The sequence below is a fragment of the Natrix helvetica genome (genome assembly GCF_964273705.1).
Source record: "Natrix helvetica genome assembly, chromosome: 4".
Taxonomy (NCBI): Eukaryota; Metazoa; Chordata; class Lepidosauria; order Squamata; family Natricidae; genus Natrix; species Natrix helvetica.
In genome coordinates, this window is record NC_138550.1 from 9,751,945 (window position 1) to 9,820,407 (window position 68,463).

General features: G+C 45.3%; 1 protein-coding gene across 2 annotated transcripts; it reads left to right on the forward strand.

Annotated features, from left to right (window-relative positions):
- Positions 1 to 9,461: 9,461 nt before the first annotated feature.
- LOC309390713 (putative N-acetylated-alpha-linked acidic dipeptidase) lies at positions 9,462 to 59,467 on the forward strand. Of its 2 annotated transcripts, XM_081950350.1 has the most exons (19): positions 9,462 to 9,875; positions 13,174 to 13,285; positions 16,683 to 16,869; positions 17,730 to 17,831; positions 21,129 to 21,254; positions 22,264 to 22,450; positions 24,220 to 24,316; positions 25,234 to 25,332; positions 27,101 to 27,186; positions 31,236 to 31,355; positions 32,127 to 32,209; positions 33,410 to 33,473; positions 38,049 to 38,116; positions 47,472 to 47,563; positions 47,639 to 47,729; positions 51,818 to 52,082; positions 55,660 to 55,741; positions 55,949 to 56,041; positions 58,511 to 59,467. In XM_081950350.1, the coding sequence occupies exons 1-19, from the start codon at positions 9,746 to 9,748 to the stop codon at positions 58,698 to 58,700; spliced, it is 2,274 nt and encodes a 757-aa protein (XP_081806476.1). In that variant the 5' UTR covers positions 9,462 to 9,745; the 3' UTR covers positions 58,701 to 59,467. The 2 variants fall into 2 exon arrangements, with proteins under 2 accessions (XP_081806476.1, XP_081806477.1); XM_081950351.1 differs by lacking the exon at positions 27,101 to 27,186 and having other exon boundaries at positions 31,240 to 31,355.
- Positions 59,468 to 68,463: the final 8,996 nt, after the last annotated feature.

Consider the following 68,463-nt stretch of genomic DNA (forward strand, 5'->3'; position numbering starts at 1 on the left):
CCAGGGTCCTGTGTACATATGTATATTTTTAAAAAACCTGAAATGAGAATATTTTGTTCTCCCAATAACTTTATTTTTAAAAGACAAGGTGGCTTTGTTAACTGTGATCAGTTTTTCACTGTACACAATTTCCTCTCCATTTTGATTTGGGTCATTAATCATAGTCTCTTGTTGTACAAATTATTCAATTTAAATAATGGCATTACGCAACCCACACCAAATGGGAAACTCATTCAAAAGTGACACTGTGCCACTTCAGGCCGAATTTGCTCTGTGTGTGATAATAACTGGGAAAAGCAGCACCTCAGCTGTGCAGTTACTCTGCCGATAAAACTCAGCAACATTCAGTGCAAAAAATAAAATAAAACCACTGACTGATAGTTTAGCTTCTCTACCTCCCTCCCTCCTTCCCCACTGCTCCTTCTATTTCTTTTTCATTATAATGCTCTTTCCCTAATTTCAGGGCTAAATTTTAGGGCCACGTTTTGAAGGGAAAAAAAGAGATTCACAATATATGCGTGGGAGTATACCTGCACCTGTTAGAAAACAAACCAAGCCTTACTTTTTTCAGAATTACACAAGTCCAGGGGGGGAAATAATGCTGTTCTTTTGTAGTTTCTAACAGGAGTTATATCCATTTCCCCCCGTGTGCTCCAGATCAGGTTTTTCTCTTCAGATCCAAAGCGCTGCCCACTGCAGCCCAGAGTTGGGATCTTGTAGACGCTACAAGCCAGTGGTGAAAGGCAAACCGGTAGTGGCGGGAGGCTCTGCCCACCCACCCGGACATCATCACGTCTCATTTTTGACGCTCTGCGCATGTACAGAAGGATGCTTGCGCTCGCATTCGTGAACCGGTAGCGAAGGTAAGTTGATTTCACACCTGCTAGAAACACATTGGCTAGCTCTACAAATTCAAAGTTCTTGGAATGTCCCAAAGGTGTTTTTTCTTCCCCCCTTCCCCCCCCCCCCAAGACACAACTGGACTTTCTGGTTTTTCTTTGAAGGTGTTTCGCTTCTCATCCAAGAAGCTTCTTCAGCTCTGACTGGATGGTGGGGAATGGAAGGACCTGGATGACTGAGAATAGAATTAGCTGGAAGCATGAGAATCTATACCACTTCAGGTAAGTGATTGTCTAAACCAGAGGTGTCAAACTTGATTTCATTGAGGGCTGCATCCGGGTGGTGTTTGACCTCAGAGGACTGGGGGGGCATGGTCTGGGGCGTGGCCATGGTGGGCGTGGCCATGGTGGGTGTGACACAGGACTCATGTCGGGGGGGGGGCTGTTGTGGCCAAGTACTAAGGCAGGACTTCCCTGAGACCCACTCTCACTCTCATTATAATCTCCCTTCCTTCCTTCCTTCCTTCCTTCCTTCCTTCCTTCCTTCCTTCCTTCCTTCCTTCCCTCCCTCCCTCCCTCCCTCCCTCCCTCTTCATTCTCTTTTCTTCTTCCTTCCCATTTTTTCCTTATTTTTCCTTCCTTGCTCTCTTCCCATCTTCCCATCTTCTTCTTCGTCTTTCCTCTTTTCCTTTCTCCTTTCAAATGCAAAAGGGGGAAACATTTCTCCTTTGGTTTTGTTTTCAGCTTGTTTCGATAGCCCTCTGCCAGCGAAAAACGGAGCTCTGTCAGAAGGTCGCAAAAGAGTGAATCACATGACCTCAGGGCACTGCAGCCACCATGAATAACATCCAATGGACACTGAACAAACTGTTATATGCCGAAGAGTACTTGTAATCTCCTTAAAAAGCTTCCATTGGAGGGGAGGGGGGAGTATTTAAGATTGAAAATGTCTTATCGGAACATTAGGGTGCATTGGTCGCTGTGCAAAAATGCACGGCCTTCTTCTCATTTCAATGGAGCCTGTCAGGGAGAATAGGTAAAGGTTCCCCTCGCACATATGCACTAGTCGTTCCCAACTCTAGGGGGCGGTGCTCATCTCTGTTTCAAAGCCGAAGAGCCAGAGCTGTCTGAAGACGTCTCCGTGGTCACGTGACCAGTTTGGCTCAACGCTGAAGGCGCACAGAGCGCTGTTCCCTTCCTACCAAAGGTGGTCCCTATTTTTCTACTTGCATTTTTTACATGCTTCCGAACGGCTAGGTTGGCAGAAGCTGGGACAAGTAACGGGAGCTCACTCTGTTATGTGACGCTAGGGATTCGAACCGCCAAACTGCTGACCTTTCTGATTGACAAGCTCAGCGTCTTAGCCTCTCCCTCTGAGGGAGAATAGGTCCACCATCAAAGGGTCATTTACAATCCAGCAGTTTTCTGGAGAGAGATCCACAAACAGAGAGAGAGAGATGGGTGCAAAAGAAAGAGGGAGGTAGCAGATAGAATACACTCAAGAAAGCCCGTAGCCCATCCTAATGAGATTATTATTGCAGAGAAAGGAAATGGTGCAGTGGGAGAGGCAGACCTTTTCTGTGAATCCAGTAAATCTACAGCAGAAGCCTGGCACTTAATTTTTATTACTGGCTGCACCAGGTAGTGGAGAAATATGCTCTCTTTTATTATGAGTTTTGGGAAAGAGGGAAAAGAAAAATTAGTATGGAATGGTCACGGAAGGCTGCCACGTTTGTGGGCTGAAATTCACAGTTTATCCGCCCTGTTCTTCTAACCAAAGTGAAAAGATACCAGATAAAAATTGCCCTCTAAACAAGGGTGGGATTCAGGCTGTTCGGACCAGTTCTGGCGAACTGGATGCTAATTTTACATCTGAACCGGTAGTTGGAAGGACTGACTGGCCCCACCCATCCTACTCCTCCTCTCCCAGGAGTCTCCACGCGGCCCATTCATCATGCCAGTTAAGTGCAAGGCCCACATCCAGGCTCTAGGAGGGCAGAAAATGGGCCTCCCAGAAGTTCTGGAAGTCTGGAAATGGGCCTATTTTCATTCTCCAGAGAGTCTCCGGAACCTGGTGGATGCTGCTTTCACCCTCCCGGAGGCTCAAGAAAACCCTACTGGGGAGGGTGAAAACACCCCCTTCCCCCGCTGTGGTGCAGGAGGCCAAGTAGGCCACGCCCACCCAGCAATAACTGGGTGCTAAAAATTTTCAATTTCACCCCTGCCTCTAAATGCTAAAGAAATAGAACTCAAATCCTTGCAGATATGAAAGGTCTTCACTGCAGCCTTTTAAGACAACCAAGTCAGCGTAGAAATCTTCTTCTCCCCCGGGGTTCTTAGAGGCTCTGTAAGTTAACTGCTGAAATCCTTTTAAAAAGAATAAAAGCAAAAGAATAAAATGCTAAACCTAATTTAAAAACTGGAATAACATAGAGTGGACATGGATACTTACGATTGTAGGAAGTCAGCACTTACCCCTCTACTAGAATAATGGGATATTCTAGGAAATATTTAAAAAGACAGAATATTATTCTTCCCTGGATGAGGAATGGAGAAGAAACATGTTTTTTTTTTTAAGGCAGGAAGCAGACTCACTCTTAATAGCCCCCACCCTCCTCAATAGCCCCCAGCAGATGTCCACACTTAAGAGATAATGTCAGGTGTGCCTCCATCAATAACCAAGAAAGAAAACTCCCAACTCCATTGTTCATGGAATTAAAATACTTTTAATGGTTATGAAAAGATAGCAACAAACATAAAGGAAGATCTGAACCAGAAAGGCGTGAACAAGTACATATCAACTGATAAGCCAACCCCCTCCCTCCAATTACCCCACCCCAGTGTCTAATCTGCAACTCCCTTAGGTGTCATGTGGATTGAATCTCCAAAAGGCACCATCATGTTGGTATGCAGGACAGTTGACCTTGACCAGGTCCAAACACCGGCCACCAGCATGTGCAGAAGATGGTGAGAAGAAAACTCCCGTTTCCATATCACCTCCTGTACCATTTATTCCCATCCCAAATACCGTCCCCCCACCCTCCCTGTTTCCATAGCAGCCGACAGCAAGTACGCGAAGCAGAGGCTGACAGATAAAGAGATAGCTGGGTCTATCCATAGCCAAATGCCCTCACCCAAGATCCCACAAAGGTAGGATTAGCCCTCTACCCATCTCACCCCATGGCACCTAGGAAGATTACATCGTCACCCAGCAAGGCTCAACCAAGCCTGGGACTCAGGACAGCCTACAGAGTTGCCCCTGCATGGCCCCGTGGGAGCCTGACAACCGCATTTCAGACAAATGGTTGTCCTGTCTCACTGATAGCTAACCTTTTTGTCGTCACGAGCCAAAAGCGTGCATCGCACCCATAATGTAATGTGTGCATGACACCCCCTCCCCCCGTGCCCTGCCCTCCTGCCCATGCGTGTGTGACACCCCATGTGATTCCTTGCCCTCGTGCAGGCATGTGCATTCCTCTCCCACACCCCATTTTGGGACTAGTAGGCCTCCTAGCAGCCTCCTGGGACCAAAAATGGCTCGCAGAGGGGGGGGGTGCTATATCCCCTCCCACACACACATGCTCCCCACGGCCCCTCATCCATGCAAGCATAAGAGCCCCGCCCTCCCCGCACATGCACACACATCCCCCGCATATGCCCTGCCCCCACACATTCGTAGCAGAGACCCGAAAATCAGCTGGCCGCCGGGAGACGCATGTGAATGAGTGGTGAAGCTGAGCTGGGGTGACAGCTCACATGCCCTCAGAGAAGGCTCTGTGTGCCACCTGTGCACACTTGCCATAGGTTCTCTCTCACAGTCCTATCTCTTCTTAAAATCACCAGGTTGGGCAAAGTTCTACCAAAACACAAAAGATGAAACACCTTCCTCTCGTCTACTCTGGCTTGTTGGCTATCAAGTCCAAATGCAGGCAATTCTGCATTTTTATTCTCAACTCACCTGTTCACATTACTAGCTCATCTACGACTTAGTCTGAACCAGTGGTGGGTTCCGGATCCCGTTGCAACTGTACCGGCGTCCACCACATGAAGGCGCGCACTGGGCTGATCCTTACCTCTTGTGACGCCTCCGCGAGCCTCCGCGATGCTCCAGCTGCTCGTCACGCATGCACGGAAGCACCAAAGAGCTCAAATACAGGTAAGCAGCTCGGGTGGGCAGGTGGGCCCTCCAGAGCACCGTACCGGAACGGTACCCGGTGCTCCGGGCGGGAACGGGTACGTCCATACCGAGACGTACCATCTGCAACCCCCTACTGGTCTGAACCACAAATATTAACTGTGAGAAGCAAGCAAGCAGAGAATAGTATCTGAAAAGAAAACTAGAGGAAGCATTTACAGAGGGCCGATTTTCCATTGTGCATCTCCCTTCTTTGAAAAATATTCCGACGGGAGAATAGAGCAATCTGGATCAGTATTTTTAGCAAGGTTTGGGGGAAGTCTAATTCTTCTTGGCGGTCGAGACCCCCAAACTTTTAGTGATGGGGGATTTTAACCTACCATCGATGGGAGAAGTATCAGAGGGGGTTCGGGAGTTCATGGCTTCCATGACAGCCATGGACCTGACTCAAATGATTCAGGGCCCGACACACGAGGGAGGACACACTCTGGACCTCGTTTTTGTCTCTGGCCAGTGGTTGAGTGATCTGGGAGGAGGGGACTTAACCATCACTCCCCTGTCATGGTCAGATCACTCACTCCTTCGTCTTGACTTCCCTGGTGCTACCTCCCGCTGCGGGGAGGCGGAACCGGAAAGCACTAGATGGTTCCGCCCCAGGCGCCTGATGGAACCAGATAGGCTCCAGACGGAGCTTGGGCCACCTCCTGTAACCTTGACCCGTCCCCGGGTAGAGGACCTGGTGGTCGCGTGGAATAATGCGACTACCGGGGCCTTGAACCGGGTGGCGCCTTTGCGGCCTCTCCGGCGGCAACGATCCACCCTGGCCCCTTGGTTTACCGAGGAGCTGAGGGTGATGAAATGCCGCAAGAGACGTCTAGAGAGTCGTTGGAGATCCTCTCGTTCCGAATTTGATCGAACACAGGCACGAGCCCATTTAAGGACGTACCTTGTGGCATTGAGAGTGGCCAAACGCCAATATTGTGCCACTCTCATTGCATCCGCAGAGAACCGCCCTGCCGCCCTGTTTCGGGTGTCCCGCTCCCTCTTGTTTCAGAGGCCGCGGGAGACCCCTCTACAGGGCAGAGCAGAGGAATTTGGGAAATATCTGCAGGATAAAATCGCTCAAATCCGGAAGGATTGGGCCCCTGTTAGTGGTCCAATGGAGACGTCCATGGCGAGTCTTGAGGAATCGACCTGGGAGGAGTTTGACTTGGTTGCCATCGAGGATTTGGACAGAATGCGTGGACGACTGCGACCCACCACATGTTTATTGGACCCGTGCCCCTCCTGGCTTGTACTGGCATCCTGGGAGGTTATACGAGACTGGCTCCTGGACCTAGTGAACGCTTCGCTGAGCGAGGGGTCTCTCCCGGCCGCCTTGAAAGAGGGGGTGGTGAGACCCTTGCTCAAGAAGCCTTCCCTGGATCCTTTGGAGCTGGCCAATTATCGTCCTGTCTCCAACCTTCCCTTTTTGGCGAAGGTTGTAGAGAGTGTGGTGGCCTACCAGTTTCCACGGCATGTGGAGGAAAATGATTATCTAGACCCGCGCCAGTCTGGCTTCCACCCCTGTCACAGCACGGAGACGGCCTTGGTCGCGTTGGTGGATGATCTCTGGAGGGCCAGAGATAGAGGTTGTTCCTCTATCCTGGTCCTATTAGACCTCTCGGCGGCTTTTGATACCATCGACCATGGTATCCTGCTGCGCCGGCTGGAGGGGTTGGGGGTCCGGGGCACCGTTTTGCGGTGGTTCGGCTCCTACCTTTCTGGCCGGACGCAGCGTGTGTTGGCAGGGGAGGAGAGGTCGACCCTACGCCCCCTTACTTGTGGGGTGCCACAGGGGTCGGTCCTCTCGCCACTCCTGTTCAACACATATATGAAGCCGCTGGGTGAGATCATCCGTGGTTTCGGGGTGGGATACCATCTGTACGCTGATGATACTCAGCTGTACTTTTCCACCCCGAACCACCCCAACGAGGCCATCGAAGTGATGTCCCGGTGTGTGGAAGCCGTACGGATCTGGATGGATGACAACCGACTCAAACTCAACCCCTCCAAGACGGAGTGGCTGTGGGTACCGGCTCCCCGGTTCAGCCAATTAATTCCATCATTGGCCATCGGGGGCATTCAACTTGCCCCCGTGGAGCGGGCGCACAATTTGGGCGTCCTCCTGGATGCCCGGCTGTCCATGGATGACCATGTGACAGCCGTGGCAAGGGGGGCGTTCCACCAGGTTCGCCTGGTGCGCCAATTGCGCCCCCTACTGGACCGGGACGCCTTACGCACAGTCACTCATGCGCTGGTGACGTCTCGCTTGGACTACTGTAACGCTCTCTACATGGGGCTTCCCTTGAAATGCACCCGGAGGCTACAGTTGGTCCAGAACGCAGCCACGCGGGTAATTATGGGGAGTACTAGGTACTCCCATGTGACACCGTTCCTGCGCGAGCTGCACTGGCTTCCTGTGGTCTATCGGGTGCGTTTCAAGGTTTTGATAACAATCTTTAAAGCGCTCCATGGCTCAGGACCTAGTTACTTGCGGGATCGTATTCTGCCCCATACATCCCTGCGACCAATCCGCTCGCACAGAGAGGGCCTCCTCCAGGTGCCGTCCACCAGACAGTGTCGAGGGGCGGCGCCTAGGAGTAGAGCCTTCTCTGTGGCGGGCCCAGCCCTGTGGAATGACCTCCCTCCGGATATTAGGAATACCTCTGACCTCCGCTCCTTTCGTGTAAAGCTCAAGACCCACCTTTTTCAAGTTGCTGGCCTGGCTCAACTTTGATCCAACTATATCGCTCCTGACGGGTTTTTTTATTTGGGGTATTTTAATTGCATTCAATTTATTTAGGGGTTTTTAAACATTGTGTTTTTACTTGTTTTTATCTATCAGTTCACCTCCTCCTTGTATATGTCGTATATATGTCTTGGTATATGTTTTGTTATATGTATGTCGATATATTTATTTCCTATGTTTTGTTGTACGCCGCCCCGAGTCCTTCGGGAGAGGGTGCGGCTAAGAAATAAATATTTATTATTATTATTATTATTATTATTATTATTATTATTATTATTATTATTATTATTATTATTATTATTATTATTATTATTATTATTATTATTATTATTATTATTATTATTATTATTATTATTATTATTATTCTGTTTGAATAGGTGTCACACAGATGTACCACAGCAATTCCTTTTTTAAGGCTACCCCTGTAGCTCCTGCCATTTACGGTAGCAAAATCAAAAGGGGTCTCATCTCACCTTTTTCAACTAACAAATTCCAATGCAATTTTAATATATTTGCTAATGATTATTTAATTTAAATTTATCAGAAAATGCACTGCCAGATTCCTTAAGCGTATCAGATTAAGTGCTCTCCTGCTATGCGGTTTATGGCACATCCCTGCCATCTAGTGGTCAATTGCAATATTGCAAAAAAGTGAAAATACTGCTGTTTACTATAAGGGAATGGGAATGAGAATGGAATGGAATAGAATAGAGAACCCGGTTCCTTCCTTCCTTCCTTCCCTCCCTCCCTCCCTCCCACCCTCCCTTTTCTCTTTCTCTCTTTCTTTATTTTTTCTTCCTTCCTTCCCCTCCTCCTGCCTCCCTTTTTCTTTCTCTCTCTTTCTTTCTTCCTTTCTTTTTCTTCCTTCCTTCCTCCTCTTCTTTCTGTCCTTCCTTCCCTCCCTCCCTTTTTCTTTCTTTCTCTCTCTTTCTTTCTTTTTTCCTTCCTTCCCTCCCTCCTCCCTCCCTGTTTCTTTTTCCTTCTCTTTTTTCTTTCTTTCTTTCTTTCTCTAATTGTCTTCCTTCTTTCCTCCTCTTCTTTCTGTCCTTCCTTCCTTCCCTCGCACCCTCCCTTTTTCTTTCTCTCTCACTCTTTCTTTCTTTATTTTTTCCTTCCTTCCCTCCCTCCTCCCTCCCTGTTTCTTTTTCCTTTCCTTTCTTTCTTTCTTTTTTCTAATTGTCTTCCTTCTTTCCTCCTCTTCTTTCTGTCCTTCCTTCCCTCCCTCCCTCCTTTTTCTTTCTCTTTCTTTCTTTCTGTCCTTCCTTCCCTCCCTTTTTCTTTTTCTTTCTTTCTTCTTCCTTCTTTCCTTTCCTCCTGCCTCTTTTTCCTTCTCTTTCTCTCTCTCTCTCTCTTTCTTTCTTCCTTTCTTTCTCTTCCTTCCTTCCCTCCTTCCTTCCCCCTCCTCCTATTCTTTCTGTCCTTCCCTCCCTCCCTCCCACCCTCCTTTTTTCCTCTTTCTCTTTCTCTCCCTTTCTTTCTTTCTTTCTTTCTTTCTTTCTTTCTCTTCCTTCTTTCCTTCCTTTCTTCCTCCTCTTCCTTTTCCTTCCCTCCTTCCCATCTGTCTGCCTGTCTTTGCCATGGCCTCTCCAAATTCCTCCTTGAGAAACCTCATTTTACTACTCAGGGAAGTACTGGATTACTTGAAAATTATGTGCTTTAGGCAAAAAGCCATTTTGGGGAGTTGCCGTGGCAAAACACTGAGCCCAAAGAGTCCCCCTTTGCATCGCTCTAAAAGAAAATCTTCTGAGACAAAGCAGCAATGGAGTCAGGCCTGCAACTTTGGCTGTGGATCAAGAGTGGTGTCCAGCCTGGAACTTTCTCCTTTTGGAGGTTAGTTTTTCTTTTAGGAGCCTGCAGGAGGAGCCAGGATCTGGAGAAAGAAAGCAGAGAAGACTTTGTCCCCTTCCATAGCCTTCGAGCCTGGGTGGCTGTTTGGAAAAAGGCTGGAAAACATTAGACAAATCGACAGCTCTGGAAAGAATGTGGACCAGTTTGAGGACAAGAAACGAACTCACCTACCCAAGGGACAGAAGCTGTGGGCCCCGGACCCGATTCTGGGTGCTGGCAGTGGGAATAGCTGTCATCTTGTTTCTTCTGGGATTTTTAATCGGTAGGACTGAGGCTGCATAATATTGTCATTCTCCCCCTCCTAACGAGAAAAGGACTTGTAGAAAAAATGTTCTCTCTCTCTCTCTCTCTCTCTCTCTCTCTCTCTCTCTCTCTCTCTCTCTCTCTCTCTCTCTCTCTCTCTCTCTCTCTGAATGTGTGATCTGTCACTCATTACGGAAGGGGAAATGGCATTCACGTGCTTGGAAAATGTTTCTGCAACTGGTTAGGAGCTGGCTGGAAAGGATCCAGATTGGTTTCAGTTTTTCGGGGAAAAAAAATAAACATTCATGTTTGGGAAATGAAAAATAGTTGGGAAAGTCTGGGAATCCTTTGTGCAATTATTTTGGAATGAACTCCACTTAATGATCCCGGTAGATAATCTTTTTTCTTTGTTTGTTTTAAACCAAATGATAAGAGAAGAAAGAAAGAAAGAAAGAAAGAAAGAAAGAAAGAAAGAAAGAAAGAAAGAAAGAAAGAACAATTTATGCAGAAATAAGTAGGAACTAGACAAAGAATTACTAAAGAATTACAATTAGTGCTCAGTATATCATTAATGAGAAAGTAACAATAAAAAAAACAAAAGTATATTCAATTATTTTAACAATATGAGAAAGGATTGGAGTCTCTGACTTGATTTCCAAAATGTTCACTATTTGTAAAAGGAAAGGAAAGGAAACTAAATGATGGCTTTTATTCCACAGTGGCCCCCTACTCTTTGGAACATCCTCTCTGGAGAAATTAGAACAGGCTGACTATTTCTATGTTGTTGATTTTGATGTTTTAAAATGTTTTAGTGTCTTATTTTCGCCACAGTGGTGCAGTGGTGGAGTGCAGTACTGCAGGCTACTTCTGCTGCCTGCTGGCTGCCTGCAATTTGGCAGTTCGAATCTCACCAGGCTCAAGGTTGACTCAGCCTTCCAGTCTTCTGAGTGGGGTAAAATGAGGACCCAGATTGTTGGGGGCAATAGGCTGACTCTGTAAAACCGCTTAGAGAGGGCTGTAAAGCATTGTAAAGCGGTATATAAGTCTAAGTGTAAGTGCTATTGCTATTATTTGTAAAAAAAAATTGGAATCGTTAGTCGCCCAGAGTGAATTGAAATCGTCGGCTATCGAAATAAATAAAGAAAATTATACATCAATATTTCATTTCTAACTTCCCCTTTACTGCATTCTGACATACAACGCATAATACACATGTAAATTTTTTTTGCGTATTTCTGATTTCAGTAACCAGTTTTTCCCCGCCTTAAAAATCAATACTGTGTGATATGTGCTACGTATGGATAAGCCATTCTTGCTTATATTTGATCCAACTTCGTAGAATCAAAGTCCAGAAAGAAGGTCTTCTAATCCAACGGCCTGCCAATGCTCTAGTATCTTTCGTGTGTTCAAATATGATTTAAAACTTTTGCTCCTCATCATTTGAAGCCACAGGTAGAAATGGGGTTCATGGACAGCTGTCACGGAACAATCTTCCCTCTGAGTAGATATTTGGGGTTGAGACAAGCTTGTCCTACAAACAATGATGGGTGTTACACCATCAGGATAGCTCTGAGAAGGTTTCCTGGCTTGGTCAGCTATAACCGAGTAGCTACATTTGCAGGTGGCAAAATTGCAAATGTAATATTTGTCAGTTGCTCGCTGGATGACTTAGGCCTGTGCTGGAGAACCTATGGCATGTGTGCCACAGCTGGCACACAGAGCCCTCTCTGCGGGCATGGGAGCTGTCGCCCCAGCCCAGATCCATTGCACAGGCGTGTGCCCCTCCCACAGGCCAGCTGTTTTTTGGGTCTCTGCCATGCATGCGCAGGGGGCATGCTGGAGATGCATGCGCTTGCGTGGGGCAGGGAGTGATGCACGCGTGCATGGGGGTAGGGGGGAGCACTGGGGGGTGCAGCACACCCCCGCGACCAATTTTTGGTCCCAGGAAGCTGCATGGAGGCCTACTAAGCCCAAAAGGGGGCACAGGGGGGCGGCATACTCCCCTGTGGCTCATTTTGATCCCAGGAGGCTGCATGGAGGCCTACTAGGCCCAAAACAGGGTGTGGGGGGCGGCACACTCCCCTGTGGGTCGTTTTGGTCCCAGGAGGTTGCATGGAGGCCTACTAAGCCCAAAACCTTCAGGAGACTTCCCTGTAGCCTCCGGAGCACTTAAAATGACCCTCCGAGCAAAATGGTCGTTTTGAGCACTCCGGAGGCTTCAAGGACCTTCAGGAGGCTTCCCTGAAGCCTCCGGAGCACTTAAAACGACCCTCTGAGCAAACTGGAAGTCCGTTCCCAAACTTCCGGTTTGCCCATAGGGCCATTTTTTTGCGCTCTGGATGCTTTAGGGAAGCTCATGAAGCCTCCGGAGGGCCTCCCCGGGGGGGCGGGGGAGGCTCTTTTCGCCCTCCTCAGGCTCCTATAAAGGCTCTGGAGCCTGGGGAGGGCGAAAAATGGGCAAACTCAGCTGGCCAGCACACGCATGTGAGCTGGCCAGCTGACAGGGCAGCGCCTCACGTGCGCTGACAAATGGCTCCGTGTGTCACCTGGGGCACGCGTGCCATAAGTTCGCCATCACTGGTATAGGGTTTCCTGCCTAGGCAGGGGGTTATACTAGAAGACCTGCAAGGTCCCTTCCAACTCTGCTATTGTATTGTATTGTATTGTATTGTATTGTATTGTATTGTATTGTATTGTATTGTATCACTGGCTTAGACTGTTGTGTAGAGTCATATTGATTGATTATAGGTAGTCCTCGACGTACAACATTTTGTTGAGCCCCCAAACTTACAACGGCACTGAAAAAAAGTGACTTATGACCATTTTTCACCCGGCCGTTAGAGCAACAATTGTCACATGATCCAAATTCAGACGCTTGGAAACTGACACATATTTACGACAGTGGCAGTGTGTTGGGGGAAGGGTTCATGCCATCCCTTTTCACGACCTTCTGATGAGCAAATTCAGTGGGGAAAACAGAGTCATTTACCGGCAGTGTTGCTAACTGACGATTGGCAGTGATTCAGTTAACAACTGTAGCAAGAAAGGTCATAAAATGAAGCAAAACTCACTTAACTGTATCACTTAGCAACAGAAACGGGCGCTCAATCGTGGTCATAAGTTGAGGACCAGTTGTACTGCAGTTTATGGTTCATGAAGAAAGTGATGAGTGTGAGCTAATTCCACACCCAGGTTAATTGTCTTAATACTCTTGGTTTACCTGCACTAGTGAGGAGGTGACACTTGAATTGCGAAATTTGGGGCATGTGACAATTTGGCTTTTCGTGTCACATAAATTGGTTTGATCTGACTTTCAGGTTGGCTGGCGAATAAACATGCCCATCAGTTGCCGAGGACAGATGACCATGAGAAGATGTTGGAAGCCTTCATGAAGGAAATGAAAGCAGAAAGCATCAAGCAATTTCTTCAGTAAGCTACTGTATTTTTCGGAGTATAAGACACTCCAAAGTTTAAGACCCACCTAGCTTTTGGGGAGGAAAATAAGGGGGAAAAAATCTGCCTCTGCCTCCCAGCAATTTGCCTCCTTGCAACAAACAGCAAACAGTACAGACATTATACACCGTTTGTGATGTTACATTTCAGACTATAGTTGTACAGATGTTAACATTGATGTGTTTTCTGGAAGTATAGTTATTCTCCGGTATTTAAAAGAAGCTACAATAGCACTGGGTCTCTTCAGATCAAGCATTTATTTTAAAAAGATTCTTCATTTTGCTAAGTTGTCTAGAACAATAATAAAGCAGTCTTTAAAAAATAAGTCTAATAATTTGAACATTCTATAGGCATTTATAGTTATTGACTTACCTCCTTGCAGCAAACAGCCTGATTAGCACAAGAAAACAAAATCTGCCTCTGCCTCCCAGCAATTTGCCTGTGCAGCAAACAGCAAGTTTCACTTTCAATTTCAGCATGGGCCTCCCGATCATCAGCTGTTTCAGGCTGCAGGGATTGCCATAGCTTATTGCAGCCTCTGCAAGCTCCATTTTCCCCGTTTGCTGCAAGGAGGTAAATTGCTGGGAGGCAGTGGCCAAAGGGTGGGGCCAGTAGGCAGGCGGGGCTACATTCAGTGTATAAGACGCACCCAAATTTTCATCCTCTTTTAGGGGGGAAAAGGTGTGTCTTATGCTCCGAAAAATACAGTAAATGGGACCGTATGCGAGCCTTTGCAAAGGTTTTGGAAATATATAGCAATAAGATAGAGAAATAGCAATTTTAAGGCACACCAACAAACAAACAAACACACACACACACACACACAGTAACATATATCTTCCTCAGCCTTGTGCTAGGATGATAGGAGTCTATAGAAGACCCATCTGAAAGGGAGCAAGCTGGAAACCGATGTATGAGAGTCTACTTCCCAAGTTCAGAATTGGGTTGTGCAAATTGCTTCATCCTAAGCCCTCCCTCGTCTTCCTATCTTCCCTCCTCCCTCCCTCCTTCCTTCCCTCCTCCCTCCCTCCCTCTTCTCTCCCTCCCTTCCTCTCCCTCCCTTCCCTCCTTCCCTCCCTCCCTCTTTCCTCCCTCCCTCCCTCTTTCCTTCACATCTTCTTTCCTCCCTCCCTCCCTCCCTTGTCCTTCTCTCCCTTCTTTCCTTCCTTCCTCCCCCCTCTTCCTTCATTCACTCCCTCCTTCCTTACTTCCCTCCTTCCCTCTTCCTTCCCTCCTTCCCTCCTTCCATCTTCCTTCCCTCCCTTTTTTCCTTCCTTCCTCCCTCTTCCTCGTTCCTCCCTCCCCTCCTCCCCTCCCTCCTTCATTCATTCTTTCCTCCTCTCTCCATCCCCTCTTTTTAACCTTCTTTTCCTTAACAGATAGCACAGATCCTTTTAAAATGAGTTATAGAGCTTTCAAAAAGATCTGTGGGTCACAGTTCCTTTGTTCTGCTTCTTTGCTCCATTCTTTTGCACATGCCAATGTCTGCCTGTCTGTCTTTCTGTGCGTGGGTTTTAAATGAATGTCTGAACTTGTCCCAAGAGAGAAGAGGTAATAGATTTTCCAGGGTTGAAAGTCACATGAAAGGCATGGCAAGGGGTGCTCACCAGAGGTGGGTTTCACACAGTAGTGGGTTTCGAAATTTTTTAGAACCTCTTCTGTCGGTGTGGCCTGCTTTGTGGGAGTGGCTTGCTGGCCATGTGACTGGGTGGGCGTGGCCAACTTGTAAAATGTGGTGAAACTCACTTAACAACATTCTTGCTTAGCAACCAAAATGTTGGCTCAGAAACTCTGGCATTTGAAGCACGCAAGTCTTAAAGCTGTCCGGTTACAAGACCCTTGCACCCCTAACCCTTTAGAAAAAAAACCCCCAGGGGTGTTCAAACTTGACAGCTTTAAGACTTGTGGACTTCAACTCCCAGAATTCCTCCTCCAGTCATGTTGGCTCAGGAACTCTGGCATAGAAGTGTGCAAGTCTTAAAGCTGTCAAGTTACAAGACCCTTGCACCCTTAACCCTTTAGAAAAAAACCCCCAGGGGTGTTCAAACTTGACAGCTTTAAGACTTGTGGACTTCAACTCCCAGAATTCCTCCCCCAGTCACGTTGGCTCAGGAACTCTGGCATTTGAAGCACGCAAGTCTTAAAGCTGTCAAGTTACAAGACCCTTGTACCCCTAACCCTTTAGAAAAAAACCCAGGGATGTTCAAACTTGACAGCTTTAAGACTTGTGGACTTCAACTCCCAGAATTCCTCCTCTCGCTCTTCATCTTGATGATGTGTGGACGGGCGGGGGGAGGGAGCTGGAACCGGTTCTAAACGGCACTGTAGATTTGTGGAACCTCTTCTATAGAGGAGGTTAGGAATGGCAGGAACCCATCTCTGTTTTCACATAATTTCACCACTCGTTCTCCACTCAGCAAAACTGGGGATGGCCCAATCCTTTTGGCTTTCTCCCTTAGGGTTAGTTTCTGGGATGTTAGGTGAGTCCATTGTTGCTGTAGGCTTTGTCAAATGATTATGTACAGGTAGTCCTCGACTTACTGCAGTTCGTTTAGTGACTGTTTGAGGGTAAAATGACATTGAAAAAAAGCAACTTATCGCTGCTTTTCACAATTACGACCTTTGCAGCATCCCCAGGATAACGTGATCAAAATTCAGATGCTTGCTGGCTGGTTCATACTCATGACCGCTGCTGCGTCCCAAGGTCACGTGATCCACTTTTGCGACCTTCAGACGAGCAAAGTCAACGGGGAAGCCAGATTCCTTTAACCACCAGTTTACTCACCTATCAACTGCAGTGATTCAGTTGGGCAAGGCATGTCAGGAAAGGTCATAAAATGGGGCAAAACTCACTTAAGAAATGTCTTGCTTAACAACATATATATTTGGGCTCAATTGTGGTCGTACGTCGAGAACTGCTTGTATTGTTGACTGCTCAGAGTTACACATTCAAGGTGGGATGTTATGTAAAAGTTCTCCGCTAAGTAAAAAAAAAAAGAAAGAAGTATAACCGTCTACCCAGATATAAAGAAAAATATGTTTTCTACAGGGGTGGATTGATGCTGGCATTGCTGCCGGTTCTGTGCGCAAATTTTTTTGCGTGCGCGCTCACCAAACGTGGGCTCCGCGCACATGCGCATTTGCACCTAAAAAGGTCTGTGCATGTGCACAACATTCAAAAAGGGGAAAAATACATTTTTGCAATAAAGATTGTTCTGTGCAATTTTTCTTTTTCTTTCTGTCCTTCCTTCCCTCCCTCCCTCCCTTTTTCTTTTTCTTTCTTTTTTCTTCCTTCCTTCCTTTCCTCCTGCCTCTTTTTCCTTCTCTTTCTCTCTCTTTCTTTCTTTCTTTCTTCCTTTCTTTCTCTTCCTAGCAATTTCACCCAGCAGCCTCACTTGGCAGGTACACAGGAGAATCTGCGCCTAGCCGAACAGATACAAGCAAACTGGAAGGCCTTTGGCTTAGACTCGGTCCAAATGGCTCCTTACGATGTTCTGCTTTCCTACCCCAACGAGACGAGTCCCAATTATATCTCACTCATTGATGAGCGTGGCCAAGAGGTAAAGGGGGGGGGGGGGCTGGATTATGTATACAGAGTAATTTTCACAACCTGATGCAATAGGCTAATATGAGGTTGTATAGGAGGGGTTCCTCGGCTTATGACCATAATTGACCTTTCCATTGCTAAGTGATGTAGTCATAAAATGAGGGATCACATGACCAGAGCCAACTTTGCAACCATTTTTATCATGGCCTTTGAGCAAATCGCTATGGACATTAAATGAGTTATGCAGTTTTTAAGTACTGTATTTTTTGAAGTATAAGACGCACTTCCTCCCCTAAAGGAGGGTGAAAATTTGGGTGCGTCTTATACAACTAACGTAGCCCTGCCCACCCGCTGGCCCCCACCACTCTGCCTCCCAGCAATTTGCCTCCTTGCAGCAAACAGCCTGTTTCAGCTTCAGCACAGCCTGATTAGCACAAGCAGCTGATTGTTGGTTGGATCGGCTTCCCAACCATCATCTGTTTCAGGCTGCAGGGATTGCCATCGTCTATTGCCGCATCCGTGCCCCCATTTTGGCCTCTACATGCCCCATTTTTGGCCTCCTTGTGCCCCATTTCCCCCCATTCCTATCCTTGCTGCCCGGAATGGGTGGAAAATGGGGTGTGCAGAGGCTGAAAATGGGATGCAGAGGCCGAAAATGCGGTGCACGAAGGTGGCAATATACTATGCCATTCTATTCCATCCCATTCCGCTCCATTCTGCTCCGTTCTGTTCCACTCCATTCCATTCCATTCCATTCCACTCCACTCCACTCCATTCCATTCAATTCTAAACTTTTGCCCACACCCAAGTTGGATAAATCAGATGTTGCTTTTATATGCCATTTTCCCCTCTTGTGCCTTCTTTACTATCTAGATTTTCAACTCATCACTCTCTGAGCCTGTTCCTGAAGGCTATGAGACCGTTGAAGGCATTGTCCCACCCTATAGTGCTTTCTCGGCCCAGGGTGAGCCAGAGGTAAGGCTTAAACAGCATCCGGGTTGCCTTTAGATCTGCAAGGTTCTAAGCTATATGTGGAGATTCTCAATCATTCAGACCTTAGATGTCCTAAAGGTGTTTTTTTTCTCCAAAAGGCAACTGGACTTCTTTGATTATTTCTTTGAAAATGTTTTCACTTCGCATCTAAGGAAAACATTAGAACTAAAGAAGCTTCTTGGATTAAATGAAACTTTTTTAAAAAATACAAGAAAGTCCAGATGCCTTTTGGAAAAAGTACCTTTGAGTCAGTGGTGGGTTTCTGCCGGATCGCACCGGATCGCGCAATCCCGTTGGTCAATGAACCCGGAAGTAAGTTCCTGCCCCGCCCCTTTCACTGGACGGCGCTTGCCTGCGCTCCACCAGCTCGGGCGAGACCGGAGAAGTTTCTCTTCTCAGAAATGTCTTCAGTGGAGCGGTGGCAGCCTGCGTCCCTTTCAGGAGCTTCACTGAGGAAACTTCTCCGATCGGGCCTGAGCTGGTGGAGCGCAGGCAAGCGCCGTCCCGTCGCCAGGGAAACAGTGAGTGAGGTGAATCGCGTGGTTGCTCAGATCACACGGGCGCAGCCCGAGAAGACATTTCCGAGAAGAGAAACTTCTCCGGTCGGGCTGCGCCCGTGTGATCTGAGCAACCACACGATTCACCTCACTCACTGTTTCCCTGGCGATGGGACGGCGCTTGCCTGCGCTTCACTGCCAGGCTGCCACCGCTCCACTGAAGACATTTCTGAGAAGAGAAACTTCTCCGGTCGCGCCTGAGCTGGTGAAGTGCTAGAAGGGGGGGGGGGGGGAGGAGCAGAAAAGACAAAAAGGAGAATGAAAGGGAGAAAGAGGAGGTGGGGGATAGGGGATCCTTGCTGCTTTCTGAGCTTGGTGGTTTTCTTACAGACATTTCATTATCAAACTAGGTAACATCATCACTGCTAGAAGGGAGTGGGGTTGTGGGGAAAGGAGGAGGAAGAGAAGTCGAAGGACAAAAAGGAAAAAGATAAGGAGGGAGAGGACTGTGGGGTCCTTTGGTGTTCTCTGAACTTGGCCGGCAAGCCACTCCCACCCAGTCACATGGCTGGCAAGCCACTCCCACAAAGGAGGCCACACCCACAGAGTAGGTTGCAAAAAATTTTGAAACCCACCACTGCTTTGAGTTCTAAGATATAGGAAAATGTAACTGCTCTATCTGAGCTAACAGAGAAGAAGGCTCGGTGGCAATTGGATCTGGCATCCTAAAGCTGTGAAGAACCCCCTTTAAACAGAAGGCCTCCTAGTGATTGGCCCAAAGTGACCCAGTTGGCTTTCATACCTAAAGTGAGACTAGAACTCACTCTCTCCTGGTGACTGGCCCAACGTTCATCCAGCTGGCTTTCATACCTAAAGTGAGACTAGAACTCACTGTCTCCTGGTGGCTGGCCCAACATTCACCCAGCTGGCTTTCATACCTAAAGTGATACTAGAACTCACTGTCTCCTGTTGATTGGCCCAACGGTCACCCAGCTGGCTTTCATGACTAAGGTAGGACTAGAACTCCCAGTCTCCTGGTGTCTAGCCTCCTGGTGACTTCACACTCAACCAAACTGGTGCTTGTCTTACTTTAGACCTTCAGAAAATTAAATCAAATTAAAATGAAGATCTTAATCTTTAAGATTTTAATCTTACTAGAAACAACCCAACAAGTAGAGGAGGGAGGTAAGAGATCTACAGACCCTTTAGTGTCTATGCCTCGATGGCATCAACCCAACACAGCTACCACCCAGAAGCAATTTCTAGTGATTAAATTTGACACATAGACACAGACACACACACACACACACACACACACAATCTGTTTAGATTGGATTTGGGCAATGGTCAAAACAGAATTCAACAATTAAGCAGTGCCGAGCCTGGTTAATCTGGGATGAGAGACCATTTATACCAGTGTTGGTGAACCTTTTTGGCACCGAGTGCCGAAACGGGAATGCACGTGTACATGCATGGGCACATGCCGGAAACCGTAAGAGCAGCCTCCTGGTGTGCTCCTCCCGTTTCCGACACGCGCATGCATACTGGCCACCTGGTCTTCCGGTTTCTGGCATCCATGTGTGTGTGTGTGTGCAAAAACCAGCTGGCCTGTGCACATGCGCATGCCAGAAACCAGAAGAGCAGCTGCCCAGCACATGCACCCTGGGCGGCAGCACTTTTGGTTTCCGGTGCTTCCGTGCACACAGAGTTCAGCTGGCCAGCGTGCCGGAACATGGAAGAGCAATGGGCGACGGCTCACGTGTCCGGAGAGTTAGCTGTGCACGCCATTTCCAGCACAAATATCATAGGTTCCTGTTCTGACACCCACCCACCCCCCACGCCTGTGAATAAACCAGAACACAGGCTTGGCTGTTTGCCACCGTTTAATTACTGAGATAACGAATCCTTTGGCTGAGGGCCCAGACAACTCACGTTCAATAGAGTAGCTCTGCAGCAACCCAGATAATTCAATGAAGCAACGCAGATAGTCCAAACGAGCAGACACGGCTAGAATACACAGATAGATTTTCTTAACTACTAATTCGAACAGTTGTTTCCTGCAAATGTCCCCTCCCAACGCCTCACCTATAATCTCTCTTGGGAGGGGCCAATCCACAACCACCTGTGCTTAATCATCTTCTGTGAGTCTGCCTACGGAGTTGCTGCTTCCATTTCTCAGCCCTTCTCAATCTAGCATCAGGGACGAACTGCCTTTGATCCTCCCCACTGCTCCATGCCTCAGGCGCCTCCTGGTGGCCAACCAGCCTCTCTGGTCCCTGCTCTGAGTCTGAACCCTGCCCAGGGTCCTCCACATCATCCAGGGCAGACTCATATGGTTCCTCGCTGTCCGAGTCCATCAGCAGCTCAACCGGATCCTGCTGGGTCACAACAGGTTCCCATCATGGACTTATACTGTCTCATTCAACCTCATTAACCAGGTTCAGCATTGAGACTCTAGGTCGTCTCCTATTCAAGATTAACCAAGCTCAGTACTACTTAGCTTCTGAATGGCAGAGGGATAGAGTTAATAATGTTTTTCTTATTTATGGTTATTAGAAAGTTTTAAGACAGACAAGAGGGATTTGCGGTTTTGAACATTGCAAGGGCGAATTTTGAAATAGAATTGTGTTCAAATGATGAGCGTTTAATTGCTAAAATGCATAAACCTTTACTGAAGTTTGAAACGGGCGAACAAACAAAGGAAAAGCATGGCCGAGTGGGTGCACTATGCAACTTCCCCATGTCATCTGTATGCGTTGTTAACACACCATTTGTATTCCAGGGAGATTTGGTGTATGTGAACTATGGCAGGATAGAGGATTTCCACAGATTAGAGCGAGAGATGGGAATTAATTGTTCCGGGAAAATTGTCATTGTCAGATATGGGAAGGTCTTCAGAGGAAATAAGGTAAGAGGGTATCAGCTTTGCTTTTTCAGGGGAATGCTTATGAGAAACCGAAAAACGATTAGGGGACGGGAGGCTAAAACAGATGAAAAACAGTTGCAAGAATTAGTTAAATCTAGTCTAATGAAAAGAAGGACTAGAGAAGAGATGGGTTGCTACCAGTTTGCAGTTTTGGGTGAACTGGTAGTGGAAATTGTGACTGGGTCACCGAAACGGTAGGGACGGCAGGCTGGCCACGCCCCTGAATTGGTTCCCCAGTCTCCCACACCATTGTCGGCAAGTTTTTAAGACATTTTTTAATGTTCTGTGCATGCAGCAGCAACTCACCCCTGGTCTAGAGGTGACATGATAGCAGTGTTCCGATATCTCAGGGGTTGCCACAAAGAAGAGGGAGTCAACCTATTCCCCAAAGACCAGAAGGCAGGAGAAGAAGCAATGGATGGAAACTAATCAAGGAGAGAAGCAACTTAGAACTAAGGAGAAATTTCCTGACAGTTAGAACAATTAATCAATGGAACAACTTGCCTCCAGAAGTTGTGGATTCTCCAACACTATTAGTTTTCAGGAAGAGATTATACAACCATTTGTCCACAATGGTAGAGGGTTTCCTGCCGGAGTAGAGGATTGGATTAGAAGTCCTCCAAGGTCCCTTACAACTCTGTTATTCTGTTCTATTGTATAATATAAGAGCTGCAATGGTTCAGTGGTTAGAGTGCAGCAATGCAGGCTAATTCTGCTGCCCGCTGTCTGCCTGCACTTTGGCCATTCGAATCTCACCAGGCTCAAGGTTAACTCAGCCTTCCAGCCTTCCGAGGTGGGTAAAATGAGGACCGAAATTATTGGGGACAATAGGCTGACTCTGTAAACTGCTTAGAGAGGGCTGCAAAGCACTATAAAGTGGTACATAAGTCTAAGTGCTATTGCTATTCTATTAGTCAAGCTACGGGAAAAAATTTTTTAGCTAGGTGAATAAAATCAAATACTGTAGTTCGCCAATCCTGTTTATCCTTAGGTTAAGAACGCTTACCTGGCTGGGGCCAAAGGCATCATTTTATACTCAGACCCTGCTGATTCTTGTGCTCCCGGAGTTCAGCCTTACCCAGATGGTTGGAATCTGCCAGGAGGAGGAGCCCAGCGTGGAAATGTCCTCCTTCTGGATGGTGCTGGAGATCCCCTCACTCCAGGATATCCCGCTAAAGGTGACCAGAAAAGAGGACTTCTAGGGGATGCGTCCTAAAAGAGGCACAATCCTGAGGCTCAGATACTTGTGAGAACAGTGTCATAAGAAAAATAGCATTCAATTGTGTTTTTTATTTGTTGAACTATCATATTTTTCAGAGTATAAGACACACCAAGTATAAACCGGAGTATAAGATGCACCAAGATTTTGAAGAGGCAAATTACAAAAAAAAATATTTTGCACTCTGCAGACCTCACAAAAATGGTCCGTTTTTCGCGAAAACGGTCCTTTTTTTGTGTTTCAAAAAAGGGGCATGAATAGCGTTTAGGAGGCTTGCAGAGTACTCCTGGGGGGTGGGGGGCAAAAATGAGCTAAAAATGGCTCAGTTTTGTGCAAACGGGCCCATTTTTTGTCAAAAAAAAGGAGATGCATAGCCTTTAGGACATTTATACAGTGCTCCTGGGGGCTGGGGGGTGCAAAATTGACTAAAAAACGAGCCATTTTTTGCTCAATTCTGCCCTCCCCAGCCCCCAGGAGCACTCTGAAAGCCTCCTAAAGGCTATGCATAGCCATTTTGGTGAAGCGGGCGGGGTTTGGGGAGGCAAAAAATGCTGTATTCAGTGTATAAGATGCACCCAGATTTCCAGCCTCTTTTTTGAGGGAAAAAGGTGCATCTTATACTCCAAAAAATAAGCTGGCATTGCCTGGGTATTTATTTATCCCAATCCTGTATGAGACAGGAATGGCGATGTTAAGTGGCAACGTGAGGAATGGGCTGTCCTCCCTCCTTCCATCAATGTCGCCATAATTCCTGAAGAGGTGATGGCAAGAGCAACTTCTCCCTGAGTCCTGATTTTGGCGACAATTAAATTAGTTAAAAATGTTTTCCCTCTGCCCCCAGAAATGTAATTTCCAATGTTGCATTTTCCCCCTTACCAGAGAGAGCCCCCTTGTGGAGTACTGTGAAGCCATTACCATGGCAGCTCCACTGCGCTGTACAGTAGAAGCCATTTTAAGACAGTACAGAAGAAGCCATTTTAAGGCACAACAGGCTGTATCTTAACAGAATACACACCCCGAGAGGTGTTAGGGGTGTCTTAGGGGTATTTGTTTCCAGAGAGTAAGTCATCTGTGTACCAAGTTTGATTGAAATTGAAATGCTGGAACACACACACACACACACACACACACACACACACACAAAACATTTTTATATAAGATAGATACAATTGAGGCAGGAATTGGACAACTAGCTGTGGACATCTTACTGTGGCCAATAAGCTGTGGGGCAATACAATATTTTTTGTGTTGAGTTGGGATAACATGCCAAAAGCGTGTGCTCCTGACAACATGTGCAAGCATGCCCACACTCATAATGCAACGCGTGCGCAGTACCCCAGTCCACTCCACTCCCTACATATGCACCCAACCCCATGCTTCCCCCTTCCCTCCCACATATGCGCTCCTGTGCCCCGTTTTGGGCCTAGCAGGCCTCCCTGCAGCCTCCTGGGATGAAAAATGGGGCACAGGGGGGCGCGCCACCTCCCGTACTTCCCTCTATCTCCCATGCATACATTTACACATCCCGTGACCCCCTCCTGTGCATGCATGTGTATCTACTGTATACACCCCCTGCGCATGCATGGCAGAGATCCGGAAATCAGCTGGCTGGAGGGAGATGCATGCAGTGGAGCTGAGATGGGGCAATGGATCACATGCCCGCAGAAAGGGCTCTGCGTTCGCCATCAAGGGGATATAGTATAGTAATTGGTGCCTTTCTTACTCTAGAATATGCCTATCGCTTGAAGGAAGCTCAAAGTGCAGCTAATCACTTAAATATTCCTGTCCACCCTATTGGTTATCATGATGCTGAGAAGCTGCTAAAGTAAGTCCCAATGATACAATCCTTATGTTACTCTTGATCAGTAGCAGCGGTGGGTTGCCAATTTTGTTACTACGGGCGTGCGCACAACACGTTTGCGCATGCGCAAAAATGTCCAGGCGGATGCGCAGAGTAGGCTGGGGGAGTCGGTTGTAAATTCAAACTGTCTCCATATGACCAGCCATAAGTCGAGGTGTGACTGGTACTGCTACTGTGTAGGATAGAGGAAAGAGAGGAAAGACGGCAGTAATAGATGCTTTTGGAAGAAAACTTTCTGCAGCATAATGGAACTTAATTTTGCAACGCCTGCTTATTAAAGAGAGAAATGAATATTCAGAAGAGCATGCCGTACAAGGAGCTGGTTTCTTCAGCTTTATCCCTTATCCTTGTTTATATATGTAATATATATGTAATATATATGTTATATATATATGTATATGAATAGATAGATTGATTATTGATTGACTGACAGACTGACTGATTGACTGGTTTGTTCATTCATTCATTCATTCATTCTCCTATCTTATTATTGTAATTCTGCTAAGTAATGTTAAACCTTTCTCTCTCCCCCTCCCCCTCTCTCTTGTCTGTCTCTGTCTCTGTCTCTGTCTTTGCCTGCCTGCCTGCCTGTCTGCCTGCCTGCCTTTCTATCTATCTATCTATCTATCTATCTATCTATCTATCTATCTATCTATCTATCTATCTATCTATCTATCTATCTATCTATCTATCCTTCTATCCATCCATCTATCTAAAGCATTAAGGGGATGAGAGTTCAAAATCTCCTCCCCATTTCAATTTCAGTGTCAGCAGGAATCTATTTTCTTTTCTTGGAAAGTGGAACAATACTTTTTCTTTTAAATTCCAAGTCAAAGCATTTCCCAAAATAAGAGGGTTGTAACTTTTCTTGCTTCCAACAGGGAAATGGGAGGCGCTCCTGCACCTGATGACAGTTGGAAGGGACAGCTTTCGGTGCCTTATAATGTGGGACCTGGCTTTGCAGGAAGGTCTTCAAAAAGGTGAGGTCAAGTTTCATGGAACCTTTGGTAAAACTTGTTAAGAAGCAAATATCTGTCTATCTATCTGTCTGTCTGTCTGTCTGTCTGTCTGTGTCCGTGTGTGTTCCAGCATAACTCTGGAGCGCCTTGAGCAATTTCAACCAAACTTGGTACACAGATGACTTACTCTCTGGAAACAAATACTGGGAGGGTAAGACACCCCTAACACCCCTCAGTGTGTGTTTGTGTGTGTGTGTGTGTGTGTTCCAGCATAACCCTGGAATGCCTAGGCTGCTGAAATGAAAAGGAATGAATTATATCTATAGTGTCGAATCACAGTACTTTTGACAGTGATAGTGTGCATTTTGGATTCAAGTTCTGTTAAGATACAGTCTGTTGTGCCTTAAAATGACTTCTACTGTACAGCACAGTGGAGTTGCCATGGTAATAGCTTCACAGTACGCCACAAAAGGGCTCCAATCCAATACAGAATTAGGATAAATAAATACCCGGGCGACTCCGGGTTATCAGCTAGTAATAAATAAAATAAAAGGGTCGGGAGACAACAACACTTTCTCTTTTAGAATGGGATAGATCAGGAGGTAACTGATGGCGGCTAGTCGATAAACCCTCTCATGAAATGAAATGAAGTGAAGGAACTGCTTGGGGTAATATAGATAATCCTCGCCTAGTGTCCATTTGAATTATGACCTCCCCCTGCTCCAAAATTAAGTATGAAATGAAAGTGTATGGCCTGGTTTTCACTGACAATCTTCCAGAAGGACTTTCATCATGGGCATCCCACAGAAGAAGAAAAAAAACCAGCAGCCCTAACTGTTTTTATAAGGGACTAGTGAAAACCTGGCATTGCCCAGGTATTTATTTATAGGGGGAAAATGTCCGGATCAAACGTAATTTCTAATGTTGGATTTTCCCCCTTACCAGAGGGAGCCCCCTTGTGGTGTACTGTGAAGCCATTACCATGGCAACTCCACTGCCCTGTACTGTAGAATCCATTTTAAGGCAGTACAGTAGAAGCCATTTTAAGGCACAACAGGCTGTATCTTAACAGAACACACACACCGAGGAGTTTTAGGGGTGTCTTACCTCCACAGTATTTGTTTCCAGAGAGTAAGTAATCTGTGTACCATATTTGGTTGAAATTACTCAAGACGTTCCAGAGTTATGCTGAGGAGACACACACACACACACACACACACACACACACACACACACACACACCTGTTTTTCTACAGAGAGAGGATATCAAAAAAAATTTAAAGCATCCTTTTAGAGAAGCATATATTTAGTATTACATTTTTGAACAGCAGCAAGGATTATCTTCGCACAATATTGGAAAGATGAAGCAACACCTCAAGATGAAGAGATAATTGAGAAGATATTAGACTGTGCAGAAATGGACTGTCTTACACTGAAAATCAAACCGAAAGAAAACAGAATATTGTAAAAACTTGGAATTTATTTTATTGGTGGCTGGAAAAAATGGGGTGGAGAGTAAGAATGGCATTTGTATTGTTAAGCAAATTAAATACCCAGACAACACAATGTTGATTGAGCACTAAGGAATGTAATTAATAGAAAATTTAAAAAATTTATTTTAAAAAAGAAAAAAACCCAGCAGCATTAGGTTGCCATATTCGATTGTATGCCAATGAGCGGTGCAATGAAGTGTAGTGCAGAATATAAGCCTTGCTCTTTTTCCAAATCCAGCTGTTTCACTTTTAAGGATGTTTAGCCTGATTCTTTTCTTTTTCTTTAATTGCATTAGAAAAGTGAGAATGCACATCTACAGCTTCAAGCAAGTGAGACGGATTTACAATGTGATTGGAATTCTCCGAGGAGCAACAGAGCCAGGTAAAGTCTGTCTCACACACAGGTTTTGTAAGATCTAGTTTTGCGTTATAACACATTTTCAGAGAATGAAATTCCAGGAATTGGTGTCTCTAATCCAGTGGTGGGTTCCGGATCCCGTTACAACCGGTATGGTGCAATGGGGCTGGGCGTCCACCACATGAATGCACACATAGCGCGTGCATGCGTACTTACCACCCGTGACGCTACACAATACCTCCACGACGCTCCAGCTGCTCGGCGGAGCGTTGCGCAGGCGCTGTACGCTCCATGCACAGAAGCCGTGAAAACCTCAAATACCAGTAAGGAGCGCGGGTGGGCCCTCCTGAGCACCGTACCGGAACGGTACCCAGTGCTCCCGGCAGGCACTGGTATGCCCGTACTGGAGCGTACCGGTTGTAACTCACCACTGGTCTAATCAAATGGAGAGTAGGACTAAGGGGTGCCATGATAGCAGTCTTCTAGTATTTGAAGAGCTGTCACAGGAGAAGAGGGGGTCAACCAGTGGTGGGATTCAAATAATTTAACAACCGGTTCTCTGCCCGAATGACCAGTTGGTAGGTGTGGCTCGGTGGTCATGTGACTGGGTGGGCATGGCCAACTCAACATCACTCAAGTCGATGGGCGCTTCACCTTAGCTGTTACAATGTAATCAGGGTTAACCGGAGAGGCAGTTTCTGTAAGCAGGGCAATAAAGATTAGGCTAGAAACACCAGAATGTTTCCTTCCTGCCTTCCTTACAGGATTAGCCCTGTAAAATGGAAAAAATGAGATTACTTCCAACAACCGGTTCTCCAAACTGCTTAGAAAGTTAACAACTAGTTCTCCCGAATGGGTGCGAACTGGCTGAATCCCACCACTGGGCTCAACCTATTCTCCACAGTACCTGAGGGCAGGACAAGAAGCCATGGATGGAAACTAATGAAGGAAAGAGGCAACCTAGAACCAAGGAGAAATTTCCTAACAGTGAGAACAATTCATCAGTAGAACAGCTTACCTTCAGAAGTTGTGGCTACTCCATCACTGGAGGCTTTTAAGAAGAGGCTTGGCAAGACACTTGTCTGGAGTAATATGGAGTTTGCTGCTTGAGCAGAGGGTTGGACTAGAAGACCATAAGGTCCTTTCCATCCCTATTATTCTATGTGTTCTTTTTTAAAAAAAATATTTTAAAACATACAAATACAAAAACATAGACGTGGATTACATTTATACAACGCACTGGAACTTCATGTTCCTTCTTATATCAGTTTCAAGTCGGTATATACATTCATCTTTACAATTTTCCCCCTAATATGTTTCACTTAAATTTCACAATTCTGAACCCTCTTAATTAACTATCTAGTATTTTGGCTGCTTGCCTCTGATAAGCTTTGTTCTTCTTAAATTCTTCTTAAGTACCATATTTTTTGGAGTAAAAGATGCACCTTTCTCCCCAAAAAAGAGGGTGAAAATCTAGGTGCATCTTATACACTGAATACAGCCTTTTTGGCCTCCCGAAGCCCCGCCCCCTTGCAAAAATGGCCGTGCATAGCCTTTAGGAGGCTTCCAGTGTGCTCCTGGGGGCTGGGGAGGGCAGAAATGAGCGGAAAATGGGCTGTTTTTTTGCTCGTTTTTGGGGGGGGCTAGTCCCCAGGAGCACTCTACAAGCCTCTTAAAGGCTATGCATGCCCTTTTTCTGATGAAAAACGGACCGTTTTGGGGAGGTCTGCAGAGTTCAAAAACCCTTTTTTTTTTAATTTGCCTCTTCAAAATCTTGGTGCATCTTATACCCCAAAAAATACATACATACATACATACATACACACACACACACACACACACACACACACACACACACACATGACATTTAACCTTAACTTGTAATTTTTATCTTTCTTAGGTTCTTATCATAAATCTTTATTTTTTTTCCTCCAAACACCTATACCACGTTCTAAGATCATCTGTAGGGCAACCTCAACATGCTATCCTTAGCATGGATAGCATTTCAAAGCTTAGTCCCTGCCAGTGGCGTAGCGTGGGTTGTCAGCACCCGGGGCAAGGCAAGTAATTTGCGCCCCCTAAGATGTTGCGCCCGGTGCGGCCGGCCCCCCCTGCACCCCCCACGCTATGCCACTGCCCCCCTGCCAGTGCAGGGTCATCCCAGGAGCTTCCGGAGCTGAGACGGGCCAGTCTGACGCCCCAACCCTTCTCTTCTCTTCTCTTCCAATATTTGTGTTTGTTAAATGCAGTAACTTCACTTCCTAAAGTGAGTAAGAGGCTTCTTGGCATGGAGTGCGGGGTGGGGGGAGGTCCCTGCTTTTGAGGAAAGAAGGAATAGACCGACTGCCTTGTGGGGCCGGGAGGCTGGTGAGCCCCCTCCCTCCAATTGCACCGGGCAAGGGCTGCCCAGGTGCCCATCGCCACTGTTCGGAGAAGAGCGTCAGTGGCCAGGAACAAAGCAAGCCCTCCTGGCTGGCAGGCGGGGCCGGGCAGGGGCGACCCAGCAGGCTTTCTCGACCCGCCCCTTCCAGCTGGCCTGTGCGGAAGCGGGAGGCGCGGAGCAAGAGCCCGAGCCTCTGCGCCTGAAGCGGCTGCACGGCGGCTTCTTCACGGTGCCTCCCGCACACCGGGTGAGCGGACTCCGACTGCCAGGGTGCCCTTCGCGCTCCCTCGGCGGCCGGGCGGGCTGGGGTGTGTAGTCCGCGCTCACCTGCCGGGCGCCGGTGCTGTATCCAGGCAGGAGCTGCTCCCCCAGCCCACCCTGACACACACACACCGGCTGCTTCCCCCCGCGCCCCCAAGCCGCAGAAACGGCCTTCTCACCAGCTCTCCTTCCAACTGGGAAGATGCCGGAGCATCAAGGAGTTCAAGAAGCTGAACCGGATCGGAGAAGGGACCTATGGCATCGTCAGAGCTGCGAGTGCGAGCGCGCCCCCCCCAGATGTTGCGCCCGGTGCGGCCGGCCCCCCCTGCACCCCCCACGCTACGCCACTGGTCCCTGCTGATGGATGCCTTCAGGGAACAGAACTGGGAACAGAACTGGATGCCAGAAGTGCTCTTGTAAATTAAGACAATCCTACTCAGGGGTATTAATTTCTTATTTAAGACTCATTTTTAAAAGCTCTAAAATAATAAAAGAAAGGATTCATGGTGGCCCCTTTTTCCAGGCCCCTTTTGGTGAATATTTTCCAACTTCTGTAGAGACTCTTCTCAGTTATCCAGCCCATGGTTGTCCCAAAGGTGCTTTTTCAAGAGGCAACTGGACTTTCTTGTTTTTTCTTTTGAAGATGTTTCGCTTCTCATCCAAGAAGCTTCTTCAGCTCTGGCTGGATGGTGGGGAAAGGAAGGATGTAGGCTCCTTGCAGACGGCTGGACATTTGCATCCTTTTAGAGGGTCACTGAGGCCACTTGGAGATTTATCTCTGTCCTCAGGGACACCTGAGTGGTGCAAATGGTTCCTGTAGTCTGCAATTTTTTCCTCTGGAAATCCATTCCTACTCCCACACCATTCAAAAGGCGTCCGTCCCAAATTGCATAGCTAAAAGGCTGTAGAGATTCTCAGTCATCCAGTTCATGGTTGTCCCAAAGATGCTTTTTCAAGAGGCAACTGGAATTTCTTGTTGTTGTTTTTTCATTTGATGACATTTTGCTTCTCATCGAAGATGCTTCTTTAGCTCTGACAGGATGGCGGGGAAGGGAAGGATTTATATTCCTTGCAGACAACTGGTTATTTGCATCCTTTTAGAGGGTCCTTGAAACACTTGGAGGTTTATCTCTGTCTTCAGGGTCACCTGAGGGGTGCTCCTGGCTCCTGACCAGGAGATAAACCTCCAAGTGCTTCAATGACCCTCTAAAAGGATGCAAATGGCCAGCTGTCTGCAAGGAATATAAATCCTTCCATTCCCCACTATCCTGCCAGAGCTGAAGAAGCTTCTTGGATGAGAAGCAAAACGTCTTCAAATGAAAAAAAAACAACAACCAAGGATGACCAATTGCCTCCTGAAAAAAGCATCTTTGGGATTTACCAACTTCATTATCATAATGTGAAGCTTTTTTCATCCCTTTTGATCCAGATAGATACGTCATTCTGGGTGGCCACCGTGATTCATGGGTGTTTGGTGGGATTGATCCCCAGAGTGGAGCTGCGGCTGTTCATGAGATCGTCCGAAGTTTTGGGAAGCTGAAGCAGGAAGGTAAGGCCAAACATCTTAAAGCTACTGAAGTTGAGAAAGGCCGAGAGAAAAGTGGGAAGGTTTTGTGTGGTTGTCTGTAAGCACAGCCCTTGCCTTCTGTCAAATGTTTTAAGTTATTTCAAACAATGCCTCCAGAAGTTGTGAATGCCCCAACACTGGAAGTCTTTAAGAAGATGTTGGATAGCCATTTGTCTGAAATGGTGTAGGGTTTCCTGCCTAGGCAGGGGGTTGGACTAGAAGACCTCCAAGGTCCCTTCCAACTCTACTATTGTATTGTATTGTATTGTATTGTATTGTATTGTATTGTATTGTATTGTATTGTATTGTATTAAAGAGCCATGGTGGCACAATGATTAGGGTGTAGTATAGCTGATTCTCACCAGGCTCAAGGTTGACTCAACCTAATGCTGGGAACGATTGAGGGCAAAAGAAGAAAGGGACAGCGGAGAATGAGGTGGCTGGATGGAGTCCCTGAAATGGCTTAAATGGACTCCAGAGGATGGTAGAGGACAGGAAGGCTTGGAGGAACGTTGTCCATGGGGTTGCGATGGGTCTGATATGACTTTGCAACTAACAACGACAAAAAATGGGACTATCCCACTGCACCCATTTTTAAGTGCCTGCTTGTTATTCATAAACTGCTGAAAAACAAATGAGAATTAAAAGCAGAGGAAACAAGGAACAGAATATTGTCATTTGGGCTGGCTTGACTCTCAGATGAATATTTTTTTTACTATTAAACTAACGACGCTCTAAATATTATAAATATAGGTTGGCGACCCAGGAGGACAATAATTTTTGCTAGTTGGGATGCTGAGGAGTTTGGCTTAATGGGATCAACAGAGTGGGCAGAGGTAAGTCAACATGGTTGATTACGGTGTGTGTATTAATGTAAATTATTTTTCAGGGGAAAAAAATCCTGTACTTTTTGAAACGAGTATCATGGCCTTTAATTTGCACAAATATCTTCAATATCTTGCAAAGAATTTCGATTTTGAGGACCCCTGAGAGTGTTATAACTAATTAAAATGATAAAAATTAATTATAACTAATAAAAATGTGAAAAACTACAAACTGTAAAATTCAGGATACCGTATTTTTCAGAGTATAAGACGCACCTTTTTCCATCAAAAAAGAGGCTGAAAATCTGGGTGCGTCTTATACACTGAATACAGCATTTTTTTGCCTCCCGAAACCCCGTCCCTTCACCAAAATGGGCGTGCATAGCCTTTAGGAGGCTTTCAGAGAGCTCCTGGGGACTGGGAGGGCAGAAATGAGTGAAAAATGGGCCGTTTTTCGGAGGTTTGCAGAGTGCAAAAACTTTTTTTTTTAAAAAAATGCCTCTTCAAAACCTTGGTGCATCTTAAACTCCGAAAAATATGTTAATAATGGAGGCTTGTAGAGATTAAGTGTCACCTGAGGGTGTTAGATTTGTGATGGATCATTTAAAACAAAAATTTATTATTTATTATTTATTTATTTATTTGAACTTATTAGTCGCCCCCTCTCCCCACAGGGACTCGGGGCGACGTAAAAAAAAAAGCTATTCAGATAGTCCTTCAACTTACAATCACAATTGAGCCCAAACTTTCGGATGCTAAGTGAGACAATTGTTAAGTGAGTTTTGCCCCGCTTTTCGACTTTCCTTGCCACAGTTGTTAAGTGAATCTTCAGTTGTTAATTTAGCAACACTGTCCTTAAGTGAATCGGTCTTTCTCATTGACTTTGCTTGTCAGAAGATGGCGAAAAGTGCATAGGTGTGAAAAATGGTTACAAATTACTTTTTCCGTGCCATCATAATGATAAATGGTTATTAAATGAACTGAGGATAACCTTTATGTAAAAAGTAGTCCATAAAGAAATATTTTTGTCTGTAATCTGAATTCGTTTTTGTTAGGGATGTAAACTACTATATTTTTATATTATTCAGTGTCTCTGTATGCTGGTTTGTGCGTGTTATTCCATATCACTCTCATTACTCTTCTCTGCATACTCGCTCTCCTAACGGGGAGCTTAATTACTTAACAGTTTTCAATTCCTCCTTTCCGTTGTAGGAAAATGTCAAAATACTACAAGAGCGGGCTGTGGCTTACATCAATGCTGACTCCTCTATAGAAGGTAAAACACACTGGTGTGATTGGTCATTTCTGAACTGCATTGATAATGGACAATTGATAAGGTGCTTTGAAAGTTCTGAGCTTGTCAAACCTTCCTTCCCAGGGATTTAAGATTAGATTTCAGTTGACATTGTCTTACAAAGTTTAGATAAGAAATATGAGATTAGTGGCGTTTGCTCAAACCTGAGCTTTCGCCCAACTCTGTAAACTAACTCCAAATAACGAAATAACAAAGATAGAAGGGACTTTAGAGGTTTTGTAGTCCAGTCCCCTGCTCAAGCAGGAAACTCTGTACAATTTCAGACAAATCCAAGAAGAAATTTCCTGACACAACAGTTATAACTATACAATGAATGGTTGTGGGAACTGGGCATGCCTATTCTAATGAAGAGAAGGATTAAGAAGGATTAAGCGTGTAGCAGAGTTTAATGTTTGGCTAAAGGAGTGGTGTAAAAGGGAAGGCTTTGGTTTTACTAGTCATGAAGCCTGTAGCTGGTCCAATGAAAAACTGTACAAAAGAGATGGGTTGCACCCATCCAAGAAAGGAACTGAGTTACTTGGCATTAAATTCACAGATTTTCTTGATAAACATTTAAACTGAAGAGCGGGGACAGAGAATTAATAGATACAGAACATCTCTGTCCCCAGCAAACTAAAATTCATAGGGTTATAAATGCATGTAACATAGATGTGTGTGTGGGTAAGATTATCACTCCTGCTGTCAAGCAAAACCAAGCATGTAATAGTGATTGTCATACCATGTGCATGAATCACACAAGTGGCAAGAAAATAGGGGCAGTCAGGCATAATACAGGTTATGTAGACAGTAAACACAAGGTCAATCAAAATGGACTCAAATGTCTATATACCAATGCACAGAGTATGAGGAATAAACAGGGAGAATTAGAAATTCAAGTAAAAGAGGGCAGATATGATATTATTGCCATTACAGAAACTTGGTGGGATGAAACTGACAAATGGAACATACAGCTAGAAGGATTTAAATTATTTAAAAGAAATAGACCAAATAAAAGAGGAGGTGGAGTTGCACTATATATAAGAAATAACTATGTCTCTACAGAAATAGAGCACAACAATAATGAGAACTATCTTGAATGCATTTGGGTCAATATTAAAGGTTGTGGGGGAAATGACATTGCCATAGGTCTATACTACAGGCCACCCAACCAAGCAGAGGAAGAAGATGAACTTTTTGCTAGTCAGCTAACTAAGGTATGTAGGAAGCACACCACAATAGTAATGGGAGATTTTAACTACCCTGACATCAACTGGGAAACAAACTCTGCACCAAGTGGAAGATCCAACAGGTTCCTAACAAACCTAGCAGACAACTTTGTTTTCCAAAAAGTAGAGAAGGAAACAAGGGGATCAGCCATACTGGACTTAATTCTCACTAACAGAGAGGAAATGATAGAAGGTGTTGAAGTGACCATGCAATATTGGAATTCAACATTATCCAAACACAAGTAGTAGAACAAAGTCAAACTAGAGTCTTGGACTTTAAGAAAGCTAATTTCAATAAACTTAGAGAGAGCTTGGGAAAAATTCCATGGATGAGAATCCTCGAGGGGAAAACAACTCAAGAAGCTTGGGAAATTTTGAAAAATGAGATTAGAAAAGCCCAGTCTAACACAATACCAATGAAGAAGAAAAACAACAGCTCCCAAAAGAAACCAGCATGGCTGCATAAACAACTATCTGACAAACTGAAAGACAAAAAAAGTAAGTATAAAAAGTGGAAGGAGGGGGACATAACTAAGGCAGAATATCAGCAAATAGCCCGAGCCTGTAAAGATGAAGTGAGGAAAGCTAAGGCTCACAATGAAGAAAGGCTTGCCACAAAAGTAAAAATTAACAAAAAAAGCTTCTTCCAACATGTTAAAAACAAGAAAAAAGTTAAGGAAACAATTGGTCCATTGCTAGGAGAAAGTGGCAAGAAGGTGACAAGCAACAGGGAGAAAGCAGAACTATTTAACTCATGTTTTGCATCTGTCTTTACACAAAGGGATAAAACACTCCAACCTATCAAAAGCAGCACCACAAAATTAGGAACACAAATTGAAATAGGGAAGAAAATGGTAAGTGAGCACCTGTCTACCCTAGATGAGTTCAAATCACCAGGACCGGATGGATTACACCCCAGAGTTCTGAAGGAACTAGCAGACGAGATCTCAGAACCACTGAATTATATCTTTCAGAGATCCTGGAACACCGGGGAACTACCAGAGGACTGGAAAAGAGCTGATGTAGTTCCCATCTTCAAAAAAGGGAAAAAATTAGATCCAGGAAACTACAGACCTATCAGCCTAACCTCAATACCAGGAAAGATTCTGGAAAAAATAATCAAGCAACGAATTTGCGAACACCTAGAAGCAAACAAAGTAATAGCCAAAAGCCAACATGGATTTGTCAAAAACAGATCATGCCAGACTAATCTTATTGCATTCTTTGATAATGTGACAAAATTAGTGGACCAGAGGAATGCCGTTGATATAGTTTACTTGGACTTCAGTAAGGCTTTTGATAAGGTAGACCATAACCTACTACTAGATAAAGTAGAAGAATGTGGGTTAGACAGCATCACCACCAGATGGATACGTAACTGGCTGACCAACCGCACTCAACGTGTAGTCCTCAATGGAACTGCATCTACATGGAGGGAAGTATGCAGTGGAGTACCCCAAGGCTCTGTTTTAGGCCCAGTACTCTTCAACATCTTCATCAATGATTTGGATGAGGGAATAAATGGGGAACTCATCAAATTTGCAGATGATACCAAGCTGGCAGGAATAGCCAACACTCCAGAAGATAGGCTTAAGATACAGAAGGATCTTGACAAACTTGAACATTGGGCACTGTCTAATAAAATGAAATTCAATGGTGAAAAGAGTAAGGTTCTACACTTAGGCAACAAAAACGGAATGCACAGGTACAGTATAGGTGATACCTTACTCAGTAGTAGTAACTGTGAAAGGGATCTTGGAGTCCTAGTGGACAACCATTTAAATATGAGCCAGCAGTGTGCAGCAGCTGCCAAAAAAGCCAACACAGTTCTAGGCTGCATCAACAGAGGGATAGAATCAAGATCACGTGAAGTGTTAATACCACTTTATAATGCCTTGGTAAGGCCACACTTGGAATACTGCATTCAGTTCTGGTCGCCACAATGTAAAAAAGATGTGGAGACTCTAGAAAGAGTGCAGAGAAGAGCAACAAAGATGATTAGGGGACTGGAGACTAAAACATATGAAGAACGGTTGCAGGAACTGGGTATGTTTAGCTTAAGAGAAAGAAGGACTAGGGGAGACATGATAGCATTATTCCAATATCTCAGAGGTTGCCACAAAGAAGAGGGAGTCAAACTATTCTCCAAAGCACCTGAGGGTAGAACAAGAAGCAATGGGTGGAAACTAATCAAGGAGAGAAGCAACTTAGAACTGAGGAGAAATTTCCTGACAGTGAGAACAATTAATCAGTGGAACAACTTGCCTCCAGAAGTTGTGAATGCCCCAACACTGGAAGTCTTTAAGAAGATGTTGGATAGCTATTTGTCTGAAACGGTATAGGGTTTCCTGCCTAGGCAGGGGGTTGGACTAGAAGACCTCCAAGGTCCCTTCCAACTCTACTATTGTATTGTATTGTATTGTATTGTAAGAGTGACATGATAGCAGTCTTCCAATATTTGAGGGGCTGCCACAAAGAACCTACTTTATTCTCCAAAGCACCTGAGAGCAGGACAAGAAATGATGTATGGAAACTAATCAAGGCGAGAACCAACCTAGAACTAAGGAGAAATTCCTGGCAATGAGAACAATTAATAAATAGAACAGCTTGCCTCCAGAAGTTGTGAATGCTCCAACAACGGGAAGTTTTTAAGAAGAGATTGGGCAACCATTTGTCTGAAGTGGTATAGGGCTTCCTGCTTGAGCAGGGAATTGGATTAGAAGATCTCCAATCTTACCAACTTTGCTGTTGTGGGTCACTCATCTGAGATCCAGCTTCCACACTGTAATTTTTACTAAAAATGTTCCAAACATTCATTTGTTTGTTTATTTGTTCATTCATTCATTCATTCATTCATTTGTTAGATTTTTATCTTGCCTTTATTACTTTATAAGTAATTCAACATGGTGGACATGCCTATAATATTCTCCCTTCTATTTTCTCCACAACAGCCCTGTAATGTAAATTGGGCTGAGAAAAAGTGGCCAGCCCAAAATCACCCAGAAAGACTAGAATTCACTGTCTCCTGGTTTCTAGGCCAAGTTGTGGCCTCGCCAACATTTGAATGTTTTAAGAAGAAATTAGACAAGTCATTTCTCTGAAATGCTATAAAGTCTCCTGATTGGACAGGGGATTGGACTAGAAGACCTTCAAGGTCTCTTCCAACTCTATTATCTAAAAAAATCCAAAAGCATTAAAAAAAAACCCAGAAACATAAAAAGAATAAAAATCCACATTCAAACTAGGTTGGTTGGGTTTCCCCCAAATAAAATTTAATTATTTAAAAAGATTCCTCCTAAAATAGAGTAATGATACCGTCCTTTTCTTCCAGGTAACTACACTCTTCGAGTTGACTGTACTCCATCGATGCATAGCCTGGTATATAATCTAACTAAAAAGGTAAAATATGGTCAGATGTACGGTGAAGTCACATATCTTATCGTTTCGGAGAAGAATTCAGAACAATTCTTCGTAAGGTTCTAGCGAGCTTCAGATCTTCCAGATCTAACTGGGTTCATCCTGGTTTCTTTTTCTACCCCAAAGATGGGTATTGTTGGATTCGGGCAACGAGAGAACAGACTGCGGACACGTAGTGACTTATCAGCTCTTTATTAGTAGTAGTAGTGATCCAGCTTGCTCTGTGGCTGGAGGGTTCCCCTTTTATAGGAAACGGGTACGCCTCTCGACCAATCAGAGCGATACCTGTTTCCCGCCGTAGCGACGGACCAGAGAGGAGACTTCCTACGATATATGCTAATATCTAACACCCCTCCCCTCTTAGACGGAGTATTCCGGTTTGTTACATAATCCTTAAGATAAGTGGGTGTTTGCCTTACATGGGTGGAACGCCGCAGTTCTGGTTGATTAGGAGTGGTTTCAGGATCGGTTGCTTTTTCTGTTTCGCGTTTGGGGGTCTGCTGGCTTTCGTCGCTTTGGCTTTGTTCAGTTCCGCCTTCGACCTCTTGTTCTACCCTGGGCTCACAGGTGTCCTGGTTTTCTGTGTTGGGGTCCTCGGATGGCTGACTTGGTGTTGGCAGATAGTTGTCTTCTGCCGCTCGCAGGTCGGAGTGAGTCAGGCGACCTCGTAGTTGATCGATGTGCCTTTTCCAATTCCGTCCATCTTCAAGCTCTAGCAAATACGATCGCGGACCCGTGATGCCAATGACCCTTGCCGGCATCCACAATGTTCCCCCTGCATAGTTGTGGGCGTATACTGAATCCCCTATGCTAAATTTCCGAATTTTGCTTGTAGAGTCTGGGGGCGATGTGGCAGAGTAATTTGGGTGTAGACGGTCCAGGTGAGACCGTAGACGGCGGCTCATGAGTAGTTCAGCAGGGCTCCTACCCGTCGTTGCGCTGGGGGTGATATGCTGAATTAGGAGGTAATGGTCAATGCGTGTTTGCCAATCACCTGGACCCATCCTAGCGAGGGCCTCTTTTGTGGATCGCACCATTCTCTCCACCTGTCCGTTTGACGCCGGATGGAATGGCGCGACGAGGGCATGCCGAATTCCCTGACCTGCTAAGTACGTTTCGAATTGCATGGCCGTGAATTGGGGCCCATTATCGGAGACCAGGAGGTCGGGCAGGCCATGAGTGGCGAAAAGTCGCCGTAGAACCTTAATGACTGCCTCTGCCATGGTTGAAGTCATTAGGACTACTTCTAGCCATTTGGAGTATGCATCCACAACTATAAGGAAGGTCTGACCTTGGACTGGCCCTGCGAAATCGATGTGTATTCGCGACCAGGGTGCTTTAGGCTTCTCCCATTCAGTGGCTGGCGCTTCCGGGGGTGCTGGTCTCGATTCTTGGCATGGATCACAAGTGGCCACCCATTCCTCTATTTCTTTGTCCATGTTGGGCCACCAAACATAACTTCTTGCTAATGCCTTCATTCTAACGATCCCCGGATGCCCCACATGTAACGCTTCTAATACATTTCTACGTAACGCATAAGGAATAACAACTCGATCCCCCCACAATAAACAACCTTACAACACAGAAAGTTCATCTCGTTTCCCCCAAAATAGCTTGAATTCCGGGCCCACGTTTCCTTTCGGCCACCCCCTCCAAACCCAGGTTTGCACTTGCTTTATTATATTGTCCCTAGCAGAGAATCTGGCAACGTCGCAGGAAGAAACCGGTCCTGAGTCCAAACAGTCAATCAACAATACCGGTACCTCGGGAGTGGGGTCTGGCAAGAGATCCGGAAGTGGGCAACAGCTGAGTGCGTCTGCATGTCCTAGAGTGGAGCCCGGTCGATGAATTAACTTGTATGAGTACGCGGCCAGGAAAACAGTCCACCTGGTCATGCAAGGAGAAAGGGAGACTGGTGTGGGGCGGTTTCCCACCAAAAGTCCCAACAGTGGTTTATGATCTGTAATCAGTTCAAAATCGCGGCTGTAGAGGTATTCGTGGAAAGGTTTTACTCCAGCAACAGCAGCTAACGCTTCCCTGTCCATCTGGCTGTAGTTCCTCTCGGCCGAAGAAAGAGTCCTGGAGTAAAAGGCGATGGGTGCTTCGTTCCCGTTTGGCATCCTGTGGCTGAGGACTGTGCCGACGCCGAATGGGGATGCATCGCAGGTCAATACCAGTGGTAGCGTCTGGCTGTATTGCACTAGCAGCGAGTCGGTGGTGAGCAGGCGCTTGACTGCGGCAAAAGCTGCTGCTTCGGATCGTCCCCATCTCCATGTTGCGTTCCTTTGGAGTAGTCGATGAAGCGGTTCAGCAACAGTCGCCTTCTGTCTCAGAAAAACGCTGTAGAAGTTAAGTAGTCCGAGGAAGGCCTGCAACTCGGTCTGATTTCGTGGTGTGGGGGCGTCCTGGATCGCCTTAATTTTCTTTGAAGTGGGGTGTATTCCCTGACCATCGATTCTATATCCCAGGAATTCTACACTAGGCACGTTAATTTGGCATTTCTCTTTTTTGAGGTGGAGACCCTTCTCTCTGATTCTGGCCAAAACAGTTCTGACTCTTTTTAGTAGCTGCTCCTCGTTTGCAGTGGACACCAAGATGTCGTCGAAGTAGGGGACGACTCCCGGTATCCCTTGCAAAAGCTGTTCCATGACGCTCTGGAACAGACCTGGAGCAATACTCACACCGAATTGTAGCCGGTTGCATTTGAATGCTCCTCTGTGCGTCACTATAGTTTGGGCCTCCGCTGTGGCGCTATCCACGGGCAGTTGCTGGTAAGCTTGTGCCATGTCTAATTTAGCAAATATTTTTCCTGGTCCCAACGAGTGCAATAAGTGTTGTACAACTGGCACAGGATATGTGCTTTGTTGTAGCGCGACATTAATTGTGCATTTATAGTCCGCGCAGATGCGGACTGACCCGTCTGGTTTGACTGGGGTCACAATGGGAGTTTCCCAGTGCGCGTGATCCACCGGCTCAAGGATTCCTTGCTCTATTAACTTATCTATCTCCTTATCTATTTTTGGGCGGAGTGCAAAAGGCATTCGTCTCGGTTTGAGTCGGATTGGCGCCACTTTGGGGTCTAAGTTGAATGAGATTGGTTTACCCACATACTTACCAAGACCGGGGCTGAACACATCCTCGAACTCCTTAAAAATCTGCTCAGCGCTGCTGTTCTCCACGGCGTTGATCCCGGTGACTTCTAGCCCCAAGGCTTCAAACCAATCTAGTCCTAGAAGGTTCTGTAACGGCGCGCTGGCGATGGTCACGGGCAGCTGGGCTACGATGTCCTTGAAACGGATTTGGAAAGTGCCTTGGCCCACGATGGGTACTCGGTTCCCCTGGTAGTCTCGTAGCAGGATGTCTGGTGCACGTAGTTGGCTCTTTTTGAGGCTAGGGATAGCCTTTTTCATGGAGGCCCATGAAATGATCGTCAGGGATGATCCTGTGTCAACTTCCAGCTCGCAAGGAGAGCCCTCCAAGAGGACTGTGACTTTCAGCTTTTTAGGCCGCTTGGTGCGGACCTGACTTATTGTGGTGAGATACGTTCGCGATTCCTCTCTCTGGGACAACTCTATCTCAGCATCGGTATCCTGACAATACTCTCGTTGAGCGTCTTGGTAGAACGCTCTTTCAGCTCTTTGTGTGTAATCTCTCTGGGAATACGCCCTTTCAGCTCTTTGGGGATTGTCTCTCTAGGTAAACACTTGTGGATTTCTCTCTGGGCGCCCTTTTTGATTTCGCCAAGCCCCTGGGTTGGGCTTCTGTTGGCGGTACATTGGAGGCTGCCGTGAGGAGGCAGGGACTTCGCTCCGGCACACTCGTGCGATGTGCCCAAATTTGTTGCAGTGTGAACAAACAACGTTCCTGAACTGACAGGTAGACCGGGGGTGATTCCCTCCGCAGCTTGCGCAGGGCGGCAAGCGGAATCCGGGTCTCCCCCCAGGCCTCATGTGACTGCTCCGCATCAGGTGACTGTCCTCGAACTCGGGATCCTCGTAGTCTGGATCTGTGTCCTCGTAGTGGACTCTGGTGTGTCTGGGTGATGGCTGGTTTACGTGGAACCCTCGTTGTATTGTTTCCGATGATCTTTCCGCTGACTCGGATGCTCTTGCTTCGTTGAGTGCTATTTGGAGGGTTAAATTCGGGTTGGACAATAGTTTTTTCTGTAGCGAAATGTCCTTTAACCCACACACAAGTCTTCCCAGGATTTGTTCGTCCAGATCCCTGAACTCGCAATGAGTCGCTGCTTTACGTAGAGCTGCAACATATTGGTTGATTGATTCTCCCGCCTTCTGGTTCCGCGTGTTGAATTCCTGGCGGCAAACGTGGCGGGAAGGTTTTGGCGCGTAATGAGTCTGTAGAGTCTGTTGCAACGCCATCCATGATACCGCTTGTATCGGAGTAGGCGCGGTGAGGTCTCTGGCCGTGTTGAAAACTTCTCGCCCACAGTAGCTGAGGAAGATGTTTTTCTTTCGGGCATCGGTTATCCCCGTGTATTCGTTTGCTTCGAGAAAACACTTGAAGCGAATCATGAAAGCCTCCCATTCGTCGTTCGTTGGGTCGAATGGAGCGGGTGGAGTGTGCATCGCCATCTTCTCTTCGTTTGAATTTGCCGCGCTGCGGTGTCCTGAGATGGCTGCCGGAATTTCTGCCGAATTCCTGGGCTGGATCGAATCCTGAGATTCTGAAGTAGCTCTCTTCGTCCTATCTGTCTCTCGATCCCACCTTCGTCGCCAATGTTGGATGCGGGCAACGAGAGAACAGACTGCGGACACGTAGTGACTTATCAGCTCTTTATTAGTAGTAGTAGTGATCCAGCTTGCTCTGTGGCCGGAGGGTTCCCCTTTTATAGGAATCGGGTACGCCTCTCGACCAATCAGAGCGATACCTGTTTCCCGCCGTAGCGACGGACCAGAGAGGAGACTTGCTACGATATATGCTAATATCTAACAGGTATCTCTGCTATATCAGGTGTTTTGGATCCCATTTGCCCATTCTTTTAATGGTACACTGCTGAAAATGTCAACCTCCCTTTTTTAAAAAAAAAAAGAGATCTCAAAGAGCTGTTTAGAAATGAATGCAATACCTTGCAACCAGCATTTCTTTACTGATAAGACTCCATTTCTCTAGCTTGTTAAACTACAAGTGGCCGTGTGCAATAGCATGTGAGAATAACCTTGGGCAGGGATGGGCTTCAAAAATTTCAGCAACGGGTTCTCTTCCCGGTTGCTGGGTGGGCGTGGCCATGGTGGGCACGGCCTAGTTGACCTCCTGCACGGTGGAGTGTGTGTGTGTGTGTGTGTGTGTGTGTTGCCTTCCTCAGGTTCCGGAGGCTTTCCTTGAGCTTCTGGGAGGGCGAAAACTGCCTCCCCTGGGCTCCAGGGGCTGGAAACAGGCCTGTTTCTGATCTCCTTGAAGTTCCAGGAGGCCCATTCCCCACCCCACCCCCGCATCAGTGGTGAGTTACGATCAGTACGTCCCGGTACGGGCGTGCCAGTGCCTGCCAGGAGCACCAGGTACCATTCCGGTATGGTCTCCAGAGGGGCCACCCGCTCGCGCTCCTTACCGGTATTTGAAGTTTTCCGGGCTTCCGCACACAGAGCATACAGCGCCTGCGCAATGCTCCACCGAGCATCTGGAGCGTCGCGGGCAGTAAGTATGCATGCATGCGCTGTGCACGTTCATGTGGTGGACACCCAGCCCCGTTGCACCGTACCGGTTGCACCGGGATCCGGAACCCACCACTGCTTCACGTGTGCTTTGAACTTACCTTGCATCCAAAATGGGCTATGTAGAGACTCCTGGGAGGGGTGGGGAGGGAGCAGTGGGGCGGGGTAGGTGGGGCCAGCCATGGATGGGATTTGGAGGTTCTCCAAATCGGTCATAACATTAGCTATAGGTTCTCCCGAACCTGCCCGAACCCGTAGCAGCCCATCCCTTATCTTGGGAGATGGAGGAGGAAGTTTTGCAGTAAAGTAGGATTACTGGTAATTCACCAAGGTATGTCTCTTTTCTGAACTACCTTGCAAATCTGACATCAATCTTGCAAGACTGAGAGTATTCCTCCTCTCCTCTCTATTCAGTCTCTGGAAAACTAGGGAGGGTCTTTTCCCAAACTCTTCCCATGCTGTGGAGTCCTAGGAGGTCCCTGAATTTGGTTGTTTTCTTGCAGACATTTCATGACCCAGCTAGATAACATCATCAGTGCTGGAAGAGAGTAGGTTTTGCTCTCTTTTTATATACTAGTAGTTGTCCCTGTCAGTGGGAGTGTTTTTGGTATACCTATTATCAATGCCTGATAGGTGTACAAAAAACTGAGTTTTTAAGTCCCATCCTCTGGATATCTCTAGTTGTAGTGATTACGACATTATCTAGAGCCAGAAATCTAGTCAATGTCTCTTTCAGCTCAATGCAGCTCACAGATTGCTACTGTAGAGATAAAAAAAGGGACATCCCCTTGGAAGTCATCTTAGAAAATTCAGGCTAGAAATCTAGCAAATTAAACAGCCATAAATTCTATGAATGCAAGACATCCACTCACTGTTTGAAGGTGATCAGGTTCGCAGGCTACGCCTGGTCCAACGTCCACATGAGAAACTGCCCTACCTTTGCAGTCCTGGAACTTGCCGTGTTGAAGGCAACATTTGAATTGTGAGGATCTAATTGCCTTCCTTCTGCCAACCTAGCAGTTCGAAAGCATGTAAAAATGCAAGTAGAAAAATAGGGGCCACCTTTGGTGGGGAAAGTAAAAGCGTTCCGTGCACCTTCTGCATTGAGTCATGCTGGCCACATGACCACGGAGACGTCTTCGGCTAGCGCTGGCTCTTCGGCTTTGAAACGGAGATGAGCACCGCCCCCTAGAGTCAAGAACGACTAGCACGTATGTGCGAGGGGAACCGTTACCATTAGTTGCCTTCCCTGTACAATTTTAATCTCAAGATCTCAACGTGGGAAATCTATGGAGATTCTCAGTCCTTCGGGTCATGGTAGTCCCAAAGGTGCTGCTTTTTTTTTCTTTCAAGAGGCCACTGGGCGTTCTTTGTTTTTCCTTGAAGGCGTTTCGCTTCTCATCCAAGAAGCTTCTTCAGTTCTTGGATGAGAAGCAAACTGTTTTCCAGGAAAAAGTCCAGTTGCCTGTTAAAAAAAAAGAAGAAAAACACCTTTGGATATCAACAGGAGAAGATTAAAGACTCAAAGGGCAGAATTGATATCTGCAGCTTGGTTGATCTAGAACAGAGTTCTTCAACCTCAGCGAATTTAAGACGTGTGGATTTTAACCTGCTGACTGAGAAACTTTGGCAGCAGAAATCCACACATCTTAAACTTGTTGAGGTTGAAAAACACTGGACTGGACAATATTAGTTGAGTTGAGTTTACTTTATTGTCATTGCAAATGGTACAACAAAATTAAATGCCGTTTTCAGTGTATATTGCAATTATAAAAATAAAAACACAAACATACATCCTTTATATTCTATATAATTGAAATTGAAAACCCGATATTGCACTATATGGTAGAATTCAATATAGTTACTGCCCTGGGATAGAAGCTGTTTTTTTAGTCTGTTTGTCCTTGTTTTTATTGCCCTGTACCGGCGGCCAGATGGTAATAGTTCAAAAAAAAAAAGTGCCCAGGATGAGAATGTTTTGAACTTTCTTAAGGCAGCGGGAGCTATAAAGCTCTTCCAAAGAGGGGAGAGGGCAATCAATGATCCTCTGGGTAATGACGTTGACCCTCTGGAGCGCTGTCCTATTTGCCACTGTGCCACTGGCAAACCATACACAAATGCAGTAAGTTAGAATATTCTCTATGGTGCAGTGGTAGAAGATCAACAGCAGTTTTTCATTCCGTTGTTGTTTCCTGAGAAGCCTCAGATAGCATATTGTGTGGTTGTGTGTGATTTTCCATTGAGCTCATACTTGTCTGAGAAACGAAGGCCTTCCAGAATAACAATAATTAAAAACAGCCACTTTTCTGTTAGGTACGTAAATAGTACAGTACCTTGAAAAACAAGGGTTATGTGGCTTGAATAATGAGATTGCACCAAAGTGTAGCTTAGGAATGCCAGTATCAGCATGTCGAATTTTGTAGAGAGTTGCCCTCATGATTAAGTAGGCAAGGTAGCTTGTAACCCACAATCTATGATTTTACAAAAGCACGTTGTGTCAGATACCAGGCTCTTTTAATGTGGTGTTGTCCAGATGTGTCGGATTCCAAAATAACCCCCCTGGGCATTAAGGGAGTTGTATGTATAATATAACTGGAGCAAACGAGTTGAGAAAGTCTATATTACATATCTCCCATTTAGACCATTGCAACATTGAATGCATACAACACTTCAGATTCAATCTCCAAAGGTTGTTTTGGAGCACACAGAAATAGAACAGCTGTTTGTAACATCTTAAAGCAACAGCACCTTTTCCTGGAATCATATGGCTCCAGACCAGTGGTGGGTTTCTAATTTTTTTACTACCGATTCGTTCGTTCGTTCGTGTGTTCATGTTTGTGCAGGCACGCGACGCTTCTGTGCATGCGCAGAAGTGTCCGGGCAGGTGGGCGGAGCCTCCCGCCACCACTACTACCGGTTCATCCTATCCGGGCCGAACCAGAAGCAACTCACCTCTGCTCCAGACAGGCACTATTTTGTATACATTTCTCAATTTTTCCCCTTGAAAAAGATTAGCAATCACAATACCTCTTCACAGGGCTTTGCAGCCCCTCTCTAAGTGGTTTACAGAATCAGCATATTTCCCCTAACAATCTGGGTCCTAATTTGACCAAGCTTGAAGGGTTGGAAGGCTGAATCAACCGTAAGCCGGTCAGGATTGAACTACTGTCGGCAGAGTTAGCCTGCAATATTGCATTCTAACCACTGCACCACCATGACTCTTGGGAATAATGGTATCTTGCCTTTCTTCTATAGTTTATTTATTTATTTATTTTGTTGAACAATTTTCTTTATTTTGTAACACAATTTCAATCCATTTCAAACGCTCTGGTATATCTAATATGTACATACAAGTTATTTACATTATTTTTTCTTTTATGCGCGTATCTATTTTATACAGTATACGATTATTATATTTACATCACTATATATATTACATTTTTGCCATCTCTTAATTTACTTTAAACTTCTTGATCTTTACTTCTATTCTCCAACCAATTATACCATGTGTCCCAAATCAAATAGTATTCCGTTTCTCCTCTTCCTTTTGTTTCCATTGTTAGCCTATCCATCTCTACACATTCTAACAGGTTTTTTTAATCGCTATTCTATCAGAGGGGTGCTATCGTTTTGCTATAGCTTCATTAACACAACTCATGTCTTCGTAGATACCAAGCCCTGATGAAGGATTTGAAGGCAGATCTCTTTTTGAAAGCTGGTATGAGAAAAACCCATCAAGGGAACAGAAAGGCTTCCCAAGGTATCTCATGTTAAAATAATTTACAATTTCTTACATCACTTGTTCCCCTTCTCTTACCTATTTTCTTTCTAACAGGGTAAACAAGCTGGGTTCCGGCAATGATTTTGAAGTCTTTTTCCAGAGGTTGGGAATTGCTTCTGGTAGAGCCCGTTACACTAAAAACTTTGTAAGTGTGTTAAAATAATTTTTTGGGGGGGGAGAGGGTGGTGCCTTCAAGTCAGTGTTGACACATGGTGCCTGCCTGGACCAATCCCTACAGGTTTCTTGGGAAGATTTTGAAAGTGGTTTGCCATTGCCTCCTTCTTAGGGATGACAAAGAGTGACTGGCTCAAGGCTTCCCAGCTGGCTTTGTATGCAAAGCAGGACTAGAATGAAGGACCTCCTGTTTTCTAGTCTGGTTCCTTAACCACCAAACCTGCTCTCTCTTGAAAGAATAGTCTGAAGAAATCTAATTGAAACTGCCTTCCGCACAGGGGTGGGATCAGGGGTGAAATCCAGCAGGTTCTGGCAGGTTTTGGGGAACCGGTAGTGGAAATTTTGAGCAGCTTGGAGAACTGGCAAATGCCACCTCTGGCTGCCCCCAGAGTTGTGTGGGAATGGAGGTTTTGCGGTATCCTTCCCCTGGAGTGGGGAGGGAATGGAGATTTTGCAGTGTCCTGCCCCTGGAGTGGGGTGGGAAGGGGGATTTTGCAGTATCCTTCCCCTGGAGTGGTGTGGGAATGGAGATTTTGCAGTATCCTTCCCCTGGAGTGGGGAGGGAATGGAGATTTTGCAGTATCCTTCCCCTGGAGTGGGGAGGGAATTGAGATTTTGCAGTATCCTTCCCCTGGAGTGGGGTGGGAATTGGGATTTTGCAGTATCCTTCCCCTGAAGTAGGGAGGGAATTGAGATTTTGCAGTATCCTTCCCCTGGTGTGGGGAGGGAATGGAGATTTTACAGTATCCTTCCCCTGGAGTGGGGAGGGAATGGAGGTTTTGCGGTATCCTTCCCCTGGAGTGGGGAGGGAATGGAGATTTTGCAGTATCCTTCCCCTGGTGTGGGGAGGGAATGGAGATTTTACAGTATCCTTCCCCTGGAGTGGGGAGGGAATGGAGGTTTTGCGGTATCCTTCCCCTGGAGTGGGGAGGGAATGGAGATTTTGCAGTATCCTTCCCCTGGAGTGGTGTGGGAATGGAGATTTTGCAGTATCCTTCCCCTGGAGTGGGGAGGGAATTGGGATTTTGCAGTATCCTTCCCCTGAAGTAGGGAGGGAATGGAGATTTTGCAGTATCCTTCCCCTGGAGTGGGGAGGGAATGGAGATTCTCCTTCCACGCCCACCAAGCTACTGCCACAGAACCAGTGAATTAAAAAAATTGAATTTCACCACGGGATGGGATCCTACCGGTTTAACAACCAGTTCACTGAGTGCTTGCTTTGCTTGTGCGCTCTTGCTTCGCTCACTTGCGTGCTTGACGTGGGCTGCATGCACGTGTCCAGTTCAAAGGAAAACAGCAGAGGCGTGCCAATCCACTCTGCCACGCCTATCAGCTGGGCTAAAATACAAGGAAATATAGTCCAGAGGCGGGCAGGCATGGCTACTTGTAGGTCGGAGTGAACCGGTTCACTCTCAGCTGATCTTCAGAGCTACCAGTTTGTCCGAACTGGACCAAACCAGTAGAATCCCACCCCGGCTTCTTCAACCTAAAACTCTCCAGATGTTGGCTGTGGATTGTGGGAACTGCAATTCAGGACTTCTGAAAAATGTCCAAAGAAAGAAAGCAGCAAGCATTCCATCTGGAGAATCTGAAATCTTTCCACTTCAAAGATAAGAATTACCTGTGAAAGCCCATTTTTCTTATCTCAGGTATTTCCCAATAGTTCAGAAGATGTAAATTATCTCAGAATTTAATTCCAGTGGAAACAGATGGCATTTCCCTTGTCAAGCTGAACAATCCACAATTGCACAGATCTGATTGAAAGCCCAAGGCAATACTGTACTAAGTACAATATAATTTGGGCCTCACCTTGTGCCGTCTAAATATAAAAGGAGATAGTAAAGATCTTCAGAGCTTATTAAATCACTTTTCTTATTTAGTTTATCGATTTACAGCCAAAGGCCCAAGGAAATAACAAACAAAATAAATAAATTAAATAGTTGAACATGACAATATAATACAGAGTAAAAGAAGCAACATAACAAAGGAAGTTTGGAGAAAATGACCTAGCATATATAACCCTAAAGACCTCGACTCTAGGGGGAGGGGTGCTTATCTCTGTTTCTAAGCCGAAGAGCCAGCGCTGTCCGAAGACATCTCCATGGTCGTGTGGCCAGCATGACTAAATGCCAAAGGCGCACGAAGAACGGTTACCTTCCCACCAAAGGAGGCCCATCTTTTTCTACTTGCACTTTTTACATGCTTTCGGACTGCTCGGTTGGCAGAAGCTGGGACAAGTCACGGGAGCTCACTCCTTTAAGCGATGCTACGGATTCGAAACCCCAAACTGCCGATCTTCCTGATCGACAAGCTCAGCGTCTTAGCCGCTGAGCCACCTGTGTATATATAACCCTAGTGTTTCTCAAATTTGGCAACTTTAAGATGTGCGGACTTCAGCTCCCAGAATACCCCAGGTGGCAAGATGGTAAGTTCGAGTCCCGCCTTAGCCATGAAAGCCAGTTGGGTGACTTTGGGCCAGTCAACCCCCTATCAGTCCATAGTATCTCAGAAGGGCAAGAAGGAACATTAGGTTTGTTCACTGCTTTGAACTATTTATAAAAATAATAAAGACGGGGTTAAACTTTTTTTTTTTAAAGACTCATATTCAAATGAGCAACCATTTATCATTTGCAAGGAGCAAATTATCAAACCCTGGGAAAGTCTGTAGAGATTGTCAGTCATCCAGGTGCTTTTTTAAGGAGGCAACTGGACTTTCTTGTTTTTTTTTCTTTTGAAGTTGTTTCGCTTCTCATGCAAGAAGTTTCTTCGGCTCTGTAGGACCTTTAGCTATCTAAATTGGGATGAACACCCTTTGAATGCTGTGGATTTTCAGAGAAACAAATTGAAGGCCACAAGAACCAGGAGCACCACTCAGATTTCCCTGAGGACAAAGATAAACCTCCAAGTGCTTCAACAACCCTATAAAAGGAAGCAAATGACCAGCTGTCTGCAAGGAATATAAATCCTTCCGTTCCCCTCTATCCCGTCAGAGCTGATGAAGCTTCTTGGATGAGAAGCAAAACATCTTTAAAAGAAAAAACCAAGAAAGTCCAGTTGCCTCCTGAAAAAAAAGCATCTTTGGGAAAACCCTGGGAAATAATTAATGCAATGCAAGTGAAATCTAAATTGAAATGATAGTGCATCTGATAACGCATCTGATAATCCATTTTAGCACATTTGCAATCCAGACCATCAAGTTCAGCCACAATGTATTATTAGCTCTTCGGACAGATCTGTGAACATTTCTTAGTTGCGAAGTCATGTCCGACCCATCGCGACTTCATGGACAACGTTCCTCCAGGTCTTCCTGTCATCTACCATCCTCCGGAGCCCATTTAAGCTCACTCCGACTGCTTCGGAGACTCCATCCAGCCATCTCCTTCTGTGTCGTCCCCTTCTTCTTTTGCTCTCAGTATTTCCCAGCATGAGGCTCTTCTCCAGTGAGTCCTTCCTTCTCATTAGGTGGCCAAAGTACTTGAGTTTCTCTTCAGGATCTGGCCTTCTAAAGAGCAGTCAGGGTTGATCTCCTCTAGGACTGACCGGTTGGATGGCCTTGCAATCCAAGGGACTCGCAGGAGTCTTCTCCAGCACCAGAGTTCAAAGGCCTTCATTCTTTGGCACTCAGCCTTCCTTATGGTCCAACCTTCACAGCCATCCATTGCAACTGGGAAAACCATAGCCTTGACTATATGCACTTTTGTTGGCAAGGTGATATCTCTGCTTTTTAGTATGCTGCTGTCTAGATTTGCCATAGCTTTCCTCCCCAGGAGCAAGCCTCTTTTAATTTCTTGGCTGCAGTCCCCATTTGCGGTGATCTTGGCGCCCAGGAAATTAAAATCTGTCACTACCTCCCTTTCTTCCCCATCTATTTGCCAGGAATTGAGAGGGCCGGATCCCATGCTCTTAGTTTTCTTAATGTTGAGTTTCAAGCTAACGTTTGCACTCTCCTTCTTTACCAGCATCAGTGTTGGCTATGTTGTGCAAGCCCCACTTTTTTGTGTATGAATGTTGTTCAATCACCAAAATGAAGCCCACTTACGCTGACGTCTTTTTTTCCAGAAAGTGGACAAGTTCAGCAGCTACCCGGTTTATCACAGTGTCTATGAGACGTACGAGATGGTGGAAAAGTTTTATGACCCAACTTTCAAGAATCACTTGGCTGTAGCCCAAGTGCGAGGCGGGCTGGTTTTCGAGCTGGTGGATGCGGCCCTCCTCCCCTTTGACTGTAGAGATTACGCCAAGGTGCTTAATAGCTACGTTGATATCATTTACAACATAACCATGAAACATCAGGCAGCAATGGAAGCACACAATGTATCATTAGGTAAGTGGACAAATCTCCAACATCAAGGCAGGATCTTCAATAACACACAGCATCCCTTCCCGATTCCTTTGATCTACTTGTTGTGAAAGTGAGTTCTCGGACAGTCAGTGAAAAACAAAACCTAACTATTGTAGAACGACAGAGTTGGAAGGGACCTTGGAGGTCCCTTCAGACAAATGGCTGCCCACTCTCTTCTTAAAAGCCTCGAGAGCACCTACAACTTTTGGACACAAGCTTCCTCACTGATTAATGGTTCTCACTCTCAGCAGCCGCAGCCAAAAACCTTTCAGCCAGCTTCCCTGGGTCTCCTTTTCCACCATAGGTCGCTGGCTCAGGGCCTGTATATCTAAAGCGTACAGAGCCAATGATCTCATTCCTCCACTCATTCCACGCGTAGTGCAGCCACGTCAGCTGCCTGGGCTACTCAGGCATCAGTGGAGGAGATTTGTAGGGCAGCCACTTGGACTTCTCCCATTCCCTTTATCCGTCATTACAAGATAGACCAGTCTGCTTCTACTGAAGCTGCCTTTGGAAGGAGGGTTTTACAGTAAGTCCATTCTCTGGACTCCTCTTCCACGGGGACCGGATCCCGCCCTTAATTAGGGACCAGCTTGGGTATGTCCCTATGTGCCTATGTCCCTACTGCTGTCTCCACCAATCGTGGAGAATGGGCATTGGTACTTATCTGATACGCTCATTCTCACTGCAGGTGGAGACAGCAGTCACCCCCACCCTGTTCCGGTCTGGGTTCTTATTCTTTAAGATTGGTCAAGGTTCTCCTTAATAGGACTAGGTCAGTCCCTTTCTCTCCCCTTTCTCGGTTTCCCTTCCCCCCTCCTTTTCCATATCAACTACACATCAGTCTACATCAGTCTTTGTCTAAAAGCTGGGGAAGAGCAGCAAAGAGAAAGACTTTATAATTTGTAGACTCAGCCTATTGGTTACCAGACAGAGCAAGCCCTGTTAAGTTGCATTAACAGAGGGATACAATCAAGATCAAGGCAGGTACTAATACCACTGTATAAAGCCTTAGTAAGACCACACCTAGAATACTGCATCCAGTTTTGATCACCACACTATGAAAAAGATGTTGAGAAGAGCAACAAAGATGATTAGGGAACTGGAGGCTAAAACATACGATGAACGGTTGCAGGAACTGGGCATGGCTAGTCTAGTGAAGAGAAGGACCAGGGGAGACATGATAGCAGTCTTCCAATATTTGAGGAGCTGCCACAGAGAGGAGGAATTGGAGTATTAAAAAGTGTGGAGTAGATGGTATAAATGGTTGGATGATAGATGCAAAAATACTGCATAAGAATTAAGTATTATCTGCAAGAAATATGACAAAATTGTATATATTTGTAAATATTATTATATTCTAAGCGACTATATAATATACCGGTAGATTACATTAGAGAATATAGAAATAGAGCTTATGTAAATATGAATGATACTGATACGGAAATGCTGTAATGAGTGGAAATTATTGTTTTGTTTTTAATGTTTAAATAAGTTCAATAATTTAAAAAAAAAAAGAAATTTTGGGCTCAGTTGCGGTCATAAGTTGAGAATTACCTGTATTATCTTTACAAACATAGACAACCATATGTGCTGCTTCTAACCAAATGGTACCACCATCTCCCTTTCCAATTCCATGTATATAAAATATGAGCAAAGCTGCAGATAACTCATATTTCAAGTGCAGCCATTGCACATGAAGGCAAGAGATTTAACAATTAACAAGAGTTGGAAGGACCTTGTAGGTCATCTAGTCCAACCCCCTTCCCAAGCAGGAGACACTACACCAGTGATGGTGTACCTATGGCACAGTGGTGGGTTCCTGCTGGATCGCACCGGATCGCGCGCGCTCCCTTTCAGCGCTCCACCTGGCTTGCGCGCTCCCTTTCAGCGCTCCACCTGGCTTGCGCGCTCTCTTTCAGGGCTACACCTGGCTTGCGCGCTCTCTTTCAGCGCTACACCTGGCTCTCGCGCTCCCTTCCGGCGCTGAAACCGGAAGTACAGTCTTGCCCCGCCCCTGGCGAAGCAACGACGCCTTTCTGCGCTCCACCAGCTCGGCTGGGAACGGAGATGTTTCCTCAGCGGAGCGGAGCGCCTGAAAAGACTTTTCAGGCGCCCCGCTCCGCTGAGGAAACATCTCCGTTCCCAGCCGAGCTGGTGGAGCGCAGAAAGGCGTCGTTGCTTCGCCAGGGCCGGGCAAAACTGTACTTCCGGTTTCAGCGCCGGAAGGGAGCGCGAGGCCAGGTGGAGCGCTGAAAGGGAGCGCGCAAGCCAGGTGGAGCGCTGAAAGAGAGCGCGCAAGCCAGGTGGAGCGCTGAAAGGGAGCGCGCGAGCCAGGTGGAGCGCTGAAAGGGAGCGCGCGCGATCTGGTGCGATCCGGGAGGAACCCACCACTGCTATGGCACATGCTTCATGAGCCTCCGGAGCGCAAAAAACCGGCCCTACGGGCAAACCGGAAGTTCAAGAACGGACTTCCTGTTTGCTCTGAGGGTCGTTTTGACTGCTCCAGAGGCTTCAGGGAAGCCTCCTGAAGGTCCCTGAAGCCTTTGGAGCGCTCAAAACGACCCTCCGAGCAAACTGGAAGTCACTTCCGGTTTGCTCGGAGGTTTGTTTTGACTGTTTTGGAGGCTTCAGAGAAGCCTCCTGAAGGTCCCTGAAGCCTCCGGAGGGCTTCCAGGGGGCGGGGGAGGCTGTTTTTGCCCTCCCTATGCTCCTATAAAGCCTCTGGAGCCTGGGGAGGGCAAAAAAAAGCATGCAAAAATGAGGGGGTCATGCCTGTAGTGCGCGCATGTGCACTATTGCATTATGGGTGCGACACGCCTGCAAACGACCCCCCTGCGCTCCCCCCACTTATGGCACGTGACCCAAAAAATGTTCGCCATCGCTGTTGTAGGTCATCTAGTCCAATCCCCTTCCCAAGCAGGAGGCCCTACACTATTTCTGATAGATGGGAGTCCAGCCTCTTCTTGAAAGCTTCCAGGGATGAAGCTCCCACAACTTCTGAAGGCAACTTCTGTTCCATGGGTTGATGGCTCTCACTGTCAGAAAATGTCTCCTTATTTCCAGGTTGAATTTTTCCTTGATCAGTTTCCATCCATTGTTCCTTGTCTGGCCTTCGGGAGATTAACTAACAGGTCCTGAAGAAAAATGTGTCATGCAGTTTTCATCTTTTTCTATCTCATCAGCATCTGCTGACCTAGTCATCTTGGTTTGCCAAAGTAGATAATCCTTTGTTTTTTCAGTTAACTGCTGTGAAACAAAGACTACCTTAGAGTGAATAATTGTTGACCTCTTCCTACTGTTTGTTTGCATGAGCTTCCTGCCATAATACAATTACTTACTCAGTTCGGACACTGTCTCAGAATTCCAGCCAGCTGAGCCATTACAGAAAATTCTGAATTACAATTCTCATACCTCTAAACTGCAATGGGGAATAAGGGATGCCAGAGCTGCCGTTTTAACCTCTGAAGAGCCACAGGTGCTCCACACATGAGCTAATTTTATGGAAATAAAAGTAAGAGTCACAGAATTTAGCATTTTCTCTTTTGCATTATTCCAGTTTTGCTTCGGGATTCTGTAACGGCATTTTCAGAAGTTGCAGATGACTTTCACCGCAGACTTGAATTAGTAGACATCCATAAGTAAGTCTCCTAACTTTCTGGCCATTCAGATAAGATACCCTCCATTCTCCTGATGTTAATTGAAGTTTAAGGGAGCCTTGCAAGCTCCAGCCATAGAAAATATCCCAGTTAAAATAGTCCTGTCTCTAAACTTTGCTTGGTTTTCAAACGTTTGTGCATCCTGATCAGAAGTCATGTTCCCTCTAACACTGTTATTTCAATTTCCAGCCCAATTGAAGTAAGATCTTGGAATGATCAATTGATGTTCTTGGAAAGAGCATTTATTGATCCTCTTGGATTGCCTGGGAGACCATTTTATAGGTAAGGAGAAAAAAATATATGTATTTATTTCTTCAATTTCTATAGCCACCCAACTCAGCCTAGTGATTCAAGATGGCTTGTCAACCATCTTTCCATTCTCCCAGTATTAAAAGTCTCTCTCTCTCTCTCCATATCTATCTATCTATCTATCTATCTATCTATCTATCTATCTATGTGTGTGTGTGTGTTTGTTTTCGTAGATTTTCACGGGTGTAGGTATGCTGGTTTTGTTGTATTCGGGTCTTTTCCCGTGTAAGGTTGAGATTGTCTTTGCATATATATATATATATATATATATATATATATATATATATATATATATATATATATATATATATATATATATATATATATATATATATATATATATATATATATATATATATATATATATATATATATATATATATATATATTGTGTTACAACCCCTGGTATGCCCAAATATGGGAGGGAGCTCACTACTCCCTCTTTCCGTCATTCGGCTCATCACAGAAAACCATCCAGACAGAAACCCATATTTTTATTTTTAATGTTGCCTTTTTATATTTTTTATGCCTTTTTATCAGCACAAATACAACACAAATATATACATATACATATACATGCACACACTTTATATATATCGAACATAAGCAGTGACCTTTTGGACTAGACTTGTGGCCCATCTAGTCCATAATGTTAGAATAGAATAGAATAAAATGGAATAGAATAGAATAACAGGGACCTTGGAAGGGACCTTGGAGGTCTTCTAGTTCAACCCCCTGCTTAGGCAGGAAACCCTACACCTCTACAGACAAATGGTTATCCAACATCATCTTAAAAACTTCCAGTGTTGAGGCATTCACAACTTCTGGAGGCAACTTCTGTTCCACTGATTAATTGTTCTAATTGTCAGGAAATTTCTCCTTAGTTCTAAGTTGCTTCTCTCCTTGATTAGTTTCCACCCATTGCTTCTTGTTCTACCCTCAGGTGCCTTGGAGAATAGCTTGACTCCCTCTTCTTTGTGGCAACCCCTGAGATATTGGAAGACTGCTATCATGTCTCCCCTAGTCCTTCTTTCTCTTAAGCTAAACATATCCAGTTCCTGCAACCATTCTTCCTATGTTTCAGTCTCCAGTCCCCTAATCCTCTTTGTTGCTCTTCTCTGCACTCTTTCTAGAGTCTCCACATCTTTTTTACATTGTGGCGACCAAAACTGGATGCAGAATTCCAAGTGTGGCCTTACCAAGGCCTTATAAAGTGGTATTGACATGTGTCCCCATAGTGACTGTTCTGACCCAGCCTTAGCAGAACCAAGAAACAGACTCCATGTCCCCAAAAAAACCCCTTCTTTATTTAGCTACTGTTAATTCATGGCATTCACACACAGAAAAATCCAGGCAATAATCCTGCGAAGGGTTAATTGCAGTAACAGACCTTATCAGTTCCTTGGATAATTGCCAGGCCGAGAGCTTCCAGTCACAAAATTGTAAATTAATTCCTGGCAAGCAATCTCTGAGGCACAAACTACGATAAGCAAATCTTCTGAAAGATTGCTTCTATTTATGCCCCATCCAGGAAGGGGCCATTCAGCGCCCATGCCTGCCTTTCTTCCCAAATTGGCTCCTATTCCTCAGTTGTTCTCCTTACAGCTCTGTGCATACGTGCACCTGGAACAGTCCCCAGCTGTTCTTCTTCCCCACTTATCCCCAACTTAGAAGGCATCTGGGAAATGTTGGATGGCCATGGCTCTATGTCTCCTTCCCCAGGCTCCAGGACTGGCCCAATTCCCCCACCACAACCTCATCATCATCTGAGTCTTTAAGCCACAACAGTGACCAACCAATGGCTTAAAGAAGCCCCCTAGTCTCCCAGCTGATGGCCTTCAAAGTTTTTAACAATAATTTTGACTTGTCCATCATGTCATGATGGATTTGTGTGGAAAAAAACTTCCAGGTATTTACCTGAAAGGTAATGAAGTCCAAATAAACCATGGAGGCCATCCTATCAGGTATAAAGATGGTCTGTTGAGATATGGAAACTAAACAATAGAGGAGAGGACTTAGTGTCTCCTAATCTTTGAACTGCTTCTTAAAACCAAATCTTAAGATCTTCTTCGTAAGAGATTTTCAGCCTACCAATCTAATCCTGTTGTCTTCCAGAATGCATTTGGTTGTTGATTATGTGACATTGAATGTAGACTAGGTCAGGGGTCTCCATCCTTGGCAACTTTAAGACTTGTGGACTTCAATTCTCAGAGTTCCTCAGCTAGCTGGCTGAGGAACTCTGAGAATTGAAGTCCACAAGTCTTAAAGTTGCCAAGGTTGGAGACCCCTGGACCAGGTTTGTCTTTGGCTTGATTCAGTTAAGTTCTTCTTAATGTTTTGAAGGCAGCAGGTTAGAGGATGATGATTTATTTCAAACCTCAAGAACTTCTGTTCTAAATAATGCAATTCCAATGGCCAATTGACCTGTCTGCCTTTTTCTAGACACATCATCTTTGCTCCGAACAGTCACAACAAATACGCGGGTGTGTCCTTCCCTGGGATCTATGATGCCTTGTTTGACATTGATCACGAAGCAGACCAAGAGAGAGCCTGGGAAGAAGTGAAGAAGGAGATCTTCGTTGCTGCTTTCACTGTGACAGCTGCAGCTGGGACTCTCAAAGAAATGCCATGATTTGTCTCTGAGAAGGGAAAGAGTGGAATACTGAAAGAGGAATTAAATGGAGGGGAAATCTACCCCAGATGGCAAGATACAGAAGAAGAGAAAACAAAAGAATTTATGGATTTAAAGAGAGAAATTTTATTAGCAGTATCATTGATAACACTACCGACAAAGATAAGCTGATTTAGGAAACAGAAGAAGGGCATCGAAATTACATGAGAGATTTTACAAGCAAAAAGTTGCTAAGAGGAGTTCATACAAAGTCGATTAAGGAGATGTTTAGAGGACTGATACCACAAATGGCAGAAGATATGAGACTGTTTTGTTACTGGAAAGATACAGGTTGATAGATGGAAGAGTATAATTTAAAACCAGTGAAATTTAGTGACAATATATATAGTTAAATAAATAATTGATAATGATAATAATGTATACAATGTGTAGTGTTATGATAAGTAATAATTGGATATGAATATTGAATGGTACCCATGAAAGGAAGATTAGAAATCCTTTTGGATTATATATAAAGGTTAATAAAAAAAAGAATTAAGTTAGATTCAGTGAAGTCTTGATTATTAGGGGGAAAATGTTCTGATACAGGATATAGTCAAATAAAGGAGGGATAATGATAACAACGTATATATATATATATGTATGGGTACAACATAAGGAAACGGGATGTAAATTGTAAACAGTGATTTGGATCACGAAGGAGACCAAGAGAAAGCCTGGGAAGAAGTGAAGAAGCAGATCTTCGTTGCTGCTTTCACCGTGACAGCTGCAGCTGGGACTCTCATGATTTGCTAAAACCATGATTGAATAAGTTCTCAGGTCAATCCTACTTCAGTTGGATCGTGATGACATCATGATTAGCTTGGTATATGTTGTGCTTCTAGTGCAGTGATGGCTAACCTTTTTCTCCCTGCGTGCCAAAATCGTGCGTGTCCACACCCAAAATGCAATGCACCACGCCCCCTATGCATGCATGCTCCCTACACGCATGCGTGCTCCCCCCACTCCTCCGCACATGTGTGACACTCCCCCATGCCCCATTTTGGGCCTAACAGGCCTCCCTGAAACCTCCTGAGACCAAAAATGGTCTCCACCCCATGCTCCCCCCACCCCCTGCACATGAGTGTGTGACACCCCCCTGTGCATGCAGCGCGTCTCCCACTTGCACAGCAGAGGCCCAAAAGCCAGCTGGCTGGTGAGAGGCACGCGCGCATGCGCAGTGGAGCTGAGCTGGGGGACAGCTCATGTGCCCGCAGAGAGGGTTCCATGTGCCATCTGTGGCACGCATGCCGTAGGTTTGCCCCCACTGTTCTAGTGGATTAAAGATCATGTGTATATTCTGGCTAAAAGATCCATTCAACCCAAGCCGAAGCCAACATTATGCCTCCATATAAAAGTTCCTGTGAAATCTTTGCTCTCACTGTTCATCCAGAAAATAGCTCTGATGAGTTAAAATGTTTTTAGATGATCTGCTGACATTGAGAAAAATCTCCATATTTTTTAGACCTGGTTTGGGCAGGTGGGAAGAGATTGAATATATCTTTGGCGATTGTTTTTTCTGATCACCAAAGTCCTGTAGTGGGGGGTAAAAAACCCTGCTGAACATAATTTCTGTGAAGACTGTATCTAGGACTTTAATACCTGTTGACCTTAGGTGAGACACATCTGTCGTAGGTTCATTTGGGTATGGTGGCAGATTTGAGGATGAGATGATGTAGTTCCTATAACAAGGGTCCTTTTTATTACAACAGGATCAAATGTTTAGATATTAAACTCAAGGCTGAAATTCTGGCCTTCTTTGCTCTTATACAATATCATTTAATAGTATTTCATCTTCCTATCATTAAGCTTTCTACCTCAATATTCTATATGTTCTTTTCCTCTTCTTTAAGGATTATCCCCGTGGGTCACTTCTGTTCTTCTTTCTTTGCTTCTTTTCAATTCTTTTCGCTTTGGTCTTCATCTTGGGTATCACAATCTGCTATGCATTTTCTTTTGTGGGAAAATGGAAGGGGGGAGATTCGGATTAACGTCAGGGTTCCAAATAGCATCCAAAAGTAAATTAGAGTCCAAGGCAAAATATTGCTCAAAGTTCCAATTTATTAAGAGAGCCACGTTGACACATCTGGGAAAACCTGAATCTGAAAGCTTCCCAGTTTTCCCCACCCAGTTGAAAGTTCAAGATCTTGCCCCTCACCCTCAAGTCCATCATATGGTCCAATCTCCCACTGCCATGCTGGCAGTTCCACCCATTAAGATCCGGTCAGATGCAGAGGTGCAAAGACAAAGGATGACCTTGACTTTCTAGAAAGAATTTTGTTATGGTTACATATCATCTAACTCCTTACAATCCCCCCTCCCATTTTCCCTCAATAGAAAATGCATAGCAGAATAATAGAAAGTGTGGCAGGCCAAAGATCCAAATGAAAAAGATGGCTGCCGGTCTGACATCTTGCATGCCACAGACTATTTTCATCACCTGATTTTTGGCGCTTTAATGGCAGGAAGGTCCAGTCCAATCCATCATCCTTTTGTCTACAAGACCATAAAGTTTTTAATTGACATTTCAATCCTAAACAGTCAATATGCAAAGGTTAATTTTATGGAGTTAGATTGTCATACTTTGGTCAAATGATGCAAAGGCCCACTTCTGTGCAGAAAGCTCTAATGCAGAGAAAGATTTATTTATTTTATTTGTCAACAAGTACAAGGAAACAAGTATGAAAACACATGGAAAAAAATGGCACAAATAAATGGGTATAAATCAGCAAAACATAGCCATAAACACATAAAAAGACTACATATAAATGGGACAGTAGGACAGGACGGTAGGAAAGCTGGTGCGCTTATGCATGCCCCCTTAGGGACCTCTTAAGAAACACGTAAGGTCCATGGTAGGCAGCTTAAGGTAAAAGGTATGGGGGTTAGAGGAACTAACAACAGGATCAGGTAGGGTGTTCCACACATTTACTACTCTGTAGCTGAAATCGTTTTTCCTGCAATCAAGATTAGAACGAATGACATTTAGTTTGTATCTGTTGATAGCCCTTGTGTCATTGTAGTTGAAGTAAAAGTAGACATTAACAGGTAGGACATTATGGCAGCTCAGATCGGAACGTAGACGGCGTAGTTCAAGGTTATCCAGGCCTAAAATTTCAAGCCTGGTGGTGTAAGGAATTTTATGATGAGCAGATGAGTGGAGTCCTCTTCTTGTAAAATACCTCTGGGCCCTCTCTAATGTTTTAATGTCCAAAATGCAGTGTGGGTTCCAGGCAGGTGAGCAGTATTCAAGGATAGGTCTGGCAAAGGTTTTGTATGCCTTAGTTAGCAGCACTGCATTACCAGAGATGGTAAAATGGAAGTAAAAAGAAGACAACCAGCAGCAAAAGTGGATGGATTCAATTGCAGGGATGATGCGTGAGGAATTGCCAGCAAGGTCCAACAAAGTCACATTTGACTTCTCAAAAATTAAAAGAACTGATGAAGAAGAAGCGAACTTGATTTGACCTCCCCTGCCTTCAAGGATGCCTTCCTTATGACATTCATTCTAATTGATCTTCATTTATTGTGATTTTAAATAACCTTCAGGTATTATGAAAAAATTGCTCTCATTCATTCATTCATTCATTCATTCATTCATTCATTCATTCAATGTGTATAGATGCCCATCCCACATTTGTGATTCTGAACAGCTCATACAATTAAAATAAAAACCAGTAAACAAAATACAGAATCCAATAACAAGCATAACTCCTCTTTAACAGCCAATTTAAACCCTATATTATTTTCTTTTTCATCATTTTATTTTGCACCATGCTGGAGTCTTCCTGGATTTAATTGAGATATAGTGGAACAAGGGCCTCTATGGGGTTGAAACTCCATTATCTTTTTTTTTTAATGCATTGAACATGTAACATCCCATGGTTGCTTAAGTTGCATACACAATGCATGCAAAAAGAGGTGGGACTTCAATTGGATAATCACAGCTGCCATCTTGACTTTTTTCCCCCAACCCAACCTGAGAGTGGACCTATTCTATACGTGTCAATTAAATACGGGATTTTACTGACCCTGGAAGGATGGAAAGCTGAGTCAACTTGGAGCCCTATCAGGATTGAACTCTAGGCTGTGGGCAGAGTATGCTTGCAATACTTCAACCACTGTACCATCAGGGAATATACACCACAGTGTACATTAAACACAGCATTTTGTTGACTACCTCAACAGTGTTCTGATAAGCATGCATTTAAGGGTCAATGTGTTCTATGAAGAATTGAAATACGAGGCCAGGAACATATCTAGGAAATGTATGTGGAATCAACACCAATTTGATGGCACAAGTCAATCCATCCATCCGTCCATCAACAAAAAAATGTTCCATGATCACAGCTTCCTTGGAAATTCAACAGGAGGGTAGAGAGAAAGACCCCACCTCCACATCATAACTGAAAAATTAAAAGAACTGATGGAGAAGAAGCCAACTTGATTTGACCTTTCCTGCCTCCAAAGATGCCTTTCTTAATGGCATTCATTCTAGTTAAGCTTCATTTATTGTGATTTTAAATAACCTTCAGGTATTACGAAAAAATTTGCTCTCATTCATTCATTCATTCGTTGGTTGGTTTGTTGATTGATTGATTCATTCATTCATTCAATGTGTATAGATACCCATCCCACATTTGTATAACCACATCAGTAGGAAGACTGATTGCAGATTTGACACCTGCTGAACTTAAAAAGCTATTCTGATGAAGAAGAGTGGGTGGAGAATGGAGAATAATAATAGAATCATAGCGCTGAAAGAGACCTTGGATGTCTTCTAATCCAACCCCCTGCCCAAAGGAGAAGATCTTACCAGACCAATGACCGTCCAATCTTTTCTTGAATATCTCCAGCAGAGGTGGGTTCCTACCAGTTCGGCCGAGTAAATAGTAACTCAGCCTGCCACGCTCCCGAACTGGTTTTAGCGGTGGCGGCGCCTTCTTGATTTTCTGTTCTGCGCATGAGAGTGCACTTGCGCAAAATTTTAATTAATGCCGACAGCAACCCACCCCTGATCTCCAGCAATAGAGCACCTCACACTTTTACCAGAATAGTCCCCTTTTGAATGATTATAACCTGTGCATATCTGTATTTGACTCCACCCCAAACCGCTGGCTGAGAACGGAGAACAGAAGAATCAGGGAGAAGACAGACTTCCAGCAATTGTCAAAGAGATAAATAAGGTGCAGAAATTTACAGCTGGCATACCTTCATCAGGCTGTACGAACTAGCTGCCCCGCCCTTCAACTTTGCCTTACCTTTTTTTTTTTTTTTTTGTAATAAAATTTTATTGGTTTTTCAAAATTTATAGGGAAAAGGGTAAATGGACAGGTATACAAATTTTGGCAGTTGCAAAATGTGAGAGGCACCCCTCCCTCCATACCCATAGTATACATTTATATATAATGCATTAGTATATAATTGATTACAATCAGCATATTAGTTCTATTATTAAATTCAATCAAATTAAACAATTCAATATAAAATCCTAATATAATTCCATTTTCACTTTCGGTCAATTTATAATAATATGATTTTCTTATTTATTTCTGTGATCTGAGTCTTCTTGCTATTGCCCCATCTCCCTCCACTGGCAGAGCTCTGGCCCCTCCCGTGTCCTGCGTGTCCGTTGTAGTGTCTGGTGGTTTCTCTAGGAGTGTTTTATTTTTTTCCATAAAGGCCTGCGCCTCTATGGGTGAATTAATTCTGATTCTTGTCTCCTCCCAGAATATCAGCATACCTTCAGGCATCAACCATCTAAACCACACCCCTTTCTGGTATAATTTATTCGCTAATTGCGAATAATTTTTTCTTTTTTCTCTAATCTTCTTAGGGATCTGCTTCAGAATGGTTATCTCCATATCATGATATGTCAATGCTTGTCCCCTTTGTACACCCAGAATCTCATCTCTTGTGCTTTTTCTAAGGAATTTAATGTGAACCTCCCTGGGTACATTGTGTGTTCTAGCGTAAGCTGAGTTCACTCTATAAACCAGGTCTATATCCCACCCCATCTGTTGTTTTTCTTTGTGTATGTAGTCAGCCAGAATGTTTGTCATGATGTCCCTTATATTTTCCCCATCTTCTTCTATAACATTTTGAAATCTAAGATAATAGGACATTCTCTCAAATTCTAATTTCATCTGTTGGATGTCAAGATCTTTGTTCCCTTTCTGCACAGCTTCCACCCCCCCCCCCTCACCTCCTCCACCCCCCCTTCCACAAGATTCAGTCTTTGTGAGTTCTTATATATTTGGGCTTGATTTTCTTTAATTTCATCTTTCATTTCCCTTAGCTGTTTCTTGATTTCCTCCTGGCCCTGTAGAATTTGTTGAAGCATTTGTTGAAAGTCCATCTCTGTAGTCTTATGTTGCATCAATTCTGTTATCTTTGACTGTGTGGCTGGACTGGATGTTGCGGATGTTGGAGCAGAAGTGGCAAAGCCAGGTTTTCCAGGAGGGGGTCTTTTAGATGCCATCCTTTATAACGTTAGAAGTTCAGTCCAAATATGAAGTAAGCAGTTAGAAAAGAAGGGTAGCCAGGTGAATCCGGGAGCAGAAGAACCAGGCAGAAGAGAGTCTCTCCAATAAGTCTGGCAATAGATAGAAAATTTCCCCTAGAAGGTTGAAAAAATACCAATCCACAAGAGATTCCTCTGGGAGACACGGAGACAAAGACCGGAAGCCTGAGTTTTAAAGGTGGAGTCAGGTTTCAGAGTTCATAAAGACAACGGAAGTGTGCCATCTTGCCCTGCCAGTTTTGGGCACAGAGGCGTAACGAAGTTTTAAAAAGTTCCAAAAGTCCTCAAATCATTGTAATATGTAGGATTAAATTGAAAAGAAAATCATCTCAGCCTAAGTGAGGCTTCATTCGTTGGCTCTCCCCCCTCCTCCTTCCCCGGGGGCTGAGAGCAAAATTGTTTCTCGCCGCTTGTCCAAGGGGGGGGGGGAAAACCCCCTCCCTCCAGCCGCACCTCTAAAATGCTCCGAAAGTTATTTTAAAGTTTTAAAAGCTGAGTAAATCTTCATGCAAAGTAAGGGATGAAGAGAGAAGCAACCTCACCGCACCGCAGCTGCTTCCTTCAATTGTAGCATTCTCCAGTCGGCTTATAGCGAGGCGCGAGGCGTAGGAACGTGAAGCGCCCTCCGAGCTTGCTCCCCGGTGCCTTGGGCGCGCGAGAGAGCTCCCGCCGGCTACCGCCGCTGCAGGAGTCCTCCGCGATGCCGCCCCTCCGGCAGGACCCCTCTGCGGGGTGTCCTGTGCCCCCCAAGGAGTGGGGAAGCCCACCGGGGAGCCGGAGCGGGCAAAGAGCTGCCCGCCGCCGCCGCCGCCGGAACCGGAACTGACTTTTGCCTTACCTTGAAACACCTTATTGCTTCACGCTGAGAAGAGATCTGGTTCTTCCAGCTGTAATATCGGTTGGGAAGGAAGAAAGACAGGATTCACTCATGTCAGATATTGCCTACCTACTCGCGGCTGAAGGGGCTATTGAGATCAGGGGTGTCAAACTCAATTTCATTGAGGGCTGCATCGGGGTTGTGTTTGACCAGAGTGGGCGTGGCCAGAGTGGGCGTGGCCAGCTCAATGTCACTTGTGTCGGATGGGGGGGTACCTGTGGTGGCTCGAGTGCTCCGCCAGCTAAAACGGGCTCCCGAGTTCTGTTTTCGGCTGCGATGGCCTCCTGCAACCCTCTGCCAGCGAAAATGGAGCTTGGGAGGCCGCATGCAGCCCAGTGGTGCGTTCCTACCGGTTCAGGCTGGTTCAGACGAACCAGTAGTGGCTTGGTGGCCTGGGTCGCTGGAACCGGCAACGACTCAGGCCTGCCACGCCCCCGAACTGGTTCTCCGGGCGGCGCTATAGGCACCATCTTGTTTTTTGCTTGTTTTTCACGAGCAAACGGGCAGTAGTGCCCACCCCAATGCAGTCCTCCCAAGCGCCGTTTTCGCTGGCAGAGGGACTGCGGGCTGGCCTTTTGCTCTTTCCAGGGCAGCCCCATGGGTGAGATCTAAACACCCCGCAGGCTGGATACAGCCCAGGGGCCTTGAGTTTGGCACCCTTGATCTAGACAGTTGTCCCCAAAGTGTTTTTTTTTCCCTAAAAGGCAACTGGAATTCTTGGGGTTTTTTTTTCTCTGAAAACGTTTTGCTTCTCACCCAAGAAGCTTCTCCAGTTCATGGATTGTTCATGTTTGCCTGGCTCAGGAATTCTGGGAGTTGAAGTCCACAGGTCATAAAGGGGTCGTAATTTCTCACCCCAAACTCAGCTTTCAAAGATCAGGAAGTTGGCTGAAACAATAGATGCCACTGAGAGAGCAAAGTTTCATCTCTAGCAAAATTGGCCGGTACCTGATTATGTTATATTACACTGAAATATAAGGTTAACTGCCTAGGGAGAGAACCATAAAGCAATGGTGAAATCTAATTTTTTTCCTGCTGGTTCTGTGGGCATGGCTTGGTGGGGAGGACGGGGACGAATGGGTGTGGCTATGTAGTCACGTGACTGGGGGATCAAAATACAGAAACTCACTTTAATAATGTCCTGTTGGAGCAGAGGGTTGGACTAGATGACCTCCAGGTCCCTGCCAGTCTTGGAATGATGTGTTCTTTCAAGGTACCCTCTGAAGCTGCATCTAGTGCCGGGTTTGTGGTCCTTTCTCTCTCTACTTTTCCCTCCCTCCCTCCCTCCCTCCCTCCCTCCGTCTATCTTTCCTTCTTTCTTTCTTTCTCTTTCTTTTTTTCTCTTCCTTCCTTCTTTTCTTTTCTTTTCTTTTCTTTTCTTTTGCAGCACCTCCCCACCCCGTTTTTGGCCTAGCAGGCCTCAGGGAAGCTTCCTGGGAGTAAAAAAATTCTAAAAAAAAAGTTTAAAAAATGTTCCTACCATAGCGCAGCACAGCTGATCGTTGTAATTTATTTATTTTACTTTGTTAAGCATTTTTTTACTCCTGGTTCGGGCGAACTGGCCCAGACCGGTAGCATTTCACCCCTGCCATAAAGATTGGGCGGGGAGGGGGGGTTGGATCATAACATTATCTTTGGGGAGGGGAGATGGAATCAGGCAGAACTTAATAAAGAACATAAATAATAATCCCCATTCTGCCCAAAGATTTAAAGAAAGGAATCTGGTAGCTGATGACATAGATCCAACATGTCTATCTATCTCTAGCTGTCTGTCTGTCTGTCTGTCTGTCTGTCTGTCTGTCTGTCTGTCTGTCTGTCTGTCTGTCTGTCTGTCTGTCTCTCTCTCTCTCTCTCTCATCTATCTATCTATCTATCTATCTATCTATCATCTATCTATCTATCTATCTATCTATCTATCTATCTATCTATCTATCTATCTATCTGTCATCTATCTATCTCTATCTATCTATCTATCTATCTATCTATCTATCTATCTATCTATCTATCTATCTATCTATCTATCTATCATCTATCTATCTATCTATCTATCTATCTATCATCTATCTATCTATCTATCATCTAATTTACAGATGGTCCTTGTCTTATGACCACAAATGAGCCCAACATTTCTGATGCTAAGGGAGACATTTGTTAAGTAAGTTTTGCCCCATTTTACGATCTTTCTTGCCACAGTTGTTAAGTGAATCACTGCGGTTGTTAAGTTAATAACACAGTTGTTAAGTGAATCTGGTTTCCCCATTGACTTTGTTTGTCAGAAGGTCACATAAGGAGAATCACGTGACCCAGGGACACTGCAACCATCG

What these genes read in the sequence shown, in the direction of transcription:
- LOC309390713 (XM_081950350.1), top strand. Translation starts at nt 9,746, where the DNA reads ATGTGGACCAGTTTGAGGACAAGAAACGAACTCACCTACCCAAGGGAC. An exon ending in TTGATGAGCGTGGCCAAGAG is followed by an intron (nt 16,870 to 17,729) that starts GTAAAGGGGGGG and finishes TTTACTATCTAG; the next exon opens with ATTTTCAACTCATCACTCTC. An exon ending in CGGCCCAGGGTGAGCCAGAG is followed by an intron (nt 17,832 to 21,128) that starts GTAAGGCTTAAA and finishes TTTGTATTCCAG; the next exon opens with GGAGATTTGGTGTATGTGAA.